The sequence below is a fragment of the Henckelia pumila genome, chromosome 3 (genome assembly GCF_033568475.1).
Source record: "Henckelia pumila isolate YLH828 chromosome 3, ASM3356847v2, whole genome shotgun sequence".
NCBI lineage: Eukaryota > Viridiplantae > Streptophyta > Magnoliopsida > Lamiales > Gesneriaceae > Henckelia > Henckelia pumila.
The window spans coordinates 128,869,490-128,941,578 of NC_133122.1; the positions used below are offsets into that span (position 1 = coordinate 128,869,490).

A 72,089-nucleotide genomic window follows, 5' to 3' on the forward strand; every position below is an offset into this window, starting at 1 on the left:
TTCCGATTTGCACAATCCGTCCGTCAGATTTCAGAAATAATCATATATTTGCGATCACAGCTTCGAGGGCTTCGTTATACCGTAAGTTTTATTTCGATCCAACATACTTGGTTTTTGAGATGTTGATGGAATCGGATTTTGTTGGGTTATTTACGTTCTTGAGCTAGCCATGTTTGTATATCTAAGTCGGATCGAGAAAAGATTGACGTTTGAATTTGTTATGATTTTTAGAAGATTATTCGAAATTGTACAAATCTGAGTTTCAAATTTTTGGCATGAGTGTGTTGATATTTTGATGAGTTGATGATGTTATGAGTTGAGTTGGATAGATATATTGATGTTTGTTGATTTTTGGTTAGCCGTTTCTTAGCCATTATGCCGCCGGTTTGAAAATTATTGAGTTTTGGAGGAATTGATTGAATTTGATATTGATTTGAGTTGTAGGTATTGATCTTGTTTGTATGCATATTATTTCAGATTTGTTTGAGAGTTGTTGAGCTTGGAGTTAGTAGAATTCGAATCGTCGAGGAATTGATCCGGATCGGTAACGAGTTTACCTTGTTTGTTTGAATTGAGATTGAATGGATTTTGATTGAATATCTTGTTATTGTAGCTTGTCCCGAGTTGGAGCCTTTGATCGGGAACAAGGTATAAGCTTACATCGAATCGAATATAGATGAATACTCGATTTAGTTTGGAAAATCGAGTTCCCTGAAATCACATACTTGCATGTTTATTTGAATTACTTGAATTATGATTGATTGCATTATGATTTATGTATGCATTCATCTTGAGCCTAATTCTTTGATTTCATTTTGAATTAGACGTTTTGGGAACTATAATCGAGTGGCCTTGGTTGTGAGTTCTTCCAAAAGCTTGAATAATCTTATAGTTGCACCAGAGTCTAGGGGATTGAGATATACATCATCTACCTCGATCGGGAGAGTCGGTGACTAAGTGGTGATATCTTGTCCTCGTAATCCCAACAAAAGAACCAAGTTTGCCTTTTGATTATCCGATTAGATAATCCCAAATTTTTAAAAGACATGCATTGCATCTTATTTATCGTTGAAGAATATTGACGTTATATCATGATTTTGATATATAATTTGTTAATGCATGTTATGTTGCTTTTACTGGGATTTATTCTCACCGGATTTATCCGACTGTTGCTTTGTTTTGTATGTGTACATGGAAATAAGTGGGGGCAGGATCGAGTCAGAGGCGACATGACTAGTTTGGGTTTGAATGATAGAAGTGGGAAATCGGTTTAGAATTCGGATTGTAATTCGAACTTGTTTGTATTATGAAGTTGAACAAACATTGAAATGATGCATGTTTCTACCTTTTGAGTACTTTATGTACTCTGGATACTTTATGTATTGTAGAATGTATTATGGATATAATAATACATGTGGTTTGTTAAATTGAGTTGTACTTGGAATTTTCAGATTTGAATTGCCTTAGTATTTTCTGAATTTTAGCAGGGCACGGACCCTGCACATGCATCCGTGCATGGGTCTGTGTCGTCTGAATTCGAGCCAGAAACTTGGAAATTTTGAAATGTTGTGCACGGAACCTAGCACGGAGTTCGTTCAGAAACCAGAGAGTTGAAGTTTTAGTGTTAATTTGGAGCACGGACCTTGACACGGAGGTGTAATAGGGTCCGTGTACCTTGCAGCCATTGATCCTTGGCTACAGATTAATGCACGGACCTGAGCACGGAGGTGTGCACGGAGTCCGTGCATGTTTTAAAAAAAATTCTTTACTTTATGCCTTGACTTATTGTTGATGCTTGAATGATTATTCTTGATTAGACGATTAGAACCGAGGTTCTCATATTAAGTGGTATCAAAGCGATAAGTTCTTGGATTGAATTAGAAGTGAGCGGGGTAGATCGAGTCCTCTTGATTTTTTTTTTCTCGCATGTGATTGAATTTTTTATTTTGATTATATGAATTACATGCGAGCATGCTTTATTATTTTGAGAATTTTTTTTAATTACATGATTTTATGACTTAAATTATGAGGCATGATTATTTGATATAAATAATAAAGCAAGAACTACTTGCGATCCGAATCCGAATCAGACTTGTTCCGAATTTGAATACTTATGAGATTAAATGAGTTAGTCGAATAGAGATTGATTGACACCAAATTCTTGAGATTGATATATTTGTGTCCTAACCCTTTGAATATCAGATATGCCTCCTCGATGAGTTTTGAACAAAAATCAACGAAGAAAAACCCCTCCGAATGATCAGGATAGTACTGAGACTAATTAGATGGATGTCACTGCAACATCGATGGAAACCTTACTAAAGAGGTTTCAGTCTTTCAAACCACTGACTCTAAAGGGAACCAAAAATGCAATTGATTGTGAGAGTTGGTTGGAAGACATCGATCAGTTGTTTGACTCTCTCGACTACACAGATGATCGTTGAATCCGGTTAGTTGTTCATCAACTTTAGGGTATTGAAAAAAATTGGTGGATTTCGATGAAGAAAGGCCTTGAGAATCGAGGTACGGCTATTTTCTGGAGTTTGTTTAAAGCTGAGTTTTATAAGCACTTCTTTTGAGTCTCTTATAGAAAAGATAAAGGGGCCGGGTTTGCTACATTGAGGCAAGGGAATTTGAATATTGAAGAGTATGTGGCTAAGTTCGATAGTATATTGAGATTTTCACCACATATAGCCGATAACGAGGAAAAAAATCCGATCAGTTCATAAATGGACTGAATCCCGATATCTTTGTTTTGGTGAATACTGAAAGGCTCGATAATTTTGCTGATGCACTTGATCAAGCCAAAGGAGCCGAAGCAGGTTTGATGAAACATCGAGGAGCTCAGTTGGTACCTCAATAGCAGAGACAGTTTCAGAATTAGCCGTCTCAGTATCAAAATCAATCACCAAGGTATGAGGGAGAAAACAGTAGCAGTAACAAAAGGGATCACTTTCGACCGAAGGGGAAGAAGTTCAAGAAACCAGGGAGCATTTCTTCTAATTCCAGTGGCTCGAAGCAATTTGGTTCTGGACAGAGTTATGGTCTTTTAGGTATGTCTTGTAGCAAATGTTGAGATCGCCACCTCAGTGAGCATTGTCGTGGAATTTTTGGAAGCTGTCATATCTGCCATCAGGCCGGACACTTTGCTAGAGTTTGTCCTCAGCGTAATACCGAGAGATCTCATAGTAGGAGTTATTCTAGACAGACAGCTCAGCCTGAAAGACAGGCTTCTGCAGTTCACTCATTGCAGTCACAACAGCATAATCAATAGGAAGGTAACCATAATATGAATCAACCTCCTAGGCGACAGGCACAAGTTTTTGCTCTTATCGAGGATCAGGCTTAGGCTGCACCTGATGACGTTATAGCAGGTAATTGTTTGATCTTTGGTTATTCTGCTCTTGTATTGATAGATACTGGTGCATCCCATAATTTCATATCTGAAAAATTTGTTTTGATGAATTCTTTGCCTTCTGAGCCTTTTCCTGCTATAGTTGATGTTACTTCACCTTTGGGTGGAGGAATTGTTTCTGTGAGAATAATCCGAAACTGTGAACTTCGATTTGAAGAGAATGTGATTGAACTGGACTGTATTGTACTTGAGTTATCAGATTTTGACTGTATTGTTGGTATAGATGCTTTAACCAAGTACAGGGCTACCGTAGATTGTTTACAGAAAATTGTTAAATTCAAACCAGAAATGGCAGATGAGTGAAAATTTTACGGTAAAGGTTCTCGATCCGAGATTTTTTTGATATCTGTTTTGTCGATGACCCATTTTTTACATAAAGGTGTAGAAGGATTCTTGATATATGTAGTTGATGTACTGAAATCTAGCCCCTAATTGGTTGATATACCAGTGGTTAGAAAATTTGCTGACGTCTTTCCAGATGAGATTCCGGGATTGCCTCCAATTTGTGAGATTAAGTTCAGCATTGAATTGATGTCAGGTACTCAACCGATATTGAAAGCTCCTTATCGAATGACACATGTTGAATTGAAAGAATTGAAAGAACAGCTCAAGGATTTGATTGCCAAGGGTTACATCAGACCTAGTGTTTCACCTTGGGGCGCTCCAGTTCTTTTTGTGAGAAAAAAATATAGATCAATGCGACTCTGTATCGATTACCATAAATTGAACCAAGCTACGGTAAAGAATAAATATCCATTGCCTCGAATAGATGATCTTTTTGACCAATTGCAGGGTTCATCTATTTATTTGAAAATTGATCTGAGGTAAGGATATCATTAGCTTAGAGTTCGAGAGGAAGATGTTTCAAAGACCACATTCAGAACGAGTTATGGACATTTTGAGTTTATAGTCATGCCGTTCGGTTTGACAAATTCTCCAGCAGTTTTATGGGTCTTATGAACCGAGTTTTTCATAGATATTTAGATGAGTTTGTGATTATTTTTATTGATGACATTCTTATCTATTCAAATAATCGTACTGATCATGCAGAGCATTTGAGAATCGTTTTGCAAACTTTGCATGTTGAACAGTTGTTTGCTAAACTGTCGAAGTGTGAATTTTGGTTAGATCAAGTTGTCTTTCTTGGTCATATTATATCCGAAGATGGGATTTCTGTTGATCATAGCAATATTGAAGCGGTTATGAATTGGCCTAGATCGACATATGTGCATGAGATTCGAAGTTTTATGGGTTTAGCGGGTTACTATCGCATATTCATCAAGTGTTTCTCCTCTATTGCGAAATCGATTACTCAGCTAACTCAGAAAAATGTGCCTTTTGTCTAGACTGAAGCATGTAACGACAGTTTTGTCGAGTTAAAGAAGAGGTTGACCAGTGCTCAAGTTTTATCTATTCCGTTAGGTACTGGTGATTTTACAGTTTATTGTGATGCGTCTCATCAAGGTTTGGTATGTGTTCTTATGAAGAGGAAGCACGTGATAACTTATGCATCGAGGCAATTGAAGCCGCACGAGACTTGATATCCGATTCATGATCTTGAGCTTGCAGCGATTGTATTTGGTTTGAATATCTGGCGTCACTATCTATATGGTGAGACTTTTGAAATCTTTTCTGATCATAAAATCTTTAAGTATTTGCTTTCATAGTCCGAACTGAATATGAGACGGAGAAGATGTTAGATCTGCTGAAAGACTCTGATTGTGAAATCAAATATTATCCGGAGAAATCCAATGCAGCTGCTGATGCCTTGAGTCGAAAGATTTGTTCTCTATCTCTATCTACTATCGGTGTTTCTCTTTTGATCGATGATTGTTGTACTTCTGGTTTAGAGTTTGAAACAGATAGAAGGTCTATCGGAGTTTTTTCTATTGAAGACAAACCATAGTTGTTAGTGAAAATCGAAGAAGCACATAAATTTGATCCGAGTACAGAGTTCGATAGAGAAAGTCAGATCGGGACATAAGTCTGAATTTCAGGTCAGTGATGATGCTTTATTTGTGAATAATCGTATTGTTGTGTCAGATGTTTCCGAGTTGAGACAGCGAATCTTGCGAGAGGCACATTGCAGTAGATTTAGCATTCATCCAGGTGGCCGAAAGATGTACAACGATTTGATAAATCAGTTCTGGTGGAAGAAGATGAAGAGTGATGTTACGAAGTTTGTGTCCCGATATTTGAACTGTCAATAAGTGAAAGCAAAGAGAAAGAGACCAGGTGGTATATTTCACAGTTTATCTGTTCTGAAGTGGAAATGAGATCACATTTCGATGGATTTTTTCACGAAGCTACCACGTTCAATTCGATGTTGGGATGCGATCTGGGTAGTGATTGACCGATTGACGAAATCTGCTTGCTTTATTCCATACAGAATGACGTACAGACATGACCAGATGACCGATATTTATGTCAGAGATGTTGTCAGATTGCATGGTGTGCCAAAATCTATAGTTTCAGACAGGGATCCTAGGTTTACTTCTCACTTTTTCCAAGTCTTCAAAAATCACTTGGTACTCGATTGCACCTGAGTACATCATATCATCCTCAGACCAACGGACAGTTAGAGCGGAAGATTCAAACTTTAGAGGATATGCTACGGGCCGTAGTGCTTGATTTTGGCACTAGTTGGCAGGATTCGTTACCTCTTGTTGAATTTTCGTACAACAGCTATCAGACACGTATCGGTATGGATCCTTTCGAAGCTTTATATGGAAAGAAATGCAGATCTCTTTTGTACTGAGATGATATTTCTGAGTCACCTGACATGGGACCAGTTATGATTCGAGATATGGCTGAGCAAGTGAAGATCATTTGGTTGAGAATGAAGACGGATTAGGACAGACAGTCCAAGTATGCAAATGTCAGACGAAGACCTCTATTCTTTGATCAGGGAGACCGAGTATTTTTGAAGATTTCTCCATTCAGAGGCACTGTCAAATTTGGGAAGAAAAGGAATTTGTCTCCGAGATTCATTGGTCCTTATGAGATTCTGAAGAAGATAGACGATCTTGCCTATAGACCTGCACTTTCTTTGTCTCTTTCTGGTATTTACGATGTCTTTCATGTTTCTATGTTGCGAAAATACCACCCAGATCCTTCTCATGTTCTCCAGCCAAATGAATCCGAACTTCATGAGACGTTGAGCTACTTCGAATGACCGATTCAGATTTTTGATCGAAAAGAGAAGTGATCGAGCAAATACTATCACAAAAAATCAACTCAAATATGTCTATCAATTAAGCTCAAATAAATCGCAAGTGCCCGAGTCAAATAATAATATAGTGTACAGAGTACGAGTATCATCCCACAAAGATTGATTTGTGACAAAATTACTCAGGTATGATTCTTTAGTTAATTATAACGAGAGATGGAGAATAAATTAATAAACTGAAATAAAAGAATAAAACAAAAGAGAATAAGAAAATAAGTTCAGAAAATAAATAAACGATTGTTAGGATATCGGTTCACCTATCCCTTTTCTTCTCTAATGATTGAATTTTATTTCTCAAGTCATGCTTTTGACGGAATTCCCTAATCTATCAATATACTCTCTTGAGATTTATTAATCTAATTAATAAATTGTAATAACCAAGTCTCCTTGCGTTATTTAATAATTGCAATTGCATTAACGATTTGTGGAATCCTCTAGCTTTCGACCTGGTGGACTATGACTATCAACATATATCCAACCTCATATCTCTATGCAAGTTGTAGATCCATGGATTATATTACCCTTTCATGTCATAAAATATCCTCTCGGTATCAATTATAACACACAAAATTAATTCGAAGTTGATCAATCTCCAAAATTGCAATAAAAACAATAATATAATCAAGAATGCTTAAAAACCAAATTCAATCTTCAAGAATAAATCAAAACATAGTTTTGGGGATATGATCCCTTAAATCCCAACAAATAAAATAAAAATAAGACAAAACTAGTGTTTGCGGTTCTTTAATTTCTCAAGTTTCCTCCCTCTTCACGTTATTCTCCTTGGATGGCCGCCTCCTCCCTTCAATCTAATGTTTGGAACCCTTAAAACGTCAGAATTTTTCCTATTTATAGTGCCCAAGAGTTCTTTCCATGTAAGACACCCGCAAAATATAAATTTCCAACTTCATGAGGGCGCTCGGTCGGTAAAAAATGACGGCCCGAGCGCTGAAAATTATGCCTGATTTCTGCCTATTTTTACGATGGGGCGCTCGGTCTGCAATAAATTGCAGCTCGGGTGCACCTGTTTCTTCCCAGCGCGCAAAATTTTTGAAAAATTCATAACTTAAGTTCTAACCATCGGATTGAGCTGAAATTTTGGCAAAATCTTCAAAAATCTTGAACTTTAATTTGGACGGTGAATATTTGATTTGGAGCTCTCTAAAATTAAATTTGAATTTTTGACCAAGGCTGCTCCATAATTTATTTTTCAAAAACCCATTTTCTTACAAAATTAACCCGGAGAGTGAAATGCACAAATAAGCAATAAATATCATAAAAAAACACATAAAATAATATGAGACCATACATATGCATGCAAAATAGACATAAAATAATGCACACAAAATGCACTTATCAAGAAGCAGCTCAGAAGCAATCCTTGACCGCATTAGCAATACCTCTTTGCTTCTTAAATAAACTTTTTCAAATGTTCTGAGAGTGTTCTTCTTTTATCTTACTTTACTGCAGCAACTTTTCAAATTAAGTCGTCCATTTGAGGTTGCATCAAGGGGTTATTAATTCATAAACAGCTTCTTAAAGGCATTGGCAGTGCATGAGTTAGTTTTCGTCTATCTTTACTTGGTATTTTCCTTTAGTCTCATCATAGTTTTCTAAAGTAGAACTTTTCCTTCTATATGGGAGATGTTTCAAAGAACATTTCCTTTTTTCATGCATGAAGTATGGGTAATTACTGCTTGCATGATGGTGATTGATGCAATTGCTGTTCTATGTTAATATTCATTTTAATGCCTAATTTTTGCAGAAATGTTCGTTGTAGATATGTCTTCACTAAATGCATATGATTTTTGTTTGTTGTTTTTCTATTCATATAATAGATATATTAATGCCTTCTATGAACTCACTTTAGCTATATGCTAGCTAGCTGCTATTTTATTTTATCTTGTGATTATTTTGCCACCATGTAATATATTGGGAGAAACAATTCAATCTACGGATTTCTTTTGGCAGAAACAAGAGAGAAATCGTGAACAACACCATTAGAACAACCCATCTTTTAGACTGTCTCTTATGTCCTTTTCCAGCTTCCCTGAAATTATTTTTAAACTCCGACCTTTCACCAGTGAGTTTTTATGTATATTCGAATTTCTGGTAAAAAAATGAATATTTGGAATATTCCCATGTTTTCTATGATTTCTATCATATCCCCAATCCTGTACAAGTTATCACTTATCAACATATAATTAAGGGGGAGAATCTCTCTTTCTTCCTGGTCTATTATGATTATAACATAGTTCCTATAATTAAGTTATTCACAATCAAATTCCTTTTACAAGTTGAAGAAGCACATGATAACGCGGAAACTATAAGAAGGGCATTGGATCTTTGAGTAAATGTGAAAATGATAACTGGTAGACTTTGTTTTTAAATTTTATTTAACTTTTGTTATTGATGTCTGCTTCAGAGGGTGATAAACCGAAGATCAAAGAGTACTTGATGTGAGCTGGAGCTAATTACATCATCAAGGATGCAAAGGGTCGGACCACCCTGTCGATATTATTTTTGTAATGTTCATTGAATTAGAATTTTAATTTCGAGTGATTTGTAATAATAAAAAAATTGTATATTAAATTTTATTTATGAAATTTTAAATTTTGGTTTATTTATAATACTAAAATTTATATAATTTTTTTTAATTTTTTTTATATAGAAAAAGAAAACGGATTTTATCCATTGTCTTTGAGGGCAACGACAACGGACTTTATCCGTTTTCGTATGAGCACAGTTTTGACAACACCATCAATTACAATAGTTTTTTATTCCCTATGACAACGGATAAAATCCGTTGTCTTTTTGTGTTTTTTTTGTAGTGGAAATGCCAACAATTTCTACAAATAAGAGGGTATACTATTTCAAAGAATTCTACAAAAGTGGAAAATTAAAATATAAGATGTCGATGGCAGGGAAAAATCAGGAATCAAGCTCACCATAATATTCACAACACTTGTATTACCACTCCCGATTAAAATCAGAAAGTGACAAATGATCGAAACTTGGACTCAGGGTCAGTCCATTCAGACCAATAACCAAGATCTCATGCCACGAAGACATCCAAGGAGTAAATATCGGAGATATACAGCAACCGGAGACGGCTATAAAATCATGTGAATCGAAGAATTGCTCAAATCGGATTTTGTGACTCACCAATAGAGAGCTCTCATCGAGAGGAATCCGAATATGGTTCCGATGATGACAATTGACCGGAGACGGAGCTGAAATGGGCGATGAAAGGTGACGCGAAATTGGGGCATAGGGTTTCAACGCAAGAGGGTAAAAAATTAAGGAAATTTTTTGTGCGGGAAGTAGCGTGAATTGTGGTCTACAAATCGGGTGAGAAATAGCCTGATTGGGTCAGTTCGGGATGGATGTGGGTCAGGGTCCGTCTCACAATTGTGATACGTGAGACAGTCTCATGAAAGTATTTGTCAGGTAGGTATCAAATTATTTTTTACTCAATAAATTTTATAAGATTCATTCATCAAATGGTCATTATACACTTTTATTCACTAAAAATTCATTGGAATCCATTCATTATATTATTTATCAATCAGATTTTAACAAAAGTTCAATTTTCAAATTGTTCATATACCAATTTACTTTTCATTAATTGGATTTATCTCAAATTTCATACATGATAATTTTAGATTAGCACGGTCTCGTCTTACAATTACTGGGTTCCCAATGTCACAGGAAATCTTCACTCAATTTACACAGAATTTTGTCTTATGGAAGATATTACGGCTCCGTTTGGACGTGTTTTTAGAAAATGTTTTTAGTGTTTTATAAATTTAAAATATTTAAAATTTGTGTTTGATAAAATTTTTTAAAATGATCTTAAAAATATTTTTTAAAAAATGGTGTTTTGAAAGGTGTTTTTGATTTTTTTAAAAGAAAACGCGGGTCATAAAAAGCCACGAATTGGGTCATTGCGTTCCAGCTGAGTTTTCTCTCACGAGCCCTATTTTTTCTCCTTTTATGACGCTGCATCGCCACCAAACCCATCATGTCATGCAAGGCAAAGACTCGTTGTTTTTTGTTTTAAAATGAAATCATTTTGTTTTATTTTTTATTCGATGAAATTGTTTTGTTTCATTTTATGATTCTTGTATTTGATTCCATCTGTGTAGCTGTTATTCATTTTCTGATTCGTGTATTTGATTCCATCTGTGTAGCCTTGCTCCAAGATCTTGATTCTTGTGTATAAGCTCAGAAAAGTAGGGCAATCCATAGACAAGGAGGATCGTTTGCTTTTAAATACTATGGTCAGATTTTCATGGAGTGGTTTATGATCTCAATTTGTTCTTATGATGTGCAGAATAAGAGAACTGATTCTCGGAAGCTAGCTAGATTGGATAAGCAAAGGGGTCGTCACTAGGGTTAAAGATCATGTAAGGTGTGGTAAGTTTATTGCTTTATTTTTTGTCATTACTGATTCTTGGAAGCTAGCTTACGGGTCTCTGTTTCACATGCTAAAAGGATGATGTTGATTTTTTTTTCTGTCTATAAAATTTCTCTTTTAGTAAAATCCCAATTTTTTCACAGATTTCGGTTTGTTGAATTCTTTGTTACGAATTAGGATCCTAGTTTAAAGGACGAATTCAATATTTTCTTTATTGGTCATTCTCAATCACTGTTAAATTCCTATATATATATATATATATATATCATATCATTCTGTACTGAAAACTTGAGGAGAAAAAAAAATGGAGATGGGTTTTGTAGTCGGCAAAGTGATTAGGGGACATGCATTAAATGCATGTCCAAATACAAAGCAAATTTGAATTTGTGTTGCTGAGTTTATACCGAGGGATCATCTCTATAAATAGAGCTCTTCCCTCAGCATTTCAAGTATCCCAGAGCTTGAACAATTCTTCAGTTCTTGAGTGTTTTTCTTCTCTTCAATATATTTCTATATATATGTAACACCCCGTTTTTATCTTAAATAAGTTTATTTGAGTTAATCGGAGATTACAGAGTTCACGAGCTGACTTGATGTTGATCAGGGTCCTTTTTGCAAATTTTGGAAATTTCAGGGACTAAAACGCAAATATTGATTTTTATATATTATCTACACTTGGATTAGAATTGGGAAGTCTTCATCTTCTCCTCCATAGCCGTCTCCCTCCATTAGAACGCCTTCAAGCTTTTCCAAGCTTCTAGATTTCAGTCCGAGCTCGATCCAGCCGTTGGAAATTATTTCTGAAGGCAGATTAGTGATCACTGCAGTGAGAGCTCCGTTATACCGTAAGTATTTCTCCGATCGAATATGTTTTTTTTTTCGTAGGATATTAGAATCGATCTAGATTCTAGTATGTTGTTCTTGGCAGAGTTCTGGTCGTTTATTATCTGTCGGTTTTGAATTAGAGCGACGTTCGGATTTGTTGTGATTTTTGGAAGCCATTTTCGAAAATAATGATTTTGAGGTTTGTTGGGATTGCCTTGTTAAGGTTGTATTAGCATTGTTATGAGTTGTTATCGCTATTGAACTTCTGTCTGCGTTGTCGGTTTGTTCAGTTTATAGCCGTTATGCCATCGGTTTGAGTTTTGGAGATTTGAACCGTTTTTGAAGTTGTTGAACTTGGCTTGTAAGTTGATCTTGGTTATTGATCTTGTATTTCATCTGGACAGATTTGTTTGGAGTTTGTCAAGCCCGTGTTAGCAGCATTGTTCGTCAAGAGTTGGACGAAGATCGGTAAAGAGTTTTCCTTGAGTCGTCGTTTGTTGATTAGGTTGTATAGATGTTGATACAATCTTTTATTGTAACTTTCCAGAAGTTGGAACTACTGCCTTGAAAGGTAAAAGCAGTCATTGTAGCGGGATAGCATACTCGGGACTATTGGTTCTCGAGTTTTCCTTTCAAATCACATATTGCATTAATACTTGTTCTAGCATGTGGAACTTGTATTTTGGTTGTTATTTGAGTTGTTTACGTGGCTTATGTTTATGTTTTGATATGCATTCATCTTGAGCCAATCTTGTTTCTAGCGGGCAGAACCGCCCCTTTTTGTTTAGATGTTTGGAAACTATGATTGAGTGGCCTAGGTCGTAGTCGTTTCGCCTGGTGCTAGCATACTCATTATAGTTGCTCAAAGTCTAGAGGAGTGGGATACGTGGACCACCTTGATTGGGAGAGTCGGTGAGTCGTTACGTGATCTCATCCTCGGGATCCCAAAAGCACAACAGCAATCCCTCGTTTATCAGATTTGATAATCCGTTTTAAAGACATGCATTCATTACGTTAACATTGATTACTTGTTACCTTGAAAGCATGTTTATTGAATTTATTACTTGCTATTTGCTTTTACTGGGATTATCTTTCTCACCGGTTTATCCGGCTGTTGCTTTGTTTTGTATGTGTACTTGGCAACAGTTGGGGCACGACCAAGTCAGCGAAGGCCTGGTTAGCAACAAGAGGGAGAGCTAGTAGTGAGACTCGGTTTAGAAGTCGTGTCAGCATGTCTACCTAGTTGTATTTGAACATGTTTAGATATCGAACTTCGTTATGTTATTGTATTGTTTATGCGAGCTGTGCTGAAAGTTTGTCGTTACAAATCCAATACTTTTGAGCGGTTGTGTAACCCTAGAATTTCATGTATTAGTTGGAGAACTTGTGATTGTAATGCATGATAAAATGTTGTTGGTTTTGGACTCAAATTCTAGCATGATTTCTGCTATTTTGCTCTGTTTCTGTCACCGCTCGATCCGCAAGATCTTGCAGATCGAGCGAGGGCATTTTGATGCAGTTTCTGTTTTGGAAATTTTGTGGCTCGCTCGATCCGCAAGATCTTACGGATCGAGCGAGAGCTGGTTTTCTCGGGCAGAACCTTTTGGGTTTTTGGCTCGCTCGATCGGTAAGATCTTACCGATCGAGCGAGGCACTATTTCAAAAAAAAAATAAAAAATCTTATTGCTTTTAACCTTTGGTTATTGTATGCCTTATTGTTGTTTAATCCCGAGATTAGTTGTTTGGAATCGAGGTCTCACATTAAGTGGTATCAAAGCGTTAAGATTCTTGGTTGAACTAGAGTGAGCGGGGTAGATCGAGTCTGCGTGTATTAGCTCCTCGCATGTGTTTGAATTATTTTAACTGTGTACTTAATTCCATGCGAGCATGCTTTATTATTGAGAATTATTGAATTACATGGTTATGTGATTTAATTTATAAAGCATGATCTACTTGAGATATAACTGTTTCTGTTATCGACTGGTATCCGGTATTCTAAGTGGTTGTAAGGGCACTGACAGTAGCGATTGAGATATCTTGTGTCCTAACCTTTGATTATCAGATGGGTCCTCGTCGAGTAATAAACAGAAACACACCGCCAGTTATCCCTGCGACTGAGCAAGCTAGCACTGAAATTGATCAGTTGGATGCTTCAGCGACTCCTATGGAAACCTTGCTGAAGAGGTTTCAGTCGTTCAATCCGCCGTTGTTGATGGGTTCAAAAAATACAGTTGACTGCGAAAGTTGGTTGGATGATATGGATCAGTTGTTTGATTCCATTGACTACACCGATGACCGCCGAATCAGGTTAGTAATTCATTAGCTGCGTAATGGTGCTAAGAGCTGGTGGATCATGACAAAGAAAGCATTTGAGAGTAGAGGTACGGAAGTTACTTGGACTCTTTTTAAATCTGAGTTTTATAAGCGGTTTTTCCCTATCTCGTATCGTAAGGATAAGGGAGCAGAGTTTGCAAATTTGAAGCAAGGGAATCTGAACATCGAAGAGTACGTCGCCAAGTTTGATAGTCTGTTGCGTTTAGCACCACTAATTGCCGGAGATGAAGAAGCTAAGGCAGATCAGTTCATAAATGGGTTGAACCCCGACGTCTTCACGTTGGTTAACACCAACAGGCCTAACAACTTTGCGGATGTCATGAATCACGCAAAGGGAGCAGAAGCAGGCTTGTGGAGGCAAAGAGGTAATCAGGTGGCACCTCAGCAGCAGAGGCAGTATCAGAACCAACCGTCTCAGTATCAGAATCAACCATCTCAGCATCAGTACCAACAGCAGAGGTATGAAGGTGGTAGCAGTATGGGAAATAGAAAGGATCAGTACAAGGCAAGAGGTAAACAGTTCAAAAGGCAGGGGAACAGTTCGTCTAGTTCCAGTGGTTCCCGACAGTTTGGTTCAGGACAGAGCTCTGGATCATCATCCTTGTACTGCAGCAAGTGTGGAGGAAGACACTCATCGGATCAGTGTGTGGGAGTCTTTGGCAATTGTAACACCTGTCAGCAACCGGGACACTTCTCTAAAGTGTGCCCACAGCGTAACAAAGATAGAGCTCAGAGTGGGAGTTCATCTAGACCTGCAGCTCAGCCTGAGAGGCAGTCTTCTGCAGTTCACTCTTTCTAACCTCAGCAGCAGCAGAACAGACAGGGAGGTATTACCAGTGCAAATCAGCCTTCGAGACAGCAAGCACGAGTCTTTGCTCTGATAGAGGATCAGGCTCAAGCAGCACCTGACGATGCTATAGCAGGTAACTGTTCGATTTTTGGTTATTCTGCTCATGTCTTGATAGATACAGATGCTTTCCATTCCTTTATCTCTGAGAAATTTGTGTTATTGCATGCTTTGCCTACTGAGTTGTTGCCTACAGTAGTAGCTGTTACTTTACCTTTGGGTGGAGGAATTGTTTCTGTCCGATTAGTCAGGAACTGTGAACTGTGTTTTGAAGGAAATTTGTTAGAATTCGACTGTATTGTACTTGGACTGTCAGATTTTGATTGTATTGTCGGTATAGATGCTTTAACCAAGTACAGGGCAACAGTCGATTATTTTCTGAAATTTGTCAGGTTCAGACCTGAAATGGCAGATGAGTGGAAATTCTTTGGTAAGGGTTCTCGATCTAGAATTCCTTTGATTTCAGTGTTATCTATGACTCGTTTGCTACAGAAAGGTGCAGAAGGATTTTTGGTGTATGCAGTTGACGTACTGAAATCTAGCCCAACTTTGGTAGATTTACCGGTGGTTAGAGAATTTGCTGATGTGTTCCCGGAAGATGTTCCAGGTTTGCCACCTATTCGAGAAATCGAATTTAGCATTGACTTAGTGCCAGGTACTCAACCTATCTCAAAAGCCCCGTATCGTATGACACTTTTTGAATTGAGAGAGTTGAAGGAGCATCTTGAGGATTTGATTTCCAAGGGGTAAATCAGACCTAGTGTATCGCCTTGGGGTGCTCCTGTGCTTTTTGTTCGGAAGAAGGATGGTTCTATGTGGCTCTGTATCGACTACCGCCAATTGAATCAGGCTACAGTTAAGAACAGGTATCCTTTACCCCCAAATAGATGACCTTTTTGATCAACTGCAGGGTTCTTCTGTCTACTCTAAGATTGATCTGAGGTCAGGTTATCACCAGTTGAGAGTGCGAGAGGAAGATGTTCCTAAGACCGCATTTAGGACGAGGTATGGTCATTTTGAGTTTATAGTCATGTCGTTCGGTTTGACTAACGCTCCAGCGGTTGTTATGGGTTTGATGAACCGTATCTTTCAGCGTTATTTAGATGAGTTCGTCATTATCTTTATCGATGATATTCTTATCTACTCGAAGAATCGTACTGACCATGCAGAGCACTTGAGGACCGTATTGCAGATTTTGCGAGTTGAGCAGTTGTTTGCCAAGCTGTCTAAGTGTGAATTCTGGTTAGATCGAGTTGTCTTTCTCGGTCACATTATTTTTGAAGATGGGATTTCTGTCGATCCCAGCAAGATTGAAGCGGTTATGAATTGGCCTAGACCTACTTCAGTGCCGGAGATCCAAAGCTTCATGGGTTTAGCTGGTTATTACCATCGTTTCATTGAGGGTTTCTCGTCTATTGCCAAGCCTATTACCCAGCTGACTCAGAATAATGCGCCTTTTGTCTGGACTGCAGATTGTGAGGCTAGCTTTGTTGATCTGAAGAGGAGACTGACCAGTGCTCCGATTCTTTCTATTCCGAAGGGTACTGGAGGTTTCACAGTCTATTGTGATGCTTCTAACCGAGGCTTGGGTTGTGTTCTTATGCAGCATAAGCATGTGATAGCGTATGCATCGAGGCAGCTGAAACCGCACGAGACTCGTTATCCGGTTCATGATCTTGAACTAGCTGCGATCGTCTTTGCTCTGAAGATCTGGTGTCACTATCTTTATGGTGAGTCTTTCGAGATCTTTTCTGACCATAAGAGCTTTAAGTACTTGTTTTCACAGGCAGAACTGAATATGAGGCAGAGAATATGGTTAGATCTGTTGAAGGATTTCGACTGTGAAATCAAGTATTATCCGGGAAAGTCAAATGCAGTTGCAGATGCCTTGAGCCGAAAGCTATGTTCTTTATCTCTTTCTACTATTGGTGTTTCTCAGTTGATCGATGTTTGTTTCACTTCTGGTTTAGAGTTTGAAACAGATAGAGAGACTATCAGAGTGTTTGCTATTCAAGCCGAGCCGAAGTTGTTTGTTTCAATCAGAGAAGCACAGAAGTCTGAGCCGAGCATTTAGGTTTCAGTAGAGAAAGCCAGATCGGGACATCAGTCTGAATTCCAGGTTAGAGATGATGTTTTGTTGGTGAATAACCATATTGTTGTGCCTGATATTCCGGAATTGAAACAGCCTATCCTCCGAGAGGCTCATTGCAGTCGGTTCAGCGTTCATCCTGGAGGTCGTAAGATGTACAACGATCTGAAGATTCAGTTTTGGTGGAAGAGAATGAAGAGCGACGTAGCGAGGTTTGTATCTCGGTGTTTGAATTGTCAGCAGGTAAAAGCAGAGCGGAAGCGACCCGGAGGTCTGTTGCACAGTCTATCTGTTCCTGAATGGAAATAGGATCACATTTCCATGGATTTCTTCACGAAGCTACCACGATCCGTTTGAGGATGCGATGCTATTTGGGTAGTGATCGACCGATTGACGAAGTCTGATTGTTTTATTCCGTATAGGATGACATATCGCCATGATCAGATGGCTGAGTTGTATGTTAGCAATGTTGTGAGATTGCATGGTGTGCCGAAGTCAATCGTTTCAGACAGAGATCCTAGATTCACTTCGCACTTCTAGCTTAGTCTTCAGGAGGCACTTGGTACTTGATTGCATCTGAGTACAGCTTATCATCCTCAGATGGATGGACAGTCAGAGCGGACTATCCAGACGTTAGAGGATATGCTGCGAGCGGTAGTGCTAGACTTTGGCACTAGTTGGCAGGATTCTTTGCCTCTTGTCGAGTTTTCTTACAACAACAGCTTCCAAGCGAGTATCGGTATGGCGCCTTTTGAGGCATTGTATGGTAAAAAATTCCGATCTCCGTTGTTTTGGGATGACTTGTCCAAGTCACCAGATTTGGGACCGGATATGCTTAGAGATATGGCAGAGCAAGTTAAGGTCATTCAGTCTAGAATGAAGTCAGCTCAGGATAGACAGGCGAAGTATGCGAACGTCAGACGTAGACCTCTGAGTTTTGAGCAGGGAGACCGTGTATTCCTTAAGATTTCTCCTTTCAGAGGCACTGTCAGATTCGGAAAGAGAGGGAAGTTATCTCCTAGATTCATCGGGCCGTACGAGATCCTCGAGAAGATAGGCGATCTTGCCTACAGACTTGCACTTCCTCCGTCTTTATCTGGTATTCACGACGTTTTTCACGTCTCTATGCTGCGAAAGTATCATCCAGATCCTTCTCATATCCTTCAGCCTGACGAAGCCGAGTTAGACGAGACTCTGAGCTATTTTGGACGACCGATTCAGATCCTTGATCGGAAAGAAAGGCAACTCAGAACCAAGTTGATTCCGTTGGTGAAAGTGCAATGGAGCCGTCACAAAATCGAGGAAGCGACTTGGGAGATAGAATCTGACATGAGACAGCGATTTCCAAAGTTATTCGGATGACGTGAGTTCTTCTTACTGTCTTTAGTTATTTATTTTATCTTATGAGTTGTGGTTCTCGTTGATTTCGAGGACGAAATCTCTTCTTAGTGGGGGAGAATTGTAACGCCCCGTTTTTATCTTAAATAAGTTTATTTGAGTTAATCGGAGATTACAGAGTTCACGAGCCGACTTGATGTTGATCAGGGTCCTTTTTGCAAATTTTGGAAATTTTAGGGACTAAAATGCAAATATTGATTTTTATATATTATCTACACTTGGATTAGAATTGGGAAGTCTTCATCTTCTCCTCCATAGCCGTCTCCCTCCATTAGAACGCCTTCAAGCTTTTCCAAGCTTCTAGATTTCAGTCCGCGCTCGATCCAACCGTTGGAAATTATTTCTGAAGGCAGATTAGTGATCACTGCAGTGAGAGCTCCGTTATACCGTAAGTATTTCTCCGATCGGATATGTTTTGTTTTTCGGAGGTTGTTAGAATCGATCTAGATTCTAGTATGTTGTTCTTAGCAGAGTTCTGCTCGTTTATTATCTGTCGATTTTGAATTAGAGCGACGTTCGGATTTGTTGTGATTTTTGGAAGCCATTTTCGAAAATAATGATTTTGAGGTTTGTTGGGATTGCCTTGTTAAGGTTGTATTAGCATTGTTATGAGTTGTTATCGCTATTGAACTGCTGTCTGCGTTGTCGGTTTGTTCAGTTTATAGCCGTTATGCCGTCGGTTTGAGTTTTGGAGATTTGACCCGTTTTTGAAGTTGTTGAACTTGTCTTGTAAGTTGATCTTGGTTATTGATCTTGTATTTCATCTGGACAGATTCGTTTGGAGTTTGTCAAGCCCGTGTTAGCAGCATTGTTCGTCAAGAGTTGGACGAAGATCGGTAAAGAGTTTTCCTTGAGTCGTCGTTTGTTGATTAGGTTGTATAGATGTTGATACAATCTTTTATTGTAGCTTTCCAGAAGTTGGAACTACTGCCTTGAAAGGTAAAAGCAGTCATTGTAGCGGGATAGCATACTCGGGACTGTTGGTTCTCGAGTTTTCCTTTCAAATCACATATTGCATTAATACTTGTTCTAGCATGTGGAACTTGTATTTTGGTTGTTATTTGAGTTGTTTATGTGGCTTATGTTTATGTTTTGATATGCATTCATCTTGAGCCAATCTTGTTTCTAGCGGGCAGAACCGCCCCTTTTTGTTTAGACGTTTGGGAACTATGATTGAGTGGCCTAGGTCGTAGTCGTTTCGCCTGGTGCTAGCATACTCATTATAGTTGCTCAAAGTCTAGAGGAGTGGGATACGTGGCACCACCTCGATTGGGAGAGTCGGTGAGTCGTTACGTGATCTCATCCTCGGGATCCCAAAAGCACAGCAGCAATCCCTCGTTTATCAGATTTGATAACCCGTTTTAAAGACATGCATTCATTACGTTAACATTGATTACTTGTTACCTTGAAAGCATGTTTATTGAATTTATTATTTGCTATGTTGCTTTTACTGGGATTATCTTTCTCACCGGTTTATCCGGCTGTTGCTTTGTTTTGTATGTGTACTTGGCAACAGGTGGGGCAAGACCAAGTCAGCGAAGGCCTGGTTAGCAACAAGAGGGAGAGCTAGTAGTGAGACTCGGTTTAGAAGTCGTGTCAGCATGTCTACCTAGTTGTATTTGAACATGTTTAGATATCGAACTTCGTTATGTTATTGTATTGTTTATGCAAGCTGTGTTGAAAGTTTGTCGTTACAAATCCAATACTTTTGAGCGGTTGTGTAACCCTAGAATTTCATGTATTATTTGGAGAACTTGTGATTGTAATGCATGATAAAATGTTGTTGGTTTTGGACTCAAGTTCTAGCATGATTTCTGCTGTTTTGCTCTGTTTCTGTCACCGCTCGATCCGCAAGATCTTGCGGATCGAGCGAGGGCATTTTGATGCAGTTTTTGTTTTGGAAATTTTGTGGCTCGCTCGCTCCGCAAGATCTTATGGATCGAGCGAGGGCTGGTTTTCTCGGGCAGAACCTTTTGGGTTTTTGGCTCGCTCGATCGGTAAGATCTTACCGATCGAGCGAGGCACTATTTCAAAAAAAAAAATCTTATTGCTTTTAACCTTTGGTTATTGTATGCCTTATTATTGTTTAATCCCGAGATTAGTTGTTTGGAATCGAGGTCTCACAATATATTTGTGAGATAGGTTTTCTCCTGTATAAGAGAGTGGATGTCTCTTTGGAAAATACAGAGAGAGGTTGTAATTCTCCAAATATTATAGTGTAATTTTTTGCTCTTGCCCGTGGTTTTTACCCTAATATATTTTGGGGATTTTCAACGTAAATCTTGGTTTCTATTCATTCTTCAATTTTCATATTTTCTATCTCGTGATGCCGCACCTGGGACCAACAAGTGGTATCAAAGCCTTGGCATAAAATTTATTAAAATTCTGAGTATGCACTTTGGTTGCAGCTTTGACTGATCTTCCACATCAGAAAAGATTTTTTGAAGATTTTATAAGGCAGGATTATTGTATTCAAGATGATGGAAAAGTACGAGATAGAAAAGTTCAATGGGAGCAATTTTTTGCTGTGAAAATTGAAGGTGCAAAAAATTTTGACAAAGGAGCATTGCTTGACAGCTATTAGAGATAGGCCGGCGGAAATCACGGATGATCAAAAGTGGAATAAGATGAATCACAATGTTGTTGCCAATTTGCACTTGGCTATAGCGGATAAAGTTTTTTCAAGTATCTCTGAAATAAAAAATGCAAAAGTTATTTGGGATAATCTGACAAAAATGTACGAGGTCAAGTCACTGCACAACAAAATTTTCATAAAGAAAAAGCTTTATACTCTTCGGATGGTGGAATCTGTTGGAACACGGTCGTTCTTCGGATCGAAAAAGAAAGTGATACCTGTTGCAGCGGAAGTTTTAAAATTTTATATGGAACAATTTCATATCATGGGTATCAAATTCTTACGATTAAAATTGATAACATAAAATTTAAACAATGTAAATTTTACCTTAAAATCTCGAAGCGAGATTATGGACACCAACAGATTAATCTGCTCTTGTTGTATATCTCAGGAACTGATGAACGAACTTTTTTTCAATCAGGTCGACGAACAGAAGTTTAATCCCTCTGATAGACTGCACTAGAAAGTCTATCAGAAGTTTCTACGATGAGATAGAACAGATATGATCTGTTAAATCAGACTGCAAATTCAAAAATTCACAGACTGATTTTTGAACACAGTAGAGGAAAGGGGGGCGGCTGAATTCCTTGAGACAAAGCTCTCTAGGTTTTCGAAATTATGACCTTGATTGTGTCAATTTCTGTACTGCAATAACTTATTTATAATGTAGCTGCTAATAGCTTAGGGCCCATTAGTCATAAGTTCAAGCCTGACAAGCAAAGCCCGCATGTTCAGAAATTAATATAAAATTCATCGTGACTCAGATTGATAAACCAATTTTACCAATGTGCACAGAAACTATTTCTGCATCTTTTAAAGTCAAGACAAATTTTCTGAATCCGAATTCAGTGGTTTCCAAAAATGTCCATCAGTATGTCATTTTAGGAAATCTTACTCCCTCTACTTTTAAATAAGAAGTCCTACTTATTTATCCACTAAATTTAACTCTTTAAATTTAATTATCTCAACGGGGATTAGAAATCCATTACTTGTGTGACCCTTAATGGTTCAGAGATACAGCTAGCCGTGGGCTCACAACTCCTTGTGACTCGGAACAAGAATTTCTGACTTGCCCATCGAATCATGGTAAGAGCGTCTAGCAACATCGCCCCATGATTCCCTAGGTATCACTGATAGTTCCTGCAAGAACCAGTAGATTTTGGTTAGCGTACAGTACGGTCCCTTCATCCATATATCCCGATCGAATCAACAACCATTGGTACAACGAGAGTCGTTCGAGATTCGATAACTATGCAATGCATCTTGAAGATCAAATAGTGACATCGCATGTGCTACTAAGAAACCATTTCTTAAAGCACATCATGTACTCTGGCCAGAGATTTGTCACAATAATATCTCCTCAAATCGCATAGGATATCCACGCTCGCAAGCATGTGGTGAATCCTTGACAACAAAGCATCGACTCCTATATGTGTCGTAACTGCACCCAATCCCAACACCTGATGACCCCAATAGCGTCGGTAAACGAGTCAAAGTACAGTACTAGCATATAGAGTCTTCATGATGTTTCAAGTAGTAAGGACTAATGGTGTACAACCAAAACCGCGGACTATATCCACTCGATAAATGATAACCACTTGGAAAGTCCGAATAGGGTAGTTCGATTATTCATCATATGAATATCCATTTGCATGCTTCGAACATCTCTATGTTCCATACCAATGAAACATGGTACTCGACATCGCAAATGCTAGTCTCAATCTCGAGCGATCCTTATCCTTATTTGTGGACGGCTCAATTGACTAGGAACTGTTTAGAATATATAGTGAACATAAGATGTGTTTCATGACAGTGATCTCTCTATATTCACTATCTCATCTTACTTTAGTATATTCAAGGTCTTTATCAAAATAGCAATAGTATATCATTATATAATAATAAGATAAAGTGAACGCCATTTAAAGAACGTATATTATATTAAACAAAGATTGTTTACAAAAAGAGACTCTCAAAGCCCTTAGCCACAAGTTGGATAACGGGGCATCAACTCTTTCAATCTTCCACTTTCCCTAAAGCCAACTAGTCATACTACGTATTCCCATTGCTTCGCGATGTTTGTCAAATAATGGTCCTGGAAAGGGCTTAGTAAGTGGATCAGCGATATTGTCTGCAGAGGCCACTCTCTCGACAGTGATGTCTCCTCTTTCCACGATCTCCCGGATGATGTGGTATTTCCTCAGTACGTGTTTGGATCTTTGATGAGACCTTGGTTCCTTTGCCTGAGCAACGCCACCCGTGTTGTCATAGTACACCGGGATTGGACCAACAGCTTCAGGAATAACGCCCAACTCTTGGACAAAATTCCTCATCCAAACGGCCTCTTTAGCAGCAGCTGATGCCGCAATGTATTCTGCCTCAGTGGTGGAATCCGCGGTGGTGTCCTGCTTGGAACTCTTCCAAGAGACAGCACCGCCATTGAGCATGAACACAAATCCAGAGGTTGACTTCGAGTCATCCACATCACTTTGGAAGCTAGAGTCGGTATAGCCTTCCAATTTCAGTTCTCTTCCTCCATAAACCATGAATACATTCTTAGTTCTTCTCAAGTACTTAAGAATATCCTTCACGGCTTTCCAATGCATTTGACCGGGATTGGCTTGATATCTGCTCGTGACACTCAGAGCAAATGCCACATCCGGTCTGGTAGATATCATCCCATACATGATACTCCCTATGGCTGACGCATATGGTATGTGTGTCATTTTCTCTATCTCTTCGTCAGTCTTGGGACACATAGACTTGGATAGAGAGACTCCATGACACATAGGTAGATGTCCTCTCTTGGACTCATCCATTGAAAACCTTTTCAATATAGTGTCGATGTAGGTAGCTTGAGTAAGTCCTATCATTCTCTTAGATCTATCTCTATAGATCTGTATCCCTAGAATATAGGATGCCTCACCCAAATCCTTCATCGAGAATCTACCTGACAACCATATCTTTGTTGACTGCAACATCCCTACATCATTCCCAATGAGTAAAATGTCATCAATATAAAGTACTAAGAATGTCACAGCATCCTTAACTACTTTCTTGTACACGCACGGTTCCTCCGGGTTCTTGATGAAACCAAAGTCCTTTATTGTTTCATCAAATTTCTGGTTCCAACTTCTTGATGCCTGTTTGAGACCATATATCGATATCTGAAGCTTACATACCTTATGCTCACTTACCATGGATGTGAATCCCTCGGGCTGCATCATATAGATTTCTTCCTTAATGTTTCCATTAAGAAATGCAGTCTTCACATTCATTTGCCATATCTCGTAGTCATACCAAGCTGCTATGGCAATAAGGATTCTTATGGACTTGAACATTGCGACTGGTGAAAAGGTTTCATCATAGTCAACTCCTTGTCTTTGAGTATAACCTTTTGCAACCAATCGTGCCTTGTAGGTCAGTACCTTACCATCAGGCCCAAGATTTCTCTTGTAGATCCATTTACACCCTATTGGAACTATTCCATCGGGAGGATCTACTAAAGACCAAACATGGTTTGCATGCATCGAGTCTATTTCCGACTGCATAGCTTCAAGCCATAAATTCGAATCAGCATCAGAAATTGCTTCCTTGAAGTTTCTCGGATCACATCCAATGTCGGGTTCACTTTGATCCCCTTCAAGAAGAAGACCATATCTAATAGGAGGCCTAAAAGTCCTCTCGGATCTTCTAGTAATAGGCGTGTCTTGTGATGATTCTTGAGGTATAGGATCGTTATTTTGTATCTCGGGTTCTTCTCGAATTTCTTCGAGTTCCATCATCTTGCCTTTCTTATCCAATAAGAACTCCTTGTCCAAGAAGGTGACATTCCTTGAAACAAACACTTTTGTTTCAGTAGGATGATAAAAATAATATCCGATTGAATTCTTCAGATACCCTACAAAATAACATAAGGTGGATCGACTATCCAACTTATCTCCCACTGTCTGCTTCACGTAAGCAGGACATCCCCAAATCCTCAAGTACGAATACTTAGGAGCTTTGCCATTCCATAACTCGTATGGTGTTTTGTCCACTGCTTTAGTGTGGACGTTGTTCAACAACAATACCGCCGTTTCAAGAGCATATCCCCAAAACGAAGGTGGGAGCTCAGTGAAGCTCATCATAGATTGAACCATGTCCAACAAGGTTCGATTGCGACGCTCCGAAACACCATTCAGCTGAGGTGTCATAGGAGGAGTCCACTGAGAGAGAATCTCATTCTCTTTTAGATAATCCAAGAACTCGGTACTTAAGTATTCTCCACCTCGATCTGATCGAAGTGCTTTAATACTCTTACCTAGTTTGTTTTCTACTTCAGCCTTGAATTCTTTGAACTTTTCAAATGATTCAGACTTATATTTCATCAAATATAAGTACCCATACCTAGAATAATCATCAGTAAAAGTAATGAAGTAGGTGTGACCAAATTTTGTACCAATACTAAATGGTCCGCAAACATCTGTATGGATCAAATCCAATAGATTTTGACTACGCTCAGGTTTTCCTTTGAAAGGAGATTTAGTCATTTTTCCTTTCAAGCAAGACTCACAAGTAGGTAGAGAGTTAATATCAGACATATCAAACATGCCCTCTCCCACTAGCTTGTTCATCCTTCTTGAGGAAACATGACCTAGCCTAGCATGCCAAAGGTTTGCCGGGTTTTGATTATCAATTTTTCTTTTATTTGTTGTTACCGGTTTATCAACATAATTAATTAGAACGTCTTTTAATTTTAAGTTATATAGATCGTTTTCAAGTTGTCCACATCCAATTAAAAATTCATTCTTGTAAATATTGCAAATCTCATTCACAAAATTGCAAGAAAAACCATCTCTATCAAGCATAGAAATAGAAATAATGTTTTTAACCAAATCTGGCACATATAAAACATCTCTCAAAAATAACTTAAAATCATTCTGCAAAATTAAACAAATGTCTCCCACAGCTTTGGCTTCAACTCGAGAACCATTTCCGAGCCTCAGCTGGGTCTCACCCATCCTAAGATTGCGACTTCTTGTCATCACCTGCAAATAATTGCAAATGTGAGATCCACATCCGGTATCCAATATCCAAGAAGTAGTATTAAGTGAAACATTTGTTTCAATATAAAACATACCCTTCGCAGTTCGCAACTGCTCGAGATATTCCTTGCATTTACGTTTCCAATGACCGGGTTTTTTTGCAGTGATGGCAAACATCCTTGGATTTTTCCACGTTTGAAGCCTTTGTCTTGTTCTTCTTCTCGGGTCCGGTTTTTTTGGATGGGGCAGAACGTTTCTTACCCTTTGTACTTGACCCCTTCTTAGCAAAAGAAGAGGAGCCCACCAAGAGAACCGGTTTATCCTTCTTTAAAGTGGTTTCATAACTTACAAGCATATTGACCATCTCTTCAAGGGAGGCCTTTATCTTGTTCATATTGAAATTTACCACAAAACCATCAAACGATGAAGGAAGAGAGAGAAGTAATAAGTCCACATTGAGTTCATGCTCCAATACCAATTCAAGCGTTACCAACTTCTGAATGAGCCAAATCACGCGTACCCCATGATCACGGACCGAAGTCCCTTCACGCATGCGACACGTCATTAACTCTTTTACAATAGCGAACCTTTCAGCTCTTGATTGAGCCCCAAAAAGTTCCTTGAGTTGTACGTGAATGTCAGCATCGCCTCTGGAGTTCATCAGACATCGAAGCTTGCATATAGCATTTGGCCTTGATATCATGGTCCCACCATTTATCAAGTTTGGCCAACTCTTCCGGAATTATATCAGCTGGTGCTTCCATCGGAGGAGATTTCTCTAACACGTAGAACATCTTTTCCGAGGTCAAGACAATCTTCAACTTACGGAACCATTCCGTATAATTTGCGCCAGTCAGTTTATTTTGTTCGAGAATAGAGAATAGTGGATTGCGCGAATTCATCTTAATGAAATACTAAAAAGAAACAGACAATAATCAGTGATTGTTTAATTAATTTACTAAGACATAAAATAAGGCGAGTTTAATTTTATGAATTACACTCCCACTATTTTGACGATTCCACCACCCTCTAGTGAAAACGAGAAAATTATTTTCTTTAGTGGGAACATGGAGCCCAATTGACAAAACATGGTCCCGAATAATATCAGCCAACCATGCTCTTCAAAAGGTAGAGCCCAATTTCAAAACAATCCCCATGTTATTTACCTCATGTCCAGTAAGGGCCCAATAATATGACGCCGTTTATTGTGACATGTCAAGATGACTCATCAATATTAAGTTGTGATGGACGGTCGCCATGTGGATCCCCAATAATATGAGCCAATCCCATGGGAGTTCCACCCAACTTACAACATGTGTCGATCCAATGTACAACTTTCCGACGAACGGGCCCCCCAATAATATGAGCCGGACCGTATCTGCGGGTAGCATCTCATACATTGATCGTTGATGGAAGGTAGGAATATTTAAACAATATTTAAATGCCCTTTTGTTTATCTTGATATCAATTTTAAATCATATTTAAAATGAGGGATTTTAATTTCGAAAAATTTGTCTCATCATTCAAAATTTGTATGCTTGCGGGATTCATACAATTTAGTCTAAATATGCATACAACAATAATATCATATATTATTTTAGGATGATCGATTCCATTACTAATCGACCCGTGGTTGCCAATCACGAGTCTAAGTCCAATCCTAGGTAATATGCAAGTATGCAATGCAATCCTATTACACTGAGCTTCCAATTTACATTTCTTCGATCTTTATTGTCTGTTGGGCCCACCTTTGTCTTCAAATCTTTATCTCCCACTGAGTCTTATAAATTTACAATAAATTTTGATGACAAGTAGGGGATACATATTTTAAGGGTGGGAACGGGCCATAAACCAGGCCCACTTATATTACATATGAGAATTCATATTGGGCCATAAACCAGACCCATTAATAAAACACAACAACAATAATAAAACCAAATGTAGACAACCTAACATACACCTATAATATTGGTCATGGAAATCGATCATCCTTATCCAATAATTTTAATTCCAAATTAATTCATTGGATAACATGCAATGGCAATAAAATTTAAATAGATAAAATCATATTTCATACATAAAATCTTATTTTATATATAAATTCATATTTTATCTAGTTTATCCATAAAATCATATTTTACATATAAAATCCAATTTTATACATAAAATTATATTTTATTATCAATTGTACCAAAATTAATAATTAAAGATTTAATTTATTGGATTAAATTTATAAATTTCCAAAATTCAAAATTTATCCAAAAATTAATTTTCTTAAAAATTTTGGGCTCAAACAATTTTGACCCATTGCCTCGTGGACCAACTGAAACAATTTTAAATTGGGCCAAAAACTGGGCCCGATAACAATTAACGGGCCGAAATTCAAAATTTCAAAAAAATAAAATTTTAATTTTTCTGGGCTGCCCGGGACGATCCCGGGCAGTCCCCGACATTCGGGCCGGGGGCCCAGCCCTTCGCTGGGCCGCATGGTGCGGCCCAGCTGCGCGCTGGGCTAGGGCAACGTTTGCCCTAGCCCAGCACGCTAGGCTGCTGGGCCGCATCTGCGGCCCAGCTGCGCGCAGACAATCTGCGCGCAGGGCAGCGGGCAGTCCCCCGGAAAATTAAAAAAAATTTCTTCGTTTTATTTTTCTGAAAAATCGAAGCTTGTACAATTGAACAATATTTTAATCGTAAAATCCGAGAACAGCCTGGCTCTGATACCACTGTTGGAACACGGTCGTTCTCCGGATCGAAAAAGAAAGTGATACTTGCAGCGGAAGTTTTAAAATTTTATATGGAACAATTCCATATCATGGGTATCACTTTCTTACGATTAAAATTGATAACATAAAATTTAAACAATGTAAATTTTACTTAAAATCTCGAAGCGAGATTATGGACACCAACAGATTAATCTGCTCTTGTTGTATATCCCAGGAACTGATGAACGAACTTTTCTTCAATCAGGTCCATGAACAGAGGTTTAATCCCTCTGATAGACTGCACTAGAAATTCTATCAAAAGTTTCTACGATGAGATAGAACAGATATGATCTGTTAAATCAGACTGCAAATTCAAAAATTCACAGACTGATTTTCGAACACAGTAGAGGAAAGGGGGGCGGCTGAATTCCTTGAGACAAAGCTCTCTAGGTTTTCGAAATTATGACCTTGATTGTGTCAATTTCTGTACTACAATAACTTATTTATAATGTGGGCTGCTAACAGCTTAGGGCCCATTAGTCATAAGTTCAAGCCTGACAAGCAAAGCCCGCATGTTCAAAAATTAATATAAAATTCATCGTGACTCAGATTGATAAACCAATTTCACCAATGTGCACAGAAACTATTTCTGCATCTTTTAAAGTCAAGACAAAATTTCTGAATCCGAATTCAGTGGTTTCCAAAAATGTCCATCAATATGTCATTTTAGGAAATCTTACTCCCTCTACTTTTAAATAAGAAGTCCTACTTCTTTATCCACTAAATTTAACTCTTAAAATTTAATTATCTCAACGGGGATTAGAAATCCATTACTTGTGTGACCCTCAATGGTTCAGGGATACAGCTAGCCATGGGCTCACAACTCCTTGTGACTCGGAACAACAATTTCCGACTTGCCCATCGAATCATGGTAAGAGCGTCTAGCAACATCGCCCCATGATTCCCTAGGTATCACTGATAGTACCTGCAAGAACCAGTAGATTTTGGTTAGCGTACAGTACGGTCCCTTCATCCATATATCCCGATCAAATCAACAACCATTGGTACAACGAGAGTCGTTCGAGATTCGATAACTATGCAATGCATCTTGAAGATCAAATAGTGACATCGCATGTGCTACTAAGAAACCATTTCTTAAAGCACATCATGTACTCTGGCCAGAGATTTGTCACACTAATATCTCCTCAGATCGCATAGGATATCCACGCTTGCAAGCATGTGGTGAATCCTTGACAATAAAGCATCGACTCCTATATGTGTCGTAACTGCACCCAATCCCGACACCTGATGACCCCAATAGAGTTGGTAAATGAGTCAAAGTACAGTACTAGCATATAGAGTCTCCATGATGTTTCAAGTAGTAAGGACTAATGGTGTACAACCAAAACCGCGGACTATATCCACTCGATAAGTGATAACCACTTGGAAAGTCCAAATAGGGTAGTTCGATCATTCATCATATGAATATCCATTTGCATGCTTCGAACATCTCTATGTTCCATACCAATGAAACATGGTACTCGGCATCGCAAATGCTAGTCTCAATCTCGAGCGATCCTTATCCTTATTTGTGGATGGCTCAATTGACTAGGAACTGTTTAGAATATATAGTGAACATAAGATGTGTTTCATGACAGTTATCTCTCTATATTCACTATTTCATCTTAATTTAGTATATTCAAGGTCTTTATCAAAATAGCAATAGTATATCATTATATAATAATAAGATAAAGTGAATGCCATTTAAAGAACGTATATTATATTAAACAAAGATTGTTTACAAAAAGAGACTCTCAAAGCCCTTAGCCACAAGTTGGCTAACGGGGCATCAACTCTTTCAGAATCCTCATCGATGACCGACCATATCAACACAGTGAATACTCTATTTTCTTGGCTCACGTCTATGGGGCATAAAATAGATGAAAAATAACGTGCGGAGCTTCTACTTCAGAGTTTACTAGATTCATATGATCAGCTCATCATCAATTTTATCGACAATGTTCTTTCGGATAATTTAAATTTGACGACGTCTTAATTCTTAACTGCGGTTTTTGGAGAAGAGAGTCGTCGAAGGAACAAGAAAGATAGGTTGGCAAAGTCAAAGCAAGCTGAGGCTTTACCGATGATGAGAGGAAGATTGACAGATTGTGACTCCAGTGGGAGCCATAGATATGGTAGATCCAAGTCAAGAAGTAAGAAGAAGAATATTTACTTCTTTAAATGTGGCGGTAAAGGGCACTTCAAGAGAGAGTGTACAAAGAGCATCGAAAAGGGATCTCAAGGAAATGTGGCCAGTACTTCAAGAAGTGGTGAAATATTATTCAACGAAGCAGCAACAGTTGCGGAAGGCAGACACAAATTTTGTGATGCATGGATTATGGATTCAGGAGCGACGTGGCATATGACGTCAAGGAGAGAATGGTTCAATCAGTATGAACCAGTCTCAGAAGGATCTGTATTCATGGAAAATGATAATGTCTTGGAAATCACTGGGGTCGGTACCATCAAAATCAAAATGTTTGATGGCACTATTCGCACCATACATGAGGTACGACATGTGAAGGGCCTAACAAAGAATCTTTTGTCGTTGGGGCAGTTGGATGATAGTGGGTGTGAAATACGTGTAAAGAAAGGGATCATGAGGATTGTGAAAGGTGCGCTTGTAGTTATAAAGGCGGAAAAGGTTGCTGCAAATATGTATGTACTGATGGGAGAAACACACAAAGAGGTGGAACTAGCTGTTGCATCTATTTGGTTCGGGAGAAGAATCAACAGTGTTGTGGCATAGAAATCTCGGGAATATGTCAAAACGAGGAATGAATATTCTCTCAGAATAGGAGCTGTTGTCGGGGGTTACAAAAGTGATTCTACCCTTTTGTGAGCATTGTGTTACCAGTAAACAACACAGATTGAAATTTGGCATGCCTACTGCCAAGAGTAAAGGAATATTGGAGCTGATTCATTCTGATGTTTGGCAAGCACTAGTGGTATCCCTAGGAGGAGCAAGATACTTTGTCTCGTTTATTGATGATTTCTCAAGGAGATGTTGGGTGTATCCAATCAAGAAGAAGTCAGATGTTTTTGAAGTCTACAAAGTTTTCAAAGCACGGGTTGAACTTGATTTTGAAAAGAAAATCAAGTGTTTGAGGACAGACAATGGAGGAGAATATACCAGTGATGAGTTTGATTCATTTTGTCAGCATGAGGGCATCAAAAGGCAGTTCACGACGGTTTACACGCCTCAGCAGAATGGAGTGGCAGAGCGGATGAACAGAACTTTGTTGGACAGAAAAGGGTCATGTTGATTACTGCGGGTCTAGACAAGTCATTTTGGGCAAAAGCAGTCAAAACCTCTTCTTATATCATCAATAGTTCTCCTTCAGTGGCGATTGATTTGAAGACTCCAATGGAGGTGTGGACTGGAAATCCAGCTGATTATTCTCGGTTACATACATTTGAAAGTCCGGTGTACGTGTTGTACAATGAACAAGAAATATCGAAGTTGGATTCCAAATCCAGAAAGTGTATCTTCTTGGGATATGCTGATGGAGTAAAGGGGTTTCGCTTGTGGGATCCCACTGCCCACAAGCTTATCATCAGTAGAGATGTTATCTTCGAGGAAGATAAAGTGAAGGGAGACAAAGGCACACTCAAATCATAAACTACTATCATTCAGGTGGAAAATAAGACAGAAAAAGATCAAGTTTCTTGTGAAGCAGTACCAGAGCACGAGGAACCAGAACTCGTTGATTCAGAGGTTTCCAAAATGAGGCAGTCAACTCGAACAAGAAGACCACCAGGTTGGCTTTCAGATTATGTCACTGAAAGCAACATTGCATATTGTAGTAGACCGAACCCAGTTTTAGTGATTAACTGTTATTTAATCCAATAAACATGATTAAGGAGACTTCTAATGGATTAACGGAGCCCGGGATTAGACCCAGAATGATCAGAAATGGTCCGGAGGTCAGGCAGAACGGAAGCAACATTCTAGGAACAGATGCAACGTTCATGCCATCTGAAATGCGTCACTGCTTACGTACTTGATGTGACATGGCACCATCGGAAGCAACGATGGTGAACGGACGCAACGTTCTTCAGATAGAACGGACGCAACGATGGAGGAACGGACGCAACGTTCGTTGTCTATAAATATGGGTGCCGAGGCTCACATTTGAGCACACCTTTCATCTCTTCTCTCTCGATTCCTTAGCCTTCTAGCTCAGATCTAGGGAGTTCTAGGCGTCCCATTGGGAATCCGGAAGTGGCATAGCGATCCAGGCGTCGTAGCGGAGCTGTGGCCTAGTTTTGAGGCAATCGACAGCAAAGGGCTAACAACGGACGAAGGTATAGCTTTTGCTTCCTAAAAATATTTAGGAGTATGCAATAGCCTAGTTAAGGCTTTTAGAGCACTTTAATGATATTAGTATCGTTTGGCAGTGTAGTGCGGATTATAGGCGTAGACCTAGAGCTGGTAAAGCGCGCCTAGTATTTGAGGTACGAAAGTACTGTTCGAGATATCCTGACTGAGTATGCATGTATTATGTGACTGCATGATTTATATGCCATGATTTTATGCTGCATACATTTACATCTTGAGCTATCTCTATTGAGATGTCTGTTAGTAGGGTTTGCCCTATCCTGTTAGTAGATGGACTTCCATCGATTTGGGTCCCGCGTATTCACTGATATTTTCGGTATGAGAGCCACCTCCTGAAGCGACGGCACAACGTGCTACATACCAGGGCTCGGTCTGTCTTTGTTATCTGATCTTTGACCTCGAGTCTGTAGGGAGTTCACTTGCATGCATGTATACTCATACTCTCGTGCTGAGCATTTTATGCTCACGTCTCGTACTCTGTGTTTCTGGATACCCTATTCCTTGGGGCAGGTTTGCGATTGGACGAGGCGGGTGGATCCAAGAGGGGCTAGGCAGTAGTCAGCCAGCTGGAGCTTCGTCTAGGTTTTTATACTGTTGTTATTGGGTTGATACAGCTTTCGATTTGGTTGTATAAACTATTCAGATATTTACAGATTCCTTTTCTTGGGATTGTATAATTGTTTATAGTTTCTGCAATTTAATTCTGATTACTATTTTGATTAAGTTAATTGCATGCCTAAGTTGTTTAGTAGGTGATCTCGGTAAGGGTCACTACATTTATGGTATTAGAGCATGCATAGTATTCTTGGGAATTTAGATTCTGCATAAGATAATCGCGAGGTACTTTTGTAGATGGCGAACTACGATGATCAAAGTAGCTATGGTAGTGGAGGTGGACGCTGGGGAGACGATGACTGTGAGCGTCGTTGGGATCGTCACCATCGTCGACGTGATGAGGATCGTTTCAGTGTGCGCCGCTTCTTGCAGATGGGTCCTAAGCCCTTGGTTGGAGGCGAGTCTCCAGAGGATGCAGAGAATTGGTTAGACCGCATGGAGATGACTTTCCAAACTTTCAACTGCACTGAGGAGCAGAATATGGAGACACTGGGTTACCTTCTGGATGGGCGAGCCCGTAGGTGGTGGAGGTTTACTTCTGCACCCTTTGTTATGGCGAGAGGAGTGACCACCTGGGCCGAGTTCCGCACAGCTTTTCAAAAGCTGTATTTTCCTCCTGCACTCCGACAGTCGAAGGCGGGAGAGCTACTGAGTGTGCGACAGGGAGCCATGTCTATTGATGAGTATCAGTATAAGTTCTTTGATCTGTTGTCTTATTGCCCTGAGATTGCCAACAGCTCTGAGATGAAGTATAATCTGTTCCTTCAGGGCCTTAACCCTGAGATCCATGACCATGTGGCGGTTGGCGATGACATGACCTACGAGGGTTTGGTGAGCCATTGTCACAAAGCGGAGGATAGCATTCGGCGAAATAGGTCTTTCTCTCAGTCTAGGCCTGCGAGTTCTTTGGGTCCCCACGCTCAGACTTTCAAGAAGTCCGGATCTAATTATTCTTCCTCTGGTTCTGCTGGTGTTGTCCGTTTTGGGAAGAAGGACAAGTGTGATCATTGTGGGAAGAACCATCCGACCAACCGATGCCGCAAAGCTTCTGGAGCTTGTTTTCGATGTGAAGAGGTTGGTCATCTCCGGAGGGATTTTCCACAGTCTGGGGGAGGCGGTTTTGGTTCAGGATCTGGTTCTCAGGATACCGTTCAGCAGAGGTCGCATGGACAGCCTGCTGGGAGTTCTCATTCGAGACCGCGGACTTCTGGCCAAGTTTTCGCCTTGAGGCATGATCAGGCTGTGGAGGAGAATGAGAAGGTCATCGCAGGCACATTTCTACTTTATGGTATACCTGCTATCGTACTTATTGGCACTGGTGCATCTCATTCCTTCATTTCTGCACGTTTTGTTAAGAGGCATAAGTTACCATGCATTGCACTAGATGTAGTAGTTTTTGTTTCTACTCCGACGGGTCAATCTGCTTTGGCTAAGCGTCTAGTGATGGGTTTCCCTTTAGAGTTCGAAGGGAATATTCTGTTAGCGAATCTCATGGTTCTTGCGATGGATGACTTCGATTGTATTATGGGGATAGACATGCTGACTACCTATCAAGCTTCAGTAGTCTGCTATCACAGATTAGTACGATTTTATCCGGATGGGAGTGATAGCTAGTTTTTCTATGGCGAGGGAGCGCGACCCCCGATGCCTTTAGTATCAGCTTTGAGAGCCTGTCGAGCTCTAGAGTCTGGCGGGGAAGGCTACCTTATCTATGCAGTTGATTTGTCCGCTGAGAGCGTTGGGATAGAGAGCATTCCTGTTGTGGATGAATTCCCAGACGTATTTCCAGATAAGATTCTGGGTTTTCCTCCTGTTAGGGAAGTTGAGTTTGGCATAGAGTTGATGTCTGGTACTTTTCCTATTTCTAGAGCACCGTATCGTCTAGCTCCGTCAGAGATGCGCGAGTTGAAGAATCATTTACATGATCTGTTGGACAAGGGGTACATTCGTCCTAGTGTATCTCCTTGGGAAGCTCCTGTTCTTTTTGTGAAGAAGAAGGATGGGTCTATGCGGTTGTGCATTGACTATCGGCAACTGAACCGAGTTACTGTGAAGAACAAGTATCCTTTGCCTCGTATTGATGATTTGTTTGATCAGCTGCAGGACACTTCGGTTTACTCCAAGATTGACTTGAGATCTGGGTATCATCAGTTGAGAGTCCGAGATCAGGATATAGCCAAGACTGCATTTCGTACTCGCTATGGGCATTACGAGTTTCTAGTGATGCCATTTGGATTGACTAATGCGCCGGCTATATTTATGGATCTGATGAACCGTGTCTTCAGGGAGTATTTAGACAAGTTTGTCGTGGTTTTCATTGACGACATCTTGGTGTATTCGTGTAATACGGAAGAGCATGTTTCTCACTTGCGAGTGGTACTGTAGACTCTTCGGGATGAGCAGTTGTACGCCAAACTGAGCAAGTGTGAGTTCTGGATGGATCGAGTGGTTTTTCTTGGCAATATCATATCCAGGGATGAGATTTCTGTTGATCCGAGCAAGATTGAAGTTGTGCTTAATTGGTCGCGTCCAACGACGGTCGCTGAAATCCGTAGTTTTCTGGGTCTAGCAGGATATTATCGTCATTTCATTCTAAACTTCTCTCAGCTAGCTCGATCATTGACGCAGCTTACCCGCAAGGGTGTGGATTTTGAGTGGTCCTCCGAGCGCGAAGAGAACTTTTGTGAGCTTCGACGGCGGTTGACTTTTGCGCCGGTGTTGGCATTACCGTCAGGATCTGGAGGGTATGTAGTGTACACGGATGCCTCTCTTCAGGGGTTAGGTTGTGTCCTGACTCAGAATGGGCATGTGATAGCATACGCTTCTAGACAGTTGAAGTTGCACGAGGACAACTATCCAGTTCACGATTTGGAGTTGGCAGCTATTGTGTTCGCTTTGAATATCTAGCGTCATTATCTGTATGGTGAGAAATTTGAGATCTTCACCGACCACAAGAGTCTCAAGTATTTTTTCACTCAGGCGGAGTTGAACATGAGGCAGAGACGTTGGATGGACTTGCTTAAGGACTATGATTGCGAGATTAAGTATCATCCGGGAGCTGCTAATCTCACTGCTGATGCCTTGAGTCGCAAGGTGCGACTGTCCGCACTTCAGACTTGTTCTATGTCTAGTGCGATCGGTGATTGTTGTTCTTCAGGGTTCACCTTCAAGCACAAGAAAGGTATGCAGAGTATCCAGATGTTTGCGATATTATCCGAGCCAGCTTTGTATTCGCGAATTTGAGATGCTCAGATATCAGATTCAAAGACCCAGCGTTTGGCTCGTCTAGCCAACGAGGGTAATACGTCTGGATTTCACTATCAATCAGATGGTTTTCTATGTTTGTCTGGTAGACTTGTGATTCCGCAGGATGAAGAGTTGCGAAAGTAGATCTTGTCTCAGGCACATCGCACCAAGTTGAGTATTCATCCGGGGAGCAACAAGATGTACAAGGATCTACGTACTCGGTTTTGGTGGAAGGGGATGAAACGCAGCGTGTATCAGTATGTTTCGAGATGTTTGGTGTGTCAGCAGGTCAAAGCAGAGCACCAACAACCTGGAGGTTTGCTCCATAGTCTGCCTATTCCGGAGTGGAAATGGGAGTTTATCACGATGGATTTTGTGACCCATTTGCCGATGTCCTCGAGGAATTGTGATGCTATCTGGGTTGTGGTGGACCGACTCACCAAGTCAGCGCATTTCATTGCCTATAGCCGAGAGTACACCATGGATTTTATGGCCCGTTTGTATGTTTAGGAGATCGTTCGACTTCATGGAGTGCCTGTGAGCATTGTCAGCGATCGAGACCCCAGGTTCGCTTCTAGGTTCTGGGGGAGTGTTCAGCGTGCGATGGGCACTAATCTCAGCTTGAGTACTGCCTATCATCCGGAGACAGATGGTCAGTCAGAACGCACTATTTATACTTTGGAGGATATGCTTCGAGCTTGCACTATGGACTTTGGTACAGCCTGGCAGGATCATTTGTCATTGATTGAGTTTGCGTACAACAACAGCTATCATACTAGCATTGGGATGGCACCTTTTGAGGCATTGTACGGGCGACATTGTCGTAATCCACTCTTTTGGGAAAAAGTGGGGGAGAGACAGGCTGAGGGACCGGAGTTTATCCAGCAGGCCATAGATGTTGTTGATCAGATCAAAAAACGGATTAAGATTGCACAGGATCGTCAGGAAAGTTATGCTAACACCAAGCATAGGCCTCTGCGGTTTGAAGTTGGGGAGAAAGTGTTTCTGAGAGTGTCACCTTTCCACAGGATTCTCAGATTTGGCCAAAGGGTAAGTTGTCTCCCAGATTTATCGGTCCGTTTGAGATCTTGGAGAGCATTGGCGATTTGGCTTAACGTCTGGTTTGCCACCGTATCTATTCAGTATTCACAACGTGTTCCACGTATCTCTGTTGCGACGATATGTGGCAGATCCGTCTCATATTCTACAGCGGTCTGAGGTTCAGGTGGATAAGGATTTGACCTATGTTGAGAAACCTATTCGTATCCTGGATCATAAAGATAAGGTCTTACGGAATAAAGTCATTCCTCTGGTTTTAGTTCAGTGGCAGCGCCGAGGCACTGAATAAACCACTTGGGAGCTCAAAAGCAGGATGCGCACAGAACATCCTGAGTTATTTTGATTTCATCTTCGAATTGTATTCAGTTGTAAACTCTCTAAATTTTGCAATTTGAATAAGAGAATGTTTCTGCATCTTGTATATCATTCATTACTTAAGAAAGATCTGATTTCGAGGACGAAATATCTTAAATGGGGGAGAATGTAGTAGCCCAAACCCAGTTTTAGTGATTAACTATTATTTAATCCAATAAACATGATTAAGGAGACTTCTAATGGATTAACGGAGCCCGGGATTAGACCCAGAATGATCAGAAATAGTCCGGAGGGTCAGGCAGAACGGAAGCAACGTTCTAGGAACGGATGCAACGTTCATGACATCTGAAATGCGTCACTGCTTACGTACTTGATGTGACATTGGCACCATCGAATGCAACGATGGTAAACGGACGCAACGTTCGTCAGACAGAACGGACGCAACGATGGACGAACGGATGCAACGTTCGTTGTCTATAAATAGGGGTGCCGAGGCTCACATTTGAGCACATCTTTCATCTTTTCTCTATCAATTCCTTAGCCTTCTAGCTCAGATCTAGGGAGTTCCAGGCGTCCCGTTGGGAATCCGGAAGTGGCATAGCGATCCAGGCGTCGTAGTGGAGCTGTGGCCTAGTTTTGAGGCAATCGGCAGCAAAAGGCTAACAACGGACGAAGGTATAGCTTTTGCTTCCTAAAAATATTTAGGAGTATGCAATAGCCTGGTTAAGGCCTTTAGAGCACTTTAATGATATTAGTATCATTTGGCAGTGTAGTGCGGATTATAGGCGTATACCTAGAGCTGGTAGAGCGCGCCTAGTATTTGAGGTACAAAAGTACTGTTCGAGATATTCTGACTGAGTATGCATGTATTATGTGACTGCATGATTTATATGACATGATTTTATGCTGCATACATTTATATCTTGAAATATCTCTATTGAGATGTCTGTTAGTAGGGTTTATCCTATCCTGTTAGTGGATGGACTTCCATCGATTTGGGTCCCGCGTATCCACTGGTATTTTCGGTATGAGAGCCACCTCCTGAAGCGACGGCACATCGTGCTACATACCAGGGTTCGGTCTGTCTTTGTTATCTGATCTTTGACCTCGAGTCTGTAGGGAGTTCACTTGCATGCATGTATACTCATACTCTTGTACTGAGCGTTTTATGCTCACGTCTCGTACTCTGTGTTTCTGGAACCCTATTTCTTGGGGCAGGTTTGCGATTGGACAAGGCGGGTGGATCCAAGAGGGGCTAGGCAGTAGTCAGCCAGCTGGAGCTTCGTCTAGGTTTTTATACTGTTGTTATTGGGTTGATACAGCTTTCGATTTGGTTGTATAAACTATTCAGATATTTACAGATTCCTTTTCTTGGGATTGTATAATTGTTTATGGTTTCCATAGTTTAATTCTGATTACTTTTTTGATTAAGTTAATTGCATGTCTAAGTTCTATTTAGTAGGTGATCTCGGTAAGGGTCACTACACATATTGTCTATTAACAGATGATGGTGAGCCAACGTGTTTCCATGATGCTACTCAAATCTCGGATGTATCCTTGTGGATGACAGCGATGCAAGAAGAATTGGAAGCATTGGACAGGAACAAAACTTGGGATCTTTTTACACTACCACAAGGGAGAAAAGCTATTGGTATCAAATAGGTCTATAAGATCAAACGTGATGGCAATAACCAAGTGGAGCGGTATCGTGCGAGATTGGTTGTCAAAGGGTAGGCTAAAAAAGAAGGCATTGACTTTAATGAGATATTTTCTCCTGTGTTCTGAATTTCAACAGTCAGAGTAGTATTGGCAATATGTGCGGTGTTTGACCTACATCTAGAACAACTAGATGTGAAAACGGCATTTCTTCATGGAGATCTTGAAGAAGAAATCTATATGCTCCAGTCAGAAGGTTTTGCAAAAAAAGGCAAAGAGAACTTGGTTTGCAGGTTGAACAAATCTTTGTACGGTCTCAAACAGGCGCCGAGGTGTTGGTACAAGAGATTTGATTCCTATATCATGAGCCTTGGGTATAAAAAACTCAATGCAGACCCTTAAAAGTATTTCAAGAGGCCTGGTGATGATGATTATATCATTTTGTTGTTGTACGTGGACGACATATTGGGACCAGCAAACAAGATTCTAGGGATTCAAGTTCATCGAGACAGAAGTAATAGGAAGATTTGGCTTTCCGAGAAAAATTATTTGAAGGAAGTCTTGCAGCGCTTCAACATGCAAGATAGTAAGCCAGTTTCAACCCCTCTTCCTATTAACTTCAAGTTATCCTCTGAGGTGTGACCTAGCAGTGAAGAAGAGAGGATGGAGATGTCTCGAGTACCATATGCATCAGCGGTGGGAAGTTTAATGTTTGCTATGATATGTACTAGACCATACATTGCACAAGCAGTGGGAGTAGTCAGTCGATATATGGCGAATCCTGAACAAGAGCATTGGAGCACGGTTAAGAGGATCCTTAGATACATTAAGGGTACCTCAGATGCTGCATTATGTTTTGGAGGATCAGATTTTACACATAGGGGCTATGTGGATTCTGACTATGCGGGTGATCCAGATAAAAGAAAATATATTACTGGTTATGTGTTTACAGTTGCAGGAGGTGCAGTCAACTTGGTTTCAAAACTGCAAATAGTTGTGGCATTATCTACAACGGAGGCAGAATACGTGGCAACTACTCAAGCTTGCAAGGAGGCAATATGGATTAAAAGGTTATTGGAGGAGCTTGGGCACAAACAAGAAAAGATTCATTTGTTTTGTGACAGTCAGAGTGTCTTGCACATTGCAAGAAATCCAACCTTTCATTCTAGGACTAAACATATTGGAGTTCAGTTTCACTTTGTTCGAGAAGTATTAGAGGAAGGAAGTTTGGATATGCAAAAAATCCATACGAAGGATAACATTGCTTATATTCTGACCAATCCAGTGAGCACGGAGAAGTTTGAATGGTGTAGATCCTCAAATGGCCTAGCAAAAACGTAAGTAGCGGAAAAGGCAAGATTGAAATGATGTGTGGAGATGTGTTTGATTCTCAATCAAATCTTCAAGTGGGACAAATGTCGGCAAAGTGGTTAGGGGACATGCAATGCATGTCCAAAGGCAAAGAAAATTTGAATTTGTTTTGCGGAGTTCATACCGAGGGATCAGCTCTATAAATAGAGTTCTTCCCTAATCATTTCAAGTATCCCAGAGCTCAAGCAATTCTTCAATTCTTGAGTGTTTTTCTTCTCTTCAGTATATTTTTATATATATTTGTGAGATAGGTTTTCTCCTGTATAAGAGAGTGAGTATCTCTTTGGAAACACAGAGAGATGTTGTAATTCTCCAAATATTATAGTGAAATCTTTTGGTCTTGCCCGTGGTTTTTACCCTAATATTTTTTGGGGGTTTTCCACGTAAATCTTGGTGTCTATTTTATTCTTTAATTTCCATAGTTTTCTATCTCGTGATGCCGCACCTGAGACCAATATTTGTGATTACAGGTGAAGCAGGGGATTACCATGGAATAATTACTTTATTTGTGTTCTTATCTTGTGCAGTGGCTGCCATGTGATGCTTCATATTTGGTTAGGAAATTGGAGTTTCAGGTTTCTACTGATAAAAATAGCTTTCATCTTTAAGCACTTGTGTTTCCATATGGCTATTTGAGTGTAACGATTATTGGATTGATCCCTTTTGCTGTTTCTTGTGAAGAAGATGGGATCCAACATTTTGTGCTTTATACAGTTCTTGAACTTGGGTTTTTCGTGCAATAAGAAGTGTCAAGATAAATCTTGATTCAATTTAAGTAGTTGTAGAGCTTGGGATGTTGTTGGTTTCGGTGTTTCGAGCTCTGGTTTTCATTAGCTCGTGTTTTGTGAATTGTGTATATATTGATATTAATATCGATGGGTATTTTCAAGGAAACATTTTCATCTCGATGTTTCAGATTTTAATAAATTAAATGTTAGTTTTTATTTCATGTTTGAAATAGTACTCTGGCATCAAGAATTTGTTATTTGCTTTGAAGCAAATTTGTCATTTAGTCTAAAGCCTTGAAGCAAATTTTCCATGAGTGTTCTATGTTAAGTTAAAAACATGATTTAGATTATAAGTTGGAGCTAATGTATAAGTGTGTCTGCTAATATTTCAGGCGAACTGTCTTCTAGGAAAACTAGTGTACTTAGATCCAACTGACTTAGAGGTAATTCACTTGTTCACGCATATATATTTACATACGTAGCATTATCTGGGCGAAAATCCTCAATATATGTTTGGTGATGCATTTTCTAATTATGAATAAACTTTTTTGTCGTTTTTCAGATAGGATTTTATTCAAGGGCAGTAGCAACTGCAAATTTATTGAAGGCATCAACCACGGTGATTATTGTTGGAAATTAGATTTACCTTCTATCTATATTAATGACACGAACAATAGATGGATATACCTGCTAATATCGGTTTCGACGTCAAAAGGGAAACTATACATTTGCAAGTCGGAGGCTGGAGACGAAATATGGTTCAAAGATGTTAGGAAATATCCTGAGATTAGACACCGTTTGGTTTGAGTGATAGGATAAGTAATACATAAATAAGTAATATAATGTTAATTAAAAATAAATAAGAAATAATAGTTAATACATTATTTAATTTGATGGATATATTATAATTTATTTCATTTAATTAATGTAAAATTAATAATTAATAGATGAATAAATAATATGACGAGAATAACGCGAAATTAAATGAGATAAGTTATGTAATTTTAACCTTTAAATTAGAATTTGTATGTTGTAAATTTTATATATTTATATATTTTAAAATTTATATATTTGATGCACGTGTAAATTATGGCTTCTTGCTTTTAATATTTCAAATGAAAATTTGTATTTTTTTTTCAATTTTATTAATTTAATGCACTTAATTATATCTTCTTTCCTTCATTATTTTATATAATATTTTTCGTTCTAAATTGTATATTTAATTTGTATTAAATGAGAAAAATAAATTAAAAATAAAATCAATCACAAAAAAGAAAAAAAAACATTTCAATCAAAAAAAAAATAAGAAAATGAGAAAAAAAATTAAAATTAAAAAGTTTTTATAGAATAATTGGCAAAACAAGTTTTAAATTATTTCTATCTTTAAAATAGTTTTTCTAAAATAGTTGTCCAAACACATTTTTAATTATTAAAACATTTTATAAAATAGTTTACTAAACACATTTTTAACTATTTAAATATTTTTGTAAAATAATTTTAAAAAACACTTTTATAAAAACGTTTTTAAAATACAAATCCAAATGAAGCCTACATAACTTAACTCACTGCATTTCGACTACTGGAATTCCGGCAGCTTAGTTAGAGATCAGAAGCGTGAAGCCTTAGAATTGGCCCTTTTAATTAAATGGTAGGAAACTATAATGAACAATAAATTAAAGACAATATGCGTTCCACTTCCAATCAGTAATTCACGGTGTAGTAAATAATATTCAACTTTTTTTTTACAAATTATAGCGATACCTTAAGTATTAATGTTTGTATGCCATTGAATTTAATGGAGTTATTAAAAGTCCATTTATATTTTTAATAACCTTAAACTTGTGTAGAATTTTTAAAAGTCAAGGTTGAATACCACTTGAATTCTAAAACTCTAAAAAATCTATTTTCAAAACCATTAGATTTCTATAGAGTATTTAAAAATTAAGATTGAATATCCCTATACTTCTAAAATCCACAAGGTAATTAAATGTCATTAATTCTCCTCCATTGAATACACCTCCAATACTGCTAACATTGATGCCCTATAGAATTATTAATATAATATTTTAGCAAATGGATGGTCAGCATTTAGAATTCTCAAAGGATCGCGACGTTAAGTAGTAGGAGTGTCAGGGTACAGAGAGTAAGGGATACCTTATCCAGTATAAGTCGCGATGATAAACTGATGCAGTAGCGAGGAATTTCAATCGATCGATCAGTTTATAAGTTTGGTACTTCCGTTCCATGGTACTAGCTAGTATAGTATCCCGTGATATCGGTTTAGTGCTTCAACTTTATATCATCAGTTTAGCACTTGTCTTTAGGTGATCAGTTTAGCTTTTTTCTTTGAAGGAATTAGTTTGGCTTTTCTCTTGTAAAGTCGGGCTTTTCTTAATAAAGATGCTATTTTCCTTTAAGACTCGGTTTAACGCTTTACTTAGATATAGTTTGGTTCTTTGATAAAATATCAGTTTAGTACGTGGATATGTTTATATATCAAAAGTTATATATATATATATATATATATATTACTATTTATTTTGTATTTAGTTAAAAATAAGTACTCTATACTAACAAATTTTTAATTAATTTGGTGATGCCCAAAATGAATTTACATTAATTTTTTTTTTCATTTTTCCCTTTTTTAAGTTAAAAAAAATTATACATATCGAGAATTTCATCTTCTTATCGAAATTTGAAACATATTTTTCTATTTTCCCTCAATGTTATTTATTTTTGTAATATACAATACTATATGTCTACGTTTACTTTGAATGATGGATTGAGCAAGGATAGATTAAAGTATGATTATTAATATAATTTGATAGGATAGAGAGTTATTATGGATAAATAATAATATTTTTAGTTGGATGAATTAATTTTGGGATTGAATTATACTTAAGAACAAATTACGATTTCACCCTTAAGCTATCATAATAATCATATGTTCTGCAAAGAAGGGAAGAAGATGAAAGATAAAAAGGAAGGGCATAATTGATTTTTTTCATTCTCTCACTCCATAATATTTATAATCCCATTAAAAATTTAGGACTAAAAATCATCTCGCAATCCTATCATTAACGAGCCTAAAGATTTATATAATTTCTCAATTTTGCAAGAAACATAGGATTAGTTGGTATTATCTATGTTATCCTTCATTTATCAAGACAAGTAAACGCAGCCTATGTATCTATATTTTTCTAATGATAATAGGAGGAGTGATAGAGTATCTAAAATCTAAAAATATAGATAAAAATAAGTTTTGATTTCTTAATTAATATCTTCAATACTATGTCTATCTATAATTTCAAAATTCATTAATTTTATATTTATTTATATTTTCAAAAATTTGGAAAAAAAAATTAGATAGATATTTGTGCATTAATAATTTTGCTTTCTTTGATATTTTTATGAGTATGTAAGGTACATTAATTGATGAGAATGAGTTACTCGAGTTTGGATTATACATCTTGCAATGAGAAAATACGAGGTAAGGTTATTGTTGATAAAATTTTTAGTGTTATTAATTTTTTGTTGTTTGTTGTAGGTAACAAACGAGATTTAAGGACAAATCTTTTTGAAGAAGGAAAGTCTGATATGAATTTAGAAGACATTTGAAGATTCATATTATTCCCAAAATTGTTTTGTAATTTGCCATCGAGGTTAGACGATTTGAAATCCATGGCAATCAAAATCGAATGCTAGGAGATCAATTTGATAGATATTTAAATATCATTGAAGTGCAAGAAAACCTTGAGAAAGCAGGATTTTCAAAGTGCGAGAACTCGCGCCGCAGCGGGACAAATATGCCACTCCAGCGGGAATCAAGAAAATTGAAATTATGGGCAGAAATTTTGGCGCTCTAGTGGGAAAAGGCATGCTCCAGCGGGAGACGTATTTTTCACACAGTGTGGCATGTACTGTCTGTGCGGATTTTATTACTATTTTAATATTTTTCCTATTTTAAGTTTTTTAAGTCTACTAGAAAACTTTCTAGTCCTTATTTTTGGCATTATCTTTTATTATTTTGAGTTGTAATATAAATACAACATATACATTCATTATTGAATACAATAAAAATACAATTCACTTATTGATTTTATCAATTGAAATTCTCTTTAGAATTTTGTTCAAAGATTTGCTTTGTTTTTCAAATCAAACTTATCAAAGTTTCATAAACTTTGTGGCGTTGACGATTGTTCTTCATCGTGGATTGTCATAAACAAGTTTTCGGAAAGTTCATTTGAATTCAATTGTTTATTTCGCGTTTATTTGTTACTAGTTTCATTGTAAACTAGATGTGAATATTCAAACTTACTTGTGTCAAAAAGATTGGGAGAACAATTGACTCTTTTTGTTATTGAATTGAAGACGTGATATTATTTATAATTGTGTTTGATTTTCATGCCATTAAAGAAAATTATCAAGTCAGGCATTTCAATGATCAGTTTATTAGTTTGGTACTTCCATTCCATGGTATCGGTTTGGTATCTCGTGATATCAGTTTAGTGATTCAACTTTATATCATCAGTTTAGCACTTGTGTTTAGGTGATCAGTTTAGCTCTTTTCTTCGAAGGAATCAGTTTGGCTTTAACTTTTCTCTTGTAAAGTCGCGCTTTTTCTTTTTAGCGCTTTTCTTAATAAAGACGCTCTTTTCGTTTGAGACTCGGTTAATTTTGGCGCTTTACTTAGAAATAATTTGGTTCCTTGATAAAATATTAATATAGCTCGTGAATATGTAAAGATCAAAACTTAATTCTCAACAATCAATGTTTTTTACTCAATAACTTTTATTAAATTCATTTATCAAATGGCCATTATGCGTTTTTATTCACTAGAAATTGATTGGAATCCATTCATTATTTTGTTGTTAAAAAAACGGTAATTTATAATTCAGTCTCCAAACCTAAATTTAAATCGATTATCAGTCCCTGTCAGAAAAATCTTTTTTTAAACTTCTTGGACCCACATGTTTTGTTTCGGATGAAATTTGGTACAAAACATGAAAAATATGGTACAAATACATGATATTTGAGTATCATTTATTTCAAATCTGGTACTGATTTATGATTTTTGAGTACTCAAATATGTAAGCAAATATTGATATAATGACACATTTGTTTTCTTTAGATGACAATCGGTACAAAATATTATAAATACGGTACTAATATATGAGATTTTGAGTATCAAATGTGTTAGACCTGGTACAAATAATATGTGATTTTCGAGTACTATGAAAATATTGATATTAATAACACAATTTATCTTATTTGGATGGAAATCGGTACAAAACATTAAAAATATGGTACTTATATATGATATTTGAGTACCCAATGTGTTAGATATGGTACAAATATATGATTTTTGAGTACTCAAACATATGTTTCAAGTTCACATTAATAAAGATGTTTAGATTTTATACTCAAAATCTTATTTTTTTTACTCGATCTTGAACAATTAATGCTCAAATATCATGTACTTTTACCATATTTTCAATGTTTTGTACTCAATTTTATCCGAAAAAATAATGTGGGCCCAAGGAGTGGAAACAACTTTTTCTGACAAGGGACTGATTCTTAATTTGCCTTTGGGTTTAGGAACTGAGCACCAGTTCACCCTTAAAAAAATATATAATAGTTGAGTGGTTCTCTTATGACACAGTCTCAACTGAAACGGGTCAGCCCATTTAAAAACAAATACCCACCAGATTCAATCGGGTCTTAGTAAAACACAACGCAAAAGTCGCATTTCTCCCCTCTGCTAAACGTTTCGCTGCAACGGAAGGTAAATCTTCTTCCCTAGTTCAAATCTAGGCATATGAATTTTTTTCGATTGGAAATTTTCATCAATTTCAAGATTAAATGATGTGTTTAGGGCATAAAAATTTCAGAAGTCATGGGTTTAGTTTGATAACGATTTCAATTTCTTTTTGTTCATTTAGGGCACGACATCGGCACTCTCATTCTCTCATCTCTGTCGTTCAAAGCTCAAGGTAATTGAACAACTCATCTATTTCTGAAATTCTTTGTCGATTTCTAATTTTCACCTAATTTTTCATACAAATTTTGGTTTTTCTTGAATTGTATCTCTGTTTTCTCAGGAAATTCTATGGTCCAATGGTGGATGCGATAAACTTATTTGTGGGCATGTTTAAAAGTTATTATAGAAATGGAGAAAAGGTGGTGATTAATAACCATTTGAGCTTGTAAGAGTTCTTGTTTTTCTTGATTTATATATGTTTGATGAAACTTCTGCTCCTCTTTTCGGGCTTGTTTTTTCTGTTGTTTTTTACCAGATTCTGTGTTTGAAATTGGCGGGGTTATGTCACTTAATGATTGCATGTAAATTGTAATTACTAGTTGTCCGATATTTTGATTTTTTTTTGTCTGTACTTGTGTTAGTAAATTTACCTTGGAAAATTGCACGCATTTGGCTGCCACCTCCAGCTCTGATGCAAAGAATTGGGTCTTCCATTTTTTACACAAGTGGTTTGTTTAACCAAAAAAAGGCACTTCTCATCTCTGTAAAGAGGATAATTCACATTGTCCCAAACCCACCTACCTTCAAACACATTGCATCCATATTCAATTGTTTCTTCCTCATAAACTTCAATGGGAACTCTGGCTGTTTTATAATCTCTCCACTCAAGATCGTTCCTTAAACCACCCAAGATGACTCGGGCTACCCCTAACATAAGGATCGACACCAACGCTAGCCGGAAAATATGGTGGAGCAGCCAGTATTGCCTTCTTATCATGGTCAGAGTTCCAGCGGAGGAGGGCAGTATATTGGTAATGATGGTTTTTTTGGGATTTTAATGTTTCTCGAGTATTAAATTCTTGTTGTCTTGACTTTTAAGCGTGCATATTGTACATAGTTGAGAGAGGCAGCTTGAAACTACTGGTTGGTAAGTGTAGAGTGTTTGGTGCATGAAGTTTGATTCCTTTCCCTTAGCAGATTGATCTGTTGTTTACATTTTTTAGTCATTTGCTTGTTAAAAATATCAAATTCGATATTTAATGGCATAATGATTTGGAGGATTTTTTTTCTTATTTTCTAATTGATTTAGTGTTTCCTTAATTCAACTTCATTCATTGTCAATCAAGGAAGTTATAGCCAACGAACAAATTTAGATCCATATTACTTGATTTGAAGTCTGTTTTAATTTTGTGTTTAGTATAAAAATTTATAAATATTAAATTATATCCAATCAAACAGTTATAATGGAATTTTGTTGAATACCTACATACCATGTGTATTATATAATGATTAAAAAAAGAAAATACTTATATGTTGATAACTTTTTCTAGATGAAATTGGAATGTTTTATGGGATTGAGCATTACAATGATAGAATTTTTTTGTGGTGCTGGTGCAAAAGCAGATGAAGAAGACATTTTCTAATTATTTTTTGGAATGTTTTATGGGATTGAGCATTACAATGATTGGCTTTTTTTGTGGATCCCATTTTTCATTTGGTGTTTGTTTACATAAATTGATTGGTATGTTATCAGTTCAGCAGCAGCATCATTATCTTCAAAGGATTTTTGTGTTGCTTTTATGCATTTGTAACTCGGCAAGTTCTTGGATTGGATGTAATGATGGCTTTTTAATTTATTTCGCGAGCAGAGCAGCGAATCGTTCGTGTGGAGAAATTTGGATTCGAGATTCTTGCTGCAAAACTCCAGTGCTTCCTCTAGAATATCCTCCTTGTGTGTCCTAAGATGTGCTGCCTCATACAAGCTTAACAATCCTTGTGCATCCTTGATCCTCCGACACCCTTGAATTTCTAGAATACATCTGCAGCATGTTTTGGTTATCAGTTTATGTTACATGAAGCAGAAAATAAACTACATCTGACAAGATAAGTTGGAACCAAAAAATTAGTAATCAATCACATTTATAGCACAAGAATTTATTATTATTTTTTGAGATCATAGCACAAGAAAAACATTGATCCACTTCTGGATTAGAAAGGTAGATCGTCACTCTACTCCTTAAGCTGTTTTTGATCTAGAATAGACGCATTTGTTCTTGGTAATTGACATAATCCTTATAACATAACAAGTAATAAAGATACGAGGAAGTTGTATGTTATCTTCTTCTTGTTTTCCATACGCATTTGCGATGCTAGGAAGACATTCCTATGCACAAGTATCTAAATAGATGCAAACAAAAACCGGGATCTCAGTGGAAAACATCGATTCTTAGATTATAGTTAACCATCGCAGAAGCAAAATAGTTTTAATTACTTACCTGCTGCTGATGAACAAAGTCAATTAAGTTGAAGCTATCTCTGTGTAAACTACTTGTCATTCTGGTTTATCATGTCAACAATAGCAAACACCAATACCGGGTATGATATTATTGATATTAATCGTTATGAGTCAAATTGAGAAGTACCTTTCTCGTAGTTTCCTTGAGATCCTCCGACCCCAGAAAGAAAGGGGAAAATGAGGGATATAGATCTGGTCTTGTTTTTAATTCAATAGATAGACCTCTGATCGAAAAGACTATATTGCCTCTGCTTTAAGTGTTTTCTCTCTCCTCCTTCTCTTTTTTCACGTCTCTTTATGTGTTTTCTCTCTCCTCCTTCTCTTCTTTCACGTCTCTGCGCTGTTTTTTTTTCTGTCTTCTTTTTTGACTCTCCTTCCTCATTTTCCCTCTTCTTCTTCTTTTTTTTTTTATTCACCAAGCGGTCGACCGCCTTGGGAAAGCGGTCGACCAAGGCTTGGGCTCGGTCGACCGCCTTCCCTGCACAAGCAGTCGATCGCCTTGGGAAAGCGGTCGACCAAAGCCTGGGTTGACCCAAGCCTGGGTCGACCATGCCGGGCTGCCCAGCTTGGTCGACCCAGGCTTGGGTCAACCCAAACCATTGTATATATATTTTATTGTGTAGTATTATTAACAAAAATATTGGTGGTCTAGTGGTTAGAGTCTAGGAGGAGAGAGGAGAGTCAGGTTCGAATCCTGGAGAGGAGAGAGGAGGGAAAATGAGTGTTGGACAAATTTTTTTTTTTCAAAAAAAAAAAAAAAGACCAAACTCTCTTAATTGAGAACCTTTGACTGAATTAAAAAGTCAAGAGTCCCTTTTATTGAATTGAACAGAAGACCAGACCTATATATTTAAATGGCCCGGAAAGAAAGCCATCTTATCCAACATAGCAGTCACCTCACAAGCCAAATCTATGGCGCTGTGAAGCCACTGCTTCTCCCCAGCGTCCCCTCTTTGATCTGTGCTTGAATAGCCGACACCTTAATTTGGCTCCAATTCTTGATTTATGTGAATCATATCCCAATGGCTAACAATAACATCAACAATAACATCAAACCTAAGACCAACTTATCAAAGAGCACCTGAAAAAATGCGGAAAGAAGTTCTTTCACCGGCATTTTCTTGATATTTTACCCTAAATCTACATGATACTACCAACCCAAAAACATAAGGCCATCTCCAACCCATATCCTCTATATTTCATCCTCTATCCTCTAAATAGAGATTCGTGATCTCTATTTTCAAAAAATTTCTCCAACCCATATCCTCTAAATATTACCAAATACTTCATTTTCTATTTTAATTTTTTAAAACATATATATTTATATAATAAAAAAATTACATAATATGTTTTTCAATTATATTAATTGGATATGGTTAAAATTAAAATCGTGTAAAATATTAATAATTATGTATTATAATGTTAAACAAATTAAAAAATTGAATTTACACGACTCGTTATTTTTTTAAAAAAATATGCATTTATTTGGTAATTAAATTGCAAACACATGAAAACAGTTGCATTGCACACAACACAAACATTAATCATACAGGCAAAATAAAAATTAACATAAACATAAACAACACATAAAAGTTTAAAGAACAATACATCAATTGACAATTAGGAATACTAAAATTTTGAATTACTATATTCCTCCCACAAATAGTCGATAAGAGCATCCCGAAGTGCATAGTGAGCCGACTTATATTTTATTTGACGATGTCGTGCAAAAAACTCTTGAAATCGAACATGCTCATCATGTGCCATTTCAACATATGGGGTGGGTGCTTCGCGATAATTTGTGACTGATACTTGCTCATCCCTTTCATCTTCAATAATCATATTATGCATTATTATGCATGTGGTCATGATATCATGCAAGACTCGTTTGCTCCATAATCGGGCTGGTCCAGTAATTATTGTCCACTTTGATTGAAGTACACCAAATGTGCGTTCAACGTCTTTTCGACAACTTTCATGTCGTGCTGCAAAATATTGTCTCTTCGGACCTTGTGGATTGTGAATTTTTTGCACTAGAGTAGCCCACTTTGGATATATACCGTCGGCTAGATAATATCCCACTGTGTATTCTTTTCCTTGTATAACATAGTTAGCGGGAGGAGCTACCCCGTTGGCCAAATTAGCAAATAAATGAGATTTTGACAACACATTAATATCGTTGTTTGAACCTGGAAAACCAAAATATGCATGCCATATCCACAACTCGTAATCTGCTACGGCCTCCAAAATGATAGTTGGTTTTCCGCTACGACCTGTATATTGTCCAGCCCAACCGGTAGGACAATTTTTCCATTTCTAATGCATACAATCGAGGCTTCCCAGCATCCTCGGAAATCCACGTTGTTTTCCAATAAGAAGAATCCTTTCAATGTCCTCGGTATTGGGAGACCGAAGATACCAGTCACCAAACACCTCCACCATAGCCCGACAAAATCTTTTCAAACTTTCAATTGCAGTAGACTCACCGATTTTAATATACTCATCCGTTGAATCTGCCGATGTACCATAAGCTAAGATTCGCAATGCAGCAGTTATCTTTTGGTGTGGTGACAACCCGGGTCTCCCTAATCCATCTACTTTCTGAAAAAAGTAATTGTCATGCTTTTCAACGGATTCCATAATTCGCAAGAATAGGCGGCGAGACATTCGAAAACGTCGTTTGAACATTGACTCATTGTACATCGGAGACTCTGAAAAATAGTCAGCAAATAAGCGTTGATCAGCGGCCAATCTATCTCGATTAATCACAATATGGCCAGAAATTGATCCTCCATGTTGCAAATTATCACTTTCTTGGAAGTACTCGGCGGCAACGGTAGCACTAATTAGTTGACTTAAAACCATTTGTTGTTGGTCAATGAGATGAAACTCATTCTTTATCATGACACTAGGTTGCTCTTCACCATCTGATGGTGGCGAGGGTGCATTGAAAGAAAAATTTGAAGGACCTCCATCATGAAAATTCATTTTCAATAGGATGTGTAAATGAAGACCAAGTCCTGTGTCTTAAATACTCATATTCACAAGGATGAATAAATGTCACGGAATATCTAAAATTGTGTGTTTACAATAAAAAAACACAAAAATGGTGTGTCTAGTTGGCCACTACTCACGGGTAGTGACAAGTGATGTGACTAGTCATTTATTGTGGGGACCTCGGGTTGCTAATCTCATCTTAGGGCAATAAACGATTAATCAACAATTAATCATATAATAAAAGAATATTCAAACCAAATTTTTTTTTTCAGAACCCCACGCGCGCCCGCGCCCCACTTCAGGCGCGCCCGCGCATAGGTTTCGGACATAATCTGGTAAAATGATAAACATAAAAGTTGTAGATCTTTGTCTTAGCTTTCCAATGCTGCCAACCGCACCCTAATCGTAGTTTTCAGTAAAAAGTTATGCTCATTCTACCAAGAAGGGTTGGTGCAGAAATTTACAAAAATTATCAAAGGCTACAACAAAGATCAAAGTTGCTAGGGCTATTTCAAATCTGAAAAATTGCATACATAATCTCAATATGTCCGAAGCATAAACACATGCATATCTAGACATAACAATAATCGCATACATGTTTCTAAGGTGCAATACAATAAACTCAATTCTAAGTTTTCTAAGCTCAAACTAAATCAACACCTTCTAACATGCATTTGACAGCAATCTATTCTTAGCCCGAAGTCACCACATGCTAATCTTTCTCAATCTTGAGCTATCCAAGCCACATCTGACTCGCTCATGCCCCAAACCTGATGCAATGCACACATACAAACAAAGCAACAGCCGGATAACTCCAGTGAGAATAAATCTCAGTATGAACAATATGCATATACATCAGTTAAACATATGATATCTATATGCCAAATGAATCATAAATCTTCAATCATGTAATAGGAGGTAAAACATGATAGTATGTTCATCTTTAATACCAAGTATATAAACTTATTCAAATCTTGAATGTCATAACATAACATGCTAGCATTTATAAACGCATATTCTAATCCCTAGAAATCTCTAGGTTAATGCATAAATGCAATGCATGTGCTAAGGAATAGGCTATCGAATCTGATATCAATAAATCGTAATTCTGGGATCCCGGGGAAATAAAATCTTTAACTAACCACCGACTCTCCCAATCGAGGTGGCGTCAAATCTCTCAATCCCCTGACGTTGGTTCAACTATAGTGAGTTATCTAGCTCTGGAAATAAATCTATATTCCGTGCCATGAGTCATCTGACTCTGGAAGTAAATCTACATTCAGTGTCACTCAACTACAGTTCTCCAAACGTCATCTGCATTCTAGGCCTTTCAACCCTCTGTGCTTTTCAGGCTGGAGTTCAAGATGAATGCAACATAATCTGAATGCATCAAATCATACATAAGCTAAAACAACATCTTGAACACATCAATCATATAATCATATGATCATATAATCACTCAAAGATACCGACAAATCTGTAAGCATCACATGGAATATGTAAGACATGTTCAATACAGAACATAATATAAATCAAAGAAGACAAATAAACATTGACATAAATATTTTGGAAATTCAAGAAGATATCTATCTTGAATAATCTATCACATTTATGTAAACGCAAACAATAACATATATTAAACATGCATGTATGTGATTTTAGGCAACTCGATAATCAACAACAATCTCGAGTTATTCTGCCCATCTTATTAATGTCTATTCATACCTGTATTCTGATTAAAATATCTGACACTCTGTCAATTCTTGATCAACTACAAGCTGTCCAAATCTGTCATCAACTTTTGCTCATTTCAATCTTTGCTAATTGAAGGTGTTCTTGATTCAATCTTAAACACTTCGAGTCATTCAAACTCGAACTCGTCTATTCGACTTCGATAATCTTTAATTCAAATCTGAAATATATTATAACATAACTAAACATCAATTTCCAATCTGAATCGATGTTTCTTTAAAGCTTATTCAGTTCAAATCTTGTTAATACAATCGGAATTCAAACCGACGTCGCAACTATTAGAATCCGATAAATCTTTCGATTCAAATATCATCATATCTTCATTCTCAACATAATTTCATATTTCATTCATCCACAATAAGCTTAAAGATCAGTTCTAGACATTCATAATGCATAGCAATTCAAAAATCTTGAACCAGCGGCGTAACGGATCAAAATCGGAAATTCCAAAAGCATACGCATCATCAATACCACCATCTCAACAATATATCATCACCAATTCCACAAGATAATTTCGAAATATACAGCCCCATATTTTCAGAATTTCAACAATTCTTTCAAAAATCAAAAACATGTCCAAACGACAATCTTTTCTCGATCCGTCTTAGATATGCTATCGTTGTATATGCTAGAACATGTTTATACAATCAAATCGTAATTCTACCAACAACTTAAAATTAAAACATGGTAGAACTTCTTAAAACTTACGTCAAAACGTAGCACTCGGAGCTGTGATCGCAAATATATGTTCAATCGGAAATTTTACCGGGCGGATCAAAAGATATCGGAGTTTAAAGAATCGAAAATGGCTTAACCCTTCTCTTTTCTTCTTCTCTCGGTGATTGCTGATCATTCTGATTCCCTTTCAGCCTTCTTACACGTTTAAACACAAGTTGCAAAACAATTTGCATCTTGGTCCCTAAACTTTGGCCTAATTGCGATTCAGTCCCCGGACAAGCGATTTAATTCAATTTCAATCCTAAATAAGTTAAGAATATTATAATTTAATTATAAACTCTAAATATTCTCAAATTAAATATTCTCGAATTAAAATTAAATCATTTCGGACCTTATCGCATTATAGTCCCTGAACTACCCAATATTTGCAAATGGGTCCTTGCTCGGATTTCATCCTCAAATTAAATCTGTGATATTTATCATCTTGGAATTCACATCTTAAATTCCATAAATATCAATTCAAATATTTTTAATCTTTTAATTTAAGAATTCCGGATATTAAAATACGAAAATCCTCAAATTAAATATTTCTGACCCGAAATTGAAATCTCGAATTTCCATAAATGCTGAAATTCATCTTTTCACTTTTATTCAGAATTTAAATCTTAAATCCCGTAATTAAGAACTTAATCTTTTTGGGCCTTACAATTCCTCCCCTCTAAAGAATTATTTCGTCCTCGAAATCGCATTCGATCTTACTGCTGATTATCGTAATCTGTATAGCTAACTGAAGTAATGCTTACTTCAATTCTGTGAGCTTTCGATATCTATTTTGATATTTTCTCTTCTATCGTATCTGAATCGTCTTTCTGATCACTTCTGCAATCATATAATCACTGAGTCAACTTATATCTAAGTTGATCTTTCTCGTGATATAATTCTGCATCAGTTAGTATGTCTTGCTTACAATATTATTGACTTCTGTTGTATCTGAATTGAATGCACATACATATTCTAGCTGATATTCTTCAACCAATGCATATGGATAACATTCATCTATCTGACAATTCGAGTAGTAATCCATAAGCTAAATCAAATACTCACAGGAATCAATTCTAAAATTTCTTTCTGAACCAAATGATACTCGGAAAAAAACTTCTTAACTGATCATTCTATTCAGGCTTCACATTTCTCTGTGTTACTCATTTGCTAGTTCTGTCTATGCTGCTCTGTTCTTATTCTGTTCAGATCAATCTTCATATTCTCTATCGTTTTGTGACTCATAGCTGGTCTGATAGCTGATATTTCTGAAAGATCGTTTCAATATAAAGACAATTCTGTGTTTCTGATCAATCAATCATCAAAATACTGTCTTTATATCTATCAAATAGTTGTCACAGGAATCATAGTAATCACGTGGCAAATAATTAATCAACTAGTACCGAATCTAGTACTATAGTTCTGAGCATATCCTCGGAAATCTGGATAATCACATCTGATATTCCACTATTCGAAGGATGGTATAATAAAATCTCATACAACCAAATACTCAGAAAATCTGACAATCATTGCCACAATCTAGAAAACAAATCTAAAGTCTCTATCTTGACAATAGATTTCAATAATTCCTGTAATCTGATCATCTTGCTAAATGCATGACAAGTATCTTTTATGTTTGTATCATATCTAATACAACATATTCATAAATCTGTCGAAATCTACTACACTCTAAATCGCAAAATCATGACGATTCGAGTAGATTCAAACTAAAGTCGTTCACAAAGTTGATCTGTTTTCAACTCTTATGTAACTAATCTGTTACATAAACCACTTGCGTTCTTCTTTTCTGCTTCTTTTACTGGAATTTTAGTATTGGTACTGTCAATTCTGTCGTATCTGTTTTCAGTTCTTCTTCCAATACTAATTTCCAAGTACTGACTACATGTAAGTCATACATGTTTAGACAACTAAATGGATATTAAATCTGTTGCCATATGCATCTTTCAGAATCTGATATTCCATATCTAGAATATCTGGCATAATCAAACGATTATTCACCGCAAAAATTCATCTGTTCTGCTCTGCTGTCTTATCACTTATCTTAATCTAGCGTTCTCAATCAATATTCTATTGCTTGATCTTATATCAATGTTACTTTTATCGTTCCAAACCAATCGAGTTTAGCTTGGATCGCAACAATTCTGATCGTTTAAGTATCTGTCAAGCATAAATATTCAACAAGTACAGATCCGTACCCAATAAATTCATCAATTATCTAAAACCCATAAATCTTGCTTCTAGTCTGAATCTGAATTTCTATCAGTTACGAGCCAAATACATCAAGATACACTGAATAAACACATCAAATAATCAATAATTCTCAAATTTCAAATCAAAGGAACTCGCTCAAGGAAATGTCAGTCAAAATCAAATATTCTGAATGACAGCGAGTGAATCAAAGTAGACTCTAGCAAAGATTAAGAGTCAATCAACATCAATCGAGGTCAAATAACACAACCTCTGAATCGATATTAAGAAATTCAAGAATCATGATTTCTATGATGTAATAGCTTCAGCAAAATTGAAGAAAAAACTCAACTGTAACTGATTTTTCTTATTCTCTATTGATATGAGTTCATTTATTAATTCTTAATTCTCAGCTGACAATAGTCGAATATACTCTTTTCGACTTAACTTATTGTCATAGAATTAATCATCATTTCGGTACTACATAACTCTTTTCTACTCAATCTGCTAGCTGTTTCTGAAGTTCTTCATTTCAAGTAATGCTCTTCTATACGAGTTGCCATAATACTTTTGTACTAGACACCACTCTATATAGACCTGCATTCATATCGTAGAAAGGTCGGAATATGTCATTGAACTATTTCTGTACATTTTAATCACTGACATATCTGTCAATTCTAGGTTAATTCTATACTAGTTCTATATATCGACTAGAATTCTTCCGACATTCTTCTACGGTCATCATGATATAACCAATACCGAAATAACAAAATCTAATTTCTGAAACCATATCATAACTTTCTAATCATTTCTATTTCTTAATCAGTGCACGGATTCAATCATATGTTAACTGATACTCAATTATTGCATTAATATCTATCATGCATGCTAGCTTAATACCCAAGTCGTATATTATCACATCCAATCTTATTTCCTCAAATCTGCATTTCATCTTCTCAAAGACAAAGACTCAGCAAATACAATTAATAAAGGCTCAACAGATACTTATTATAGCATAACAAATCACGGATCTATGACTGTATGCCATATCACCATATATAAACAGGTTAACTAAAATTTCTTCAATTACCTGCAATTTTATTATCAGGTGCAATTTGAGCCAAATAATATGTAATTGCTTATTGTCAATGAGATTATTCTATCTTCGGATTTCTTCTTAATCTGCTTAAACTAGGTAGGGTATTCTTTTCTTTCTTAACATACTGACTCTTAAACATGATCATTCTTTGCTGCTGTTGTCACTATCTTTTGCTTCATAGCGATACTGCTATGACATCTGTAGTGGAGGTGATGATAATAGTTTTCTCAATTACATAGGCGTGAATCAAATTCTACTCTGCTTTATACAACCGGTTCGTGATTTCTTTATTCTGTCACTGACTTCAATCAACTTATTCAAGTTGTTTTGCTTCTATTCTGCAAATTCTGCTTTTCTATCTTCTCTATCAAACACAGAAAGAAACAATTCTGTTTACTTACCTGCCAAACCATTTCAGTACGTCTTCTCTTCAACAAGATCTTCTGTATACTTCACCAACTTCTTGCTAAGCCATGGAGTTGATATAACATCAGGCTGGTTCTATGTTCATCTGAATATTCTTCTCTTGAATAACTGATCCAGCTCGTCAAATCAACCCCTTTTTAGACATAGCATATTCTGTATCTTTCTGAGTTGGTGATTAATGGCTTTGGAGTTGTTCATCTAACATACTCCTCAGGGAAATCATCATATCGATCGGCTCAAAATCTTACCTCAACTCTGTTTTGTTCTGTCTGCGGTTCTGTTCTGTATGAGGTTCTCATTCTATCTGTACAATCTGTCTTATACAATAACAGAAGCAATATATATGGCAGATATTATAACATACAATGTCAATATATCGTACATATAATCTCATGCTTCTTAATAGAACACATACTTGCAATTTCTCATGCTTTTACATATTACATGCTTAAAACGAATTCACTTATTCTATTGAATTCAAGAAATCAGGCATACATAACAACATATAAGCATATAATTCTTATCTCAATAAAGCAAGTAGTGTTCAATCAAGCAATCATAGTCGCATACAATTCTCTAAAGCAAGTAAAGCATACTCATGTCATACTATAAATGCATGCGACTCAATCTACCCCGCTCAACTTCTATCTTAGTCCAAGACTTTATGCTCTGATACCACCTGTTGTGGGGACCTCGGGTTGCTAATATCATCTTAGGGCAATAAACGATTAATCAAAAATTAATCATATAATAAAAGAATATTCAAACCTAAGTTGTAGATCTTTGTCTTAGCTTTCCAATGCCGCCAACCGCACCCTAATCGGAGTTTTCAGTAAAAAGTTATGCTCATTCTACCAAGAAGGGTCGGTGCAGAAATTTACAAAAATTATCAAAGGCTACAACAAAGATCAAAGTTGCTAGGGCTATTTCAAATCTGAAAAATTGCATACATAATCTCAATATGTCCGAAGCATAAACACATGCATATCTAGACATAACAATAATCGCATACATGTTTCTAAGGTGCAATACAATAAACTCAATTCTAAGTTTTCTAAGCTCAAACTAAATCAACACCTTCTAACATTCATTTGACAACAATCTATTCTTAGCCCGAAGTCACCACATGCTAATCTTTCTCAATCTTGAGCTATCCAAGCAACATCTGACTCGCTCATGCCCCAAACCTGATGCAATGCACACATACAAACAAAGCAACAGCCGGATAACTAGGGTGAGAATAAATCTCAGTATGAACAACATGCATATACATCAGTTAAACATATGATATCTATATGCCAAATGAATCATAAATCTTCAATCATGTAATAGGAGGTAAAACATGATAGTATGTTCATCTTTAATACCAAGTATATAAACTTATTCAAATCTTGAATGTCATAACATAACATGCTAGCATTTATAAACGCATATTCTAATCCCTAGAAATCTCTAGGTTAATGCATAAATGCAATGCATGTGCCAAGGAATAGGCTATCGAATCTGATATCAATAAATCGTAATTCTGGGATCCCGGGAAAATAAAATCTTTAACTAACCACCGACTCTCCCAATCGAGGTGGCGTCAAATCTCTCAATCCCCTGACGTTGGTTCAACTATAGTGAGTTATCTAGCTCTGGAAATAAATCTATATTCCGTACCATGAGTCATCTGACTCTGGAAGTAAATCTACATTCCGTGCCACTCAACTACAGTTCTCCAAACGTCATCTGCATTCTAGGCCTTTCAACCCTCTGTTCTTTTCAGGCTGGAGTTCAAGATGAATGCAACATAATCTGAATGCATCAAATCATACATAAGCTAAAACAACATCTTGAACACATCAATCATATAATCATATGATCATATAATCACTCAAAGATACCGACAAATCTGTAAGCATCACATGGAATATGTAAGACATGTTCAATACAGAACATAATATAAATCAAAGAAGACAAATAAACATTGACATAAATATTCTGGAAATTCAAGAAGATATCTATCTTGAATAATCTATCCCATTTATGTAAACGCAAACAATAACATATATTAAACATGCATGTATGTGATTTTAGGCAACTCGATAATCAACAACAATCTCGAGTTATTCTGCCCATCTTATTAATGTCTATTCATACCTGTATTCTGATTAAAATATCTGACACTCTGTCAATTCTTGATCAACTATAAGCTGTCCAAATCTGTCATCAACTTCTGCTCATTTCAATCTTTGCTAATTGAAGGTGTTCTTGATTCAATCTTAAACACTTCGAGTCATTCAAACTCTAACTCGTCTATTCGAATTCGATAATCTTCAATTCAAATCTGAAATATATTATAACATAACTAAACATCAATTTCCAATCTGAATCGATGTTTCTTTAAAGCTTATTCAGTTCAAATCTTGTTAATACAATCGGAATTCAAACCGACGTCGCAACTATTCGAATCCGATAAATCTTTCGATTCAAATATCATCATATCTTCATTCTCAACATAATTTCATATTTCATTCATCCACAATAAGCTTAAAGATCAGTTCTAGACATTCATAATGCATAGCAATTCAAAAATCTTGAACCAGCGGCGTAACGGATCAAAATCGGAAATTCCAAAAGCATACGCATCATCAATACCACCATCTCAACAATATATCATCACCAATTCCACAAGATAATTTCGAAATATACAGCCCCATATTTTCAGAATTTCAACAATTCTTTCAAAAATCAAAAACATGTCCAAACGACAATCTTTTCTCGATCCGTCTTAGATATGATATCGTTGTATATGCTAGAACATGTTTATACAATCAAATCGTAATTCTACCAACAACTTAAAATTAAAACATGGTAGAACTTCTTAAAACTTACGTCAAAACGTAGCACTCGGAGCTGTGATCGCAAATATATGTTCAATCGGAAATTCTACCGGGCGGATCAAAAGATTTCGGAGTTTAAAGAATCGAAAATGGCTTAACCCTTCTCTTTTCTTCTTCTCTTGGTGATTGCTGATCATTCTGATTCCCTTTCAGCCTTCTTACACGTTTAAACACAAGTTGCAAAACAATTTTTATTTTGGTCCCTAAACTTTGGCCTAATTGCGATTCAGTTCCCGGACAAGCGATTTAATTCAATTTCAATCCTAAATAAGTTAAGAATATTAGAATTTAATTCTAAACTCTAAATATTCTCAAATTAAATATTCTCGGATTAAAATTAAATCATTTCGGACCTTATCGCATTATAGTCCCTGAACTACCCAATATTTGCAAATGGGTCCTTGCTCGGATTTCATCCTCAAATTAAATCTGTGATATTTATCATCTTGGAATTCACATCTTAAATTCCATAAATATCAATTCAAATATTTTTAATCTTTTAATTTAAGAATTCCGAATATTAAAATACGAAAATCCTCAAATTAAATATTTCTGACCCGAAATTGAAATCTCGAATTTCCATAAATGCTGAAATTCATCTTTTCACTTTTATTCAGAATTTAAATCTTAAATCCCGTAATTAAGAACTTAATCTTTTCGGGCCTTACATTTATGTATATAACATATATTTACATTTTTTTTGAGAATATATATATACATATTTTAATACTTGATTGTACATAAATGTCACGGGTTGTGTCATTGAAATGGAATCCAATAATGGATTATCCACTTGTGTCATTTTATTTACAATAAAATACTCTATTATTTGTCTATTTGCAAGTACTCATGTTTTCTACTAGCAGCTGGCATGGGTGTGTCTAGTTGTCCACTACTCACGGGTAGTGACAAATGATGTGACTGGTCATGTACAATACACACATATAAAGGTCATGTATATATATATTTACATATTTTAATACTTTATTTGCAAGTAGTCATGTCTTCTAGTAGCAGCTGGCATGGGTTGTCTAGTCGCGATCAGAGATAACTCAATACTCAACTATTGCACAGCTTTATCACGTGTTGTCTACAATCGTGCAATGAAAGACATAAAAGATGTGATGTTTAGTTGGCCACTACTCATGGGTCTTGATGACTGATTTGACTACTCATCTGTACACATAACATATCTTTGCATATTTTTTTAAAACTTAGTTATCTAAATATACACCTTTCAGATTCAATTTGCGTATCTCAAGAAACATACATCCAAGTAAGTTTATTAGAAGCGTTAGATCATATATCCTTTAATATTAACCGTTGGACCATATTTGTTATCCAAAATTGTTGAGCTATAAATAGAAGTGACATTCTTAGCATTCACATATATCAGATACATAAACTAATTATTTACTATCAAATGACTTCATCTAAATGCGGTGTTACTTTCTCAATCGAGGAGGACAAACTCCTTGTCACGGTGTATCTTGATGTCTCCCAAAATCCAATAATTGGTATAAACCAATCACATGATAAGTTGTGGTCGCGAGTTGCAGCAACCTACAACGAACAAGTCACTGATAGCTCAGCAGAGCCTCGTACTATTAAAGCCCTCCAATGCCGCTGGTTCAACATAAACAAGATTGTTCAAAACTTTAGTTCATGTGTTAGCCAGGTGGAACTTAGCCGTCCAAGTGGTGCTTCTGAGAAAGACATTGTGAGTAGTAAATTTTGTTAGAATATATATTTCAAATGAATTTTATTTTTACAGTATGCAACTAAGATACAAATTATATGTGGTTGTAGTTGGATCGAGCAAAAGAATTATTTAAGCAATCATCTGGGTTGACTTGGAGGTTGGATCATGTTTGGCAGTTACTTAAAGATCAAGAGAAGTTTAGACCATCCAACGCTGTTTTACCTAATTTTGTACCAAACCATGGGAACATCGATTCATCCCAATCAGACTATTCTCCCAACACAGAATCACCAACACCCGATTCTCCAGTTTTATCCGTATTTGCTATAAACCTGGATGAAGATAGCCCATCAGGGGGTTTTAAGCGTCCAATTGGCATAAAAAAGGCCAAAGGAAAAAGAAAAGCTAATGAAGAACACTCGAATGACCTTTCCATAATGGCCAAATGTAGTGAGAAAATGGTGGCTGTGATGAAGAATGCTGAGATCCATCGAAAAGAGCTAATTGATATTGAGAGACAAAAAAATGATATAATGGCCGAGAAGGAAGATAATAAAATACTATTGTTGAACCTATGTCTGTTGATGAGTCAGTGCATCCATACTTGATCAAACAGCAACAAAACATTTATAAGAAAAACTTAGCAAAGGGGGATAGTTCCGCTGGGAATTTTGCACCTTTCGGACAATTTTTTGGAGGAACTTCACCACCCGGACCCAACCTATCGGACTACTAGTTTATTTTCTTGATTACGACGAGTGTGTTTATTTTTATTGTTATTTGTGTTTTTTTTTGTTGGTGATTTATTCTCGTGTCAAAATAATCGCATGGTTTTCAAGTTATATTAAGTCGACAAAATGTTTGTAGTAAATCGTGTTTTGAATAAAATGTTTGTGCTAAATTTTTTTGTGTGTTTCTAATTACTTTGTTCATAATTTCCATTTAATGTTATTTAAAAATAATAAAATTACAATTAATTTATTGAAAAATTATAAAAAAAACAAATAAAATTTAATTAAACTAAAAAAATTAAACACTGAAATTAATTTTAAAAATAAAATGGAAGAACACTCAAAATAATAAAAATTAGACCAATTTATCAAGTAATATTTAATATAAAAACTGAAAATAATTTAAAATAGGGACTAAAAAATAAATTCATCATTTTCAAGGTCTAAAGAATAATTTTGAAGGATGACATTTTCGTAAATATGTCATCCTCCAAATTCATCCTCTATTTAATATGGAGGATCACTGTAGCATCTTCCAAAATAGAGGATGCAAATAGAGGATGGTTGGAGGCCAAATCATCCTTCATTTTGGAGAAATCCTCCAAAATAGAGGATGGTTGGAGATGCTCTAAAAATGCTAAACCCATAGGAAAATTCCACGAAAAAAAAAACGACTAGAATATAGGCCCCGTTTGGAATGAAAAGCCATGCCAAAAAAAAAAAAAAAAGTGCTTTTTCAGCTGATAAGGTGTTTGGATGAGTAAAAAAGTGCTTAAACTTTTTAAGTCAAAAAAGGGCTTTTTCAGAAGCCAAAATTTATAGCTTAAAAAAGCACTTATTTTAAAAAATGACTACAGAATCCAAACGGGCTCATAAACCAGAATGAAAGAATATATTCCAGAATCCAATAGCATAAATGTTGCCGTAGGTGGCGGCACTCTATGACCAGCGGCGGTGGGCTTCCTTGAGGATTATTGCAGATCTCAAATCAGAAATAGTTGCAAATATAACTTTACAGATCTGCTAAAAGAATTGGTATAAAATACAGTTGTGCCTTGACTGGTGAGAGGCGACTGCGGAGAAAGAAGCGGCGGCGACGGAGAAGGAGGCGACGGTGAGGGAAGAATAAAGTGTGTGTTTTTTTTACGGTGACGAAAGAAGAATTAGGCTTCTGAATTGGGATCTTAATTAAGATCCAATTGAGTCATAACCGGGTATTTGTTTTTAATTTGGTTAGCCCATCCCACAAAACATATCCATGAGACATTCTGAAGTGTTTGTCATAATAATTTATGTTTACGAGTTGCAAATACTATCTAATTACCAATCAAATTTTAATAAAATTTCATGCATCAATTTATCAATTTTCAAAACTTTCATATATCAATTTACTTTTTACTTTTAAAAAAAAATTTAAAAGATGACGGGATATAAAGAATAAAAAATGAAAAATAAATAAAAATCAAATATAACATTTTAAAATTTAATTTGGTGATGCCCAAAAGGAATTTACATTAATTTTTTTTCATTTTCCCCCCTTTTTTACCTAAAAAAAAAAAATTATGCATATCGATAATTTCTTCTTCTTATTGAAATTTGAAACATATTTTTTTTTATATATATTTTCCCACAATATTATTTATTTTTTGTAATATACAGTACTATATCGAAATTTGAAACATATTTTTCTATTTTCCCACAATATAATTTATTTTTGTAATAAGAAGTAATATATGTATCTATATATATATTTTTTGATGATAATAGGAAGAGTGATATAGTATCTATATAAAATCTAAAAATATAGATAAAAATAAGTTATGATTTATTAATTAATTAATATCTTGAATATTAAATTATATATATATAATTTAAAATTTATTAATTGTATATTTTTTTTTATAAAAAAAATTAGACCGAACTTTCCATCATCTGAAGACTAAAAACAAATATAATATTGAAGAGTAGAAATTAACATAACACTATGTGTTCCAGATTTGAAGACTTAGAAAGATAATCCAGATAAAATTTGATGATTTTGATTATGGGAATCTGAAAACGGGAGACGGGGCAATTGTGTTTGTGATTGTGAGTGGTGAGCCAAGTGTGGAAGCAACGGCAGTGAAACATATGCGAGCAATCTAATTCCTTATTAATAATCTTGTTGTATTTCATTAATGGCTGCTGCTTCTTGGAAATCTTGGTGGTGAAGTGTTGGATCAGAAGTGAAGCAGGATTTTGATTTTGATCATAATAACGAACGTGTCTGTGGACATGGGTGAAACGGATGTGGAGATTCAAATTAATGTATGTTGTTGCAATTGAGTGGATGAGGAGAGGAAACAAGAAGAATATCCCATGCGGTTTCGGCTGCGTACTTGGCCCAACTTTTCTCCAACAACAACGGTGATCACCTACCTGCAGCAGACCTTTCTTCAACACATTCAACATTCTCTTTTGAATAATAATATTGGCGCTGCATGCTGAGGCACTTCATACTTTGGACATCAAACTGGATTGATTCTCTACGCTCTAATTCCGATTTCTGCTGGGGTAAAATAAAATCATCATCCTCGCGTATGCCCCAAAAATTGAAGATTATTAGGAACAACTTCTCATCAAACTGGGTTGATTCGATACATATCGAAGTATATGCACGTGAAGTAAAAAGGTCTCACATTAAAACCAATGTAATATTAGTTCGATAATTATCGAAATCTTTGTCCGACCCAAAAAACCCAAACCGATTCGAAATTGGACCACTACCGAAATAAAAACACATGTATTACTTCATCAATTTCGTAAAATAATTACCGAAGTGTTCTTATTATAATACTTCACCATTTAATTTATAGTTATTTATACTGTACAAGTAATAGACAACATTAACACAAGAAAATCTCGATAATATTCTGTGTGCTCAATCTAGGTAAACCCGTAAGTATCTCATCTCTGTTTTTGGGTAAATAGCCTGCACAAGAAAATCTCGATAATGTATCCCATGAAACAGTTAAAAATAATAGAGATAAGTATCAAACATCTGTTGTCCCAGGTGCAGCATCACGAGATAAAAACTATGGAAATTAAATAATAAAATATATACCAAGATTTACGTGAAAACCCCCCAAATATTATTAGGATAAAAACCACGGGCAAGACCAAAAAATTCCACTATAATATTTGGAGAATTACAACCTCTTTTTGTATTTCCAAAGAGACACACACTCTTTTTTAGTACAGGAAAAAAACCTATCTCACAAATATTATAGAAATACACTCAAAATTACTTGAATGCTTTAAACTGAGAAATAAACTCTGTGTTGGGATGCTTTCTTCAGAAAGTAGGGAGCTCTATTTATAGAGCCCCCTCCGCGCACAAACATCAGAAGAAAAATTCTATATTGAATTTTTCTTCAATATTTATCGTACATTTGGTTTTAATGTATTGCCATCTACCGCCTCATTTGCCAACACTTGTGCCACCTCCTGCCACATGCTGCCAACACTTCTTTTCTTTATTATTTTATTAATTGAAGACATTTCTCCCACTTGGAGATTTGATTGAGAATCAAACACATCTCCACATATCCTTTCAATCTTGCCATTCCCGCTGCTTACGTTCCTGCGAGGTCACTTGAGGATCTACACCATTCAAACTTCTCCGTGCTCACTGGCTTGGTCAGAATATCAGCTATGTTATCCTTCGTATGGATCTTCAGCATGTCCACACTTCCTTCCTCTACTACTTCCCGTACAAAGTGAAATTGTACTCCAATGTGTTTAGTCCTGGAATGAAAGGCTGGATTTCTTGCAATGTGCAAGGCACTCTGACTGTCACAAAACAGAGGAATCTTTTCTTGTTTGTGCCCAAGCTCCTCCAATAACCTTTTAATCCATATTGCCTCCTTGCAAGCTTGAGTAGCTGCCATGTATTCTGCCTCCATTGTAGATAATGTCACAACTGTTTGCAGTTTTGAAACCCAGCTGACTGCACCTCCTGCAACTGTAAACACATAACCAGTAGTAGATTTTCTCTTATCTGGATCACCTGCGTAGTCTGAATCCACATAGCCCCTGAGTGTAAAATCTGATCCTCCAAAACATAATGCAGCTTCTGAGGTACCCTTAATGTATCTAAGGATCCTCTTAACCGTGCTCCAATGCTCTTGTCCAGGATTTGCCATATATCGACTGACTGCTCCCACTGCTTGTGCAATGTCTGGTCTTGTACAAATCATGGCGAACATTAAACTTCCCACTGCTGATGCATACGGTACTCGAGACATCTCCATCTTCTCTGCTTCACTGCTAGGACACATCTCAGAAGATAACTTGAAGTTAATAGGAAGAGGGGTTGAAACTGGCTTACTATCTTGCATGTTGAAGCGCTGCAAGACTTTCTTCAAATAATTTTTTTGGGAAAGCCAAATCTTCCTATTGCTTCTGTCTCGGTGAACTTGCATCCCTAGAATCTTGTTTGCTGGTCCCAAGTCCTTCATATCAAATTCCCTAGCCAACTGTGCCTTCAATTCTTGGACCCGATCTTTGTTGGGGCCTGCTACCAACATGTCGTCCACGTACAACAGCAAAAATGATATAATCATCATCACCAGACCTCTTGAAATACGTACAAGGGTCTGCACTGAGTCTGTTGTACCCAAGGCTCATGATATAGGAATCAAATCTCTTGTACCAACACCTCGGCGCCTGTTTGAGACCGTACAGAGATTTATTCAACTTGCAAACCAAGTTTTGCCTTTTTCTGCAAAACCTTCTGGCTGGAGCATATAGATTTCTTCTTCAAGATAGCCATGAAGAAATGCTGTTTTCACATCTAGCTGTTCCAGATGTAGGTCAAACACCGCACACAATGCCAATACTACTCTGACTGTTGAAAGTCGAACCACAGGAGAAAATATCTCATTGAAGTCAATACCTTCTTTCTGAGCATACCCTTTGACAACCAATCTCGCACGATACCGCTCCACTTGGTTATTGCCATCACGCTTGATCTTATAGACTCATTTGTTACCGATAGCTTTCCTCCTTCGTGGTAGTGTAACAAGATCCCAAGTTTTGTTTCTGTCCAATGCTTCCAATTCTTCCTGCATCGCTGTCATCCACAGGGATACATCCGAGCTTTGAGTAGCCTCATGAAAACTCGATGGCTCACCATCCTCTGTTAACAGACAATATGCAATGTTTCTTTCGGTGACATAATCTGAAAGCCATCCTGGTGGTCTTCTCTCTCGAGTTGACTGCCTCACTTTGGAAACCTCTGACTCAACTGGTTCTTGTTCTTCGTGCTCTGGTACTGCTTCACAAGAAACTTGATCTTCGTCTGTCTTATTTTCCACCTGAATGATAGTAGTTTCTGAATTCAGTGTGCCTTTGTCTCCCTTCACTTTATCTTCCTCGAAGATAACATCTCTGCTGATGATAAGCTTGTGGACAGTAGGATCCCACAAGCGAAACCCCTTTACTCCATCAGCATAGCCCAAGAAGATACACTTTCTGGATTTGGAATCCAACTTTGATCTTTCTTGTTCATTGTACAACACGTACACCGGACTTCCAAATGTATGTAACCGAGAATAATCAGCTGTCTTGCCAGTCCACACCTCCATTGGAGTCTTCAAATCAATCGCCACTGAAGGAGAACGATTGATGATATAAGAAGCGGTTTTGACTGCTTCTGCCCAAAATCACTTTGGTAGACCCGCAGTACTCAACATGACCCTTGTTCTGTCCAACAAAGTTCTGTTCATCCGCTCTGCCACTCCATTCTGTTGAGGCATGTAAGCCGTCATGAACTGTCTTTTGATGCCCTCATGCTGACAGAATGCATCAAATTCATCACTGGTATATTCTCCTCCATTGTCAGTCCTCAAACACTTGATTTTCTTATCAGAATCAAGTTCAACCCGCGCTTTGAAAACTTTGAAGACTTCGAAAACATCTGACTTCTTCTTGATTGGATACATCCAACATCTCCTAGAAAAATCATCAATAAACGAGACAAAGTATCTCGCTCCTCCAAGGGATACCATCGGTTCTTGCCAAACATCAGAATGAATCAGCTCCAATATTCCTTTGCTCTTGGCAGTAGACGTGCCAAACTTCAGTATGTGTTGTTTACTGGTAACAAAATGCTCACAAAAGGGTAGAGTCACTTTTGTAAGCCCTGGCAACAGCTTCCGTTCAGAGAGAATCTTCATTCCTCGTTCTGACATATGTCCAAGCTTTCTATGCCACAACACTGTTGATTCTTCTCCCGAACCAATTGATGCAACAGCTAGTTCCGCCTCTTTGTGTGTTTTCCCCAACAATACATACAGATTTGCAGCAACCTTTTCCGCCTTCATAACCACAAGCGCACCTTTCACAATTTTCATGATCCCTTTCTCAATACGAGTTTTGCACCCAATATCATCCAGTTTCCCCAAAGACAAAAGATTTTTTGTCAGGCCCTTCACATGTCGTACCTCCTGTATGGTGCGAATAGTACCATCAAACATTTTGATTTTAATGGTACCGACCCCAGCGATTTCCAAGGCATGATCATTTTCCATGAATACAGATCCTCCCGAGACTGGTTCATACTGGTCGAATCATTCTCTCCTTGATGTCATATGCCACGTCGCTCCTGAATCCATAATCCATGCATCACAAAATTTGTGTCTGCCTACGGCAACCGTTGCTGCTTCACTGAATAATATTTCACCACCGCCTGAAGTACTGGCCACATTTCCTTGAGATCCCTTATCGATGCTCTTCGTACACTCTTTCTTGAAGTGCCCTTTACCGCCACATTTAAAGCAGTAAATATTCTTCTTCTTACTTCTTGACTTGGATCTACCATATCTGTGGCTCCCACTGGAGTCACGCTCCGTCAATCTTCCTCTCGTCATCGGTAAAGCCTCTGCTTGCTTCGACGTTTCCAACCTATCTTCCTTGTTCCTTCGACGACTCTCTTCTCCAAGAAC

At 37.2% G+C, this 72,089-nt stretch overlaps 1 protein-coding gene, 1 long non-coding RNA gene and 1 pseudogene across 2 annotated transcripts; 1 reads left to right on the forward strand and 2 right to left on the reverse strand.

Annotated features, from left to right (window-relative positions):
• The first annotated feature begins 10,783 nt into the window (after positions 1-10,783).
• Positions 10,784-42,939, forward strand: LOC140893633 (uncharacterized). Its single transcript, XR_012153233.1, has 3 exons — positions 10,784-11,063; positions 42,703-42,753; positions 42,873-42,939. It is a non-coding gene; the product is annotated as an uncharacterized lncRNA (long non-coding RNA).
• Positions 42,940-52,215: 9,276 nt separating this feature from the next.
• On the reverse strand, positions 52,216-53,574 carry LOC140889478 (protein ANTAGONIST OF LIKE HETEROCHROMATIN PROTEIN 1-like; annotated as a pseudogene).
• A 16,383-nt stretch (positions 53,575-69,957) lies between these two features.
• LOC140889479 (uncharacterized mitochondrial protein AtMg00300-like) lies at positions 69,958-71,498 on the reverse strand. The gene is made up of 2 exons (XM_073297199.1): positions 71,164-71,498; positions 69,958-69,991 (listed from the first exon to the last, which is right to left on the reverse strand). Exons 1-2 carry the CDS (start codon positions 71,496-71,498, stop codon positions 69,958-69,960), a joined length of 369 nt encoding a protein of 122 aa, XP_073153300.1.
• Positions 71,499-72,089: the final 591 nt, after the last annotated feature.

Bases quoted from the DNA above. Each gene is read 5' to 3' on its own strand.
- LOC140889479 (XM_073297199.1), bottom strand. From the start codon at position 71,498: ATGAAAATTGTGAAAGGTGCGCTTGTGGTTATGAAGGCGGAAAAGGTT. The intron at 69,992-71,163 runs GCAAGAACCGAT...GACTTTCAACAG, and splicing joins CTGATTCATTCTGATGTTTG to TCAGAGTAGTATTGGCATTG.